Source organism: Nothoprocta perdicaria, unplaced genomic scaffold (assembly GCF_003342845.1).
Source record: "Nothoprocta perdicaria isolate Ctin4 unplaced genomic scaffold, notPer1 scaffold_0, whole genome shotgun sequence".
Taxonomy (NCBI): domain Eukaryota; kingdom Metazoa; phylum Chordata; class Aves; order Tinamiformes; family Tinamidae; genus Nothoprocta; species Nothoprocta perdicaria.
The window spans coordinates 15,530,382-15,602,470 of NW_020454092.1; the positions used below are offsets into that span (position 1 = coordinate 15,530,382).

A 72,089-nucleotide genomic window follows, 5' to 3' on the forward strand; every position below is an offset into this window, starting at 1 on the left:
GTGTTTATCTGACTAACACTAATTTGAACTGAACATCATGCTCATTCATAAATCCAACTCCACTGCCAGAATTTTCTTCCTTACAGTCACTATAAGTGATGTGGCAAGTGATGTAGATATAAGCTGAGCAGGTTAATGCTGTAAACAGGGCATCAAGAAATCAAAATCAACAGCCTWGCCTGAGCTTATTTGTCTGTGGATCTTAGTCTATCAATAACCAAAGAACCTCCTGAGATGTGACCCTCTTGCCAGTTCCACTCAGTACTCTTCCTCATTTCAGTGCATTGACCAAGTTTCTCAAGAATGAGGGGCCCAGTCGTGCCTTTCATTTCATGCTGACTTTCTACTGTACCTTGTCTTAAATGTCAGTATTTCTAGTTATGACATCTAGGCAGCTCTYTCTTCCTCTCTCCTCTCCCATAGCTGCTCCAGGAGCTGAAAGAGGACAGAGGAAATACCAATGATAGAAGATATCACAAAGAGTGGTAGACAAGGTAGCTGAAGACAAGGTAGCTGAAAGTGCTCTGAGGTACTCAAGTGCCACGTGAAAGAAAGAGAGGGAGGTAACACACCAGACTGGGGCAGCAATAAGGCTCTAAATGTCTTTGACTGCATTGGAGCAGAGATGACAAGCAAGTTATTTTCAGATTTCCAGAAGTGAGAGGTTTCATGGCTTAATCCAAGGAGTGTTGAAGCAGAAGATCTGAGTTGACTCCCATTCTCTGAAAGAAATCTTGTCCTTTGTCTCTCCCCACTGTTTTTAGATAAGTTATGAGCCTGCTGGGCTCAAGATTGCTCCTCACACATGGGGTCTCCTACAGAAGCAGCAGCTTGTCACTGAAAGAAGAGTAGTCTGTGGGAGAGCCAGGGCATTGCTCCAGGGGAAGCTGTGATGTCCAATGAAGGATGCACCAGTACTCATCAACTCTTTCATTGCCCCCATTTCCTCCAAAACAAGGGCATCATGAGGCAAAACTGTGTTATTTTTCCGTTTTGAAAACAAACAGTCTTTTCAATTAGACTGATTTGTCCCTGAGACAATCAATCTGAGGTTTATAAAAGCAAACACCCAAGTAATTAGTTCTGTCCAGGAAGAATATTAACTCTGTTTATCTTTGTGTAATTAATCACTGACCCTGCCAGTTCTACAAAGCCTCCTTTGCACAGATGGAGGCAGTGAAAGAGGGGAGCAGAGGGCAGAAGCGAGGCGAGTAACATTTAATGCACAATGAAAACATGTTGGGATATCACAACATACATCTCCTTCCCCCAAATGCGCCTAAGCAATTGCCCACATGAATTATGTGCAACAATATTCTAGGCCACAGAGCCACAGGGCTGTTCAAGAGCAGCTACTTGAAGAAACAGTAACATTTTTAGTAACTCCATTTATATTAACCTTTTTTAGCTGTGGGGACAGAGCTCTTCACCATGTTCATCTGCAGAACTGATAAAGCAGTAGCTGTGTTTTCCATGCAGCCGGGTCCCCAGCAGCCGGCCAGTGAGCTAGCACTCAGATCCTTCAGTGTGAGAAATTGCAGACTCTGATTCGGTTGGACTGAAAATCGCTCCAGAGCTGGCTCTGTGTCAGTGGCTGGTGTTACAAATTAGCTGTGGTTTTTACTCAGACCTCACGTTAATGGGTAATGATACAGCTTGGAGTCACTTCCTCTATCCCTGATGTCCAACATAATTTTGAGGAAATCTTTGGATTTWTTCAAGTATTTTTCTACAGCATGAAACAGTATCAAGGTCTGGTTCCCTTCTCTCTTACATACAGTATCAGGCCACTTCCTCTATACCTCTTCAGTAGGGCTTTGAATTTATGTTACAGTAGCAGTTAAAAACAGTAGAATGAAATAAAAGATGACAGATATGAAACAGTGTGCAGATATGTATCTGACAAAATATTTAATTACCAGAATCCTATGCCAAAGAGATCAAAGAATCAGTCAGGCAAAATACAGCAGGTGCAGGAAAACAAGSAGATGAGAAGATTAGCAGTAAGATGAAGATGACTGATGGGCATTTTGCCTTGCCGCTTAAGTTAGGGAAGATCAGACCCTTTACTATGAGGAATAGAGTCTCACGTTGTGCCCRCAGTCCTTTAGCACTTCTATGTGTCCTGGATATAAAATTAGAAGATCCAGCTCCTCAGGCTCCTAACAGAGCTGGGGGTAATAAGGGACTTGCTCTGTAGCAAGGTGTCATTGGACTGACTGGTGAGAGCATGTGCTRCCCCTATCTTATGGTCAAACCTTCCAACCTGCCCGCCTCCAAAATGATTTTGTGCAGTTTGGTTTATAATATCTTCTTCCACTAACTTGGATTTATCTAAGGGATCATGGTCCGGAAAGGGCTGATTTCAAAAGAGATTATGTTTTCATGGTGCTAGCCATGGTGAAGTGACTGGTGAAGTGTCCTCCTTTCTGTGAGGTCCTAGAGCTTGTCCTAGTGGCCCTAACAGAGGGGAGTGCACTTGAGTGCGTACAGATCTCTGTGTATCTTTATGTGTGTTGAAGCTGGAGACATTTTTTGCACTCCCATTGTGATTTTACCTCAACATACAAAACACACCTTTTGGCATATAGGTTATTGCTGTTGCTCCTGGCAGTTTTTGAGCATCTYGAAGCTAAGCTTTTTCATTAAGGAGCCCCCTCCCCTTTCTCTCACCTCCTTATACTGAGACTACCTTGCTATCTCTGTCACTCTCGGTTGCATCTGAAGAAGTTGAACCACAGGTCAGAGGAAATCTGATCATTCTCTCCCACCTCCTACCCRGAGTTGTTGTTCATTAAGGTGAGGTATAGCTTTACCTTCATGGGACACTCCTTTTGCTCTTTATCAGCCCCTCTGAATGCTAAGCAGGTCACATATGGCCCCTCTCAGCTGCACTGCAAATCTTTTGTACCTTTTAATCAAAACACTGCCAGTGTTTTCTTTCTGTCGCTGCTGGAACCCAGCCGCATCCCGGTGATAAATGGTGCTTATTGATGAAGAAATTCTTCAGCCAGACCCACAACTCTGCAAAGACACCGTGCTGATCTGAAACTGCAGCCTAGAGTTGTGTCCCCAGCCTCGGGATGCCGTGGAGGGGTTCACTCCCTCTCTGCAGGTGGAATAATAAAACCTCTCCTTGCTGTTTTGTTCTAATGGGGCCCAGGAAGCCTAAACTTTTGTATTATCTCACATAGTAGTAATAGTTACTAAACTGTGAGATTTTCTACCATCAACTTTAAAATATAAATCAAACAAAAACAAACAAATTTTCAATTTTCAAAAGCCAGTGTGCTATGAGATGTGCCTTTTTTTTTTACAGTCTGCCAATGAACTGAACTTCAAAGACTGTTGGAAAGAATGAGGAGGTTATAGAAATCCAGTAATAAACACTGCATCCATGTGACTTACAACCAGAAACTACATATGAAATTGAGGAGAAAAAAGATGCTCAAGAAATCTGGGGTTAATCTCTATGTCTTCTTCATACAAACCAACTCATCTGGTGAGTAGACAAATTTGAGCTCTTTCTACCTTCCCTGCAGGGTTAGTCCAACTATTAAGCTAGTGTTATTCCCTAACCTCTGTCTTGTCCACTCATATTTTTTTCTCATGCATATTTACGTTTTTGAACTATGAACTAGGCTTCAGCTTCCTCCAACCTTTAGCTCTAGTATCTGGTAATTGTGGCAGATTCCATGCTCACAGAACCTTTAAAAAGTCCATCAGATGCCCCATGGGAGCTAGAAACCTACCTTCTATTGGAGGCACAGAATCTAGGCACTTGATTCTAGGAGTAAAGGATTTGGGAAATACAGCAGGCATCTTGATGGTTGTCAGTGTTGCAGTACTGTCCTTATGAGTGAGATCTGTGGTACTTACTCTTTTAAGGGCATTTAGAACTGGTAAGATATCTGTGTATTGTCCCACAGTGTCCTCCTTTTTTATTTTTCCTATATTATTTCCACTTTCTCCTATGAAAATTGACCCCACGGTCACCAGCCCTTACTTRTTCCAGATAGGCATTGCTCATTCACTGATGGAAGATGCCTCTTCCATCACTTGCTTATTCAGGTAGTAAGGTGTTGAGACTAAATCGCCCACTGCTCTGGGTCCATCCAATCTTTCATGCAGCAGAACCCCATTCTTGAACATCTTAATGTGCTGCTACAAGAATGAAGGTTCTAATTCAGCTGCTCATCCAGCTACGTGACTGCTGACGGTGAGACAAATGAGGGAACAGGTCCATAAGCTAGGAGCTAGAGAAAGGTGTTGGTTGTTGCTTTCTTAGATGGATTTAGATCGCTTTAAAAAAGCCATTAATCCTCTCCCTTTAAAGATTCATGATTTCAGTGGTGGATAATCTCAGGTCAAGCCCAAGGAGCTGTCAAGATGGGTGGTCATCACGATAAAATACAGGATATGAGGATGCAACTCAATTTAGCAAGTAATCTGCCAGAGTCAGTGACCCCGTAATTAATGTCTTAAGGAAAGGAAAAGAACATCTTCTCTTACAGGAAGAGAAAGACATTTTAATGTCTTCAGGGGGTTACACAACTATGCAATGTTGTCTAAGAAAGGTGGCTGGGGAAAGGAATCACTCTCAGTTTCTGATTTGAATACTTCACTCACAGATGCATGAGATTTGAGAAGTCAATCGGTATTTCCTCCTAGCCACCCTTATGTTCTTCATTTYCAGCATATATTGTTTTGCTCAGTCTGAATAAGCTACTCTGACCCTTACCAAGAATACATCACAGAGATCACATGGAGCCCTTGGAGATCACATCATCAGCCCTTGTTATTCTGTTTTAGCTTCCTTCTCATTTGAAGACACTGTTACTTTTTCAAAGCTGCTATTGCTATAATTAAAAATCCATSTAGACACTGCCTCAGATTCCCTCACTGCTGTGCTTATGTCCAAAGCCTTCAATATAAATCATTTTTTGGGAGACTCAGGAAAGCGATGAAATAATGCACCTGTGTTTCTCTTTGAAGAAAAACAGCTGGACAGGGGCCACAGGTCAGATTAACTTGATAGTCACATTTCTGCCTCTGGTTTAAAGCCGCCCTTGTAAAGGCCCTCAGATACACCACTTAATTCACGTGCAGCAGACTTGCTGCCTACAACACCATCCGTGTACTTGGAAGACATTCATTGGTGGAAAAAAACAGGCTTGTTAGCTTGACCACATGCTGCAGAACTGCTTCCAGGCTCTTCAGTGAATAGTCACAGCTGAATTTTAGTGGTCCATGGGTGGGTACCAGGCCCAAGAGGATGACAGAAAGTGTTAGGAAAGGGATGGTAGGGAGAGCCAATACAGAGAAGCAGCTGGAGCTGTGAGTTGCTGCTCCTACCAACAAAAAGAGAATTAGAGGACAGGAAGCATTGGCTTTGAAAGGAAGGACCAGTTCTGCCTTCAGCAGGTGTTTTTTATGCACAGGCACTAACCTGACCTTCCAGGCATTTTTTCCTCCAAGATGCAGGGCTGTATACAAGGCATGGGCTGTAGATATACTTACTTATATTTATCACACATGGCCTACATAGCYGCATMTACGTTGCAGATKGCAGCAAGGGAATGAAATTCATCCATGGTAGTAGGCTGCTGTGATAGCACAAGGAAGAGTAAGATGCTTTCTTCTCCATGAACTTCCACTCTGGGACTGCAGGATATTTCCATGGAAGGGTCTGGTTACTCCTAGCTTGACTGCAATTGGAATTTCCTTGTACCCAATGTCACACATGGGCCAGCACATGCACAAGGAGATCTCACAACCTACTGATTTCTTCTCTAGTCCATTAGATGTTAAACATCAATTCTGGAGTCTTCTGCTTTTTTCAAGGTTCTTCAGAAGACTGGGGAGGAACTTACAATATTCCTTGACTTCTCTAGCACAACATTGACCCAGGACTGGGTCAAAACTGTTCACCATTCCTTGTTAGTTCAAAGTAGAGCTCTCCTTCAGCTATCCCAAATGGCTGATAACACTCATATCACAGCTATTAATCTTTGCAATTTATGGGAAACACAATGGGATCAAAATTATGTCACTTCAACAGTCCTAGCAAAACACTGCTGCAATAGCAGAAAACATCCAGGAGCAGGACAGGATATTTAGTCAGTCCTGGCCTTTGAGGAATCAGTGACACTATGAAAATGGATGGGCTATTTCTCTTTGCCAGTCASTTTTAGAAGGTGAATAAAAAATGGATTTATCAAGCGATTTAAGCAGACTGAAAGTCCCCTAGGGACTATTCTACATCAGAGGGGAGGGAGTTGGCGCTCATGGCAAAATCCCAGGCTTTTCCCACAGGACAGAAAGAGCTGAAAAAGGTAGGTCTTCCCCTGCCTTGCTGTCTCCTCACCTCACAGCCCACACACGAATTACCCTGTGTCTGAAACGAATTTGAAATGAATCTAACCTTCACAATGTGAAAAGCAAAATGGTGCTTCTCTACATCCATAATTGCCTTGGCAGCCTGTTACACATCAGCACAAATGAGTCGTTAACAGTGTGGGGTGTCCTAAGAAGCTGCAGATGCCCCTTAGGAAAGAGCTGCGGTTTTAATTTTCCTGGGAGGGGGTTTCTCCTTCTTCTCCACCTGCTCCAGATTGAAGGACCCAGGGGCAACTGTATTTTGGGAAGTGTGTGGGGGTGTGTAGGGAGAGTTTGCCCTGTGTCTAACCGCCTTACCCCAGTGGCTGCACAGTTCTGTCRAAACCAGAGCTCTGTTATTAATTCTGTTGTATCAATAGAAAGGAGCAGGGCAGCAGGGTCAAGGGAACATAAAGGGACCTTGCAAAGCAAGCATTGAGGGGAAAGTAGCACTATCAACTCTTGCGATGCGATAGCAACTTTCACCATCCTTGACCTCTTTTGGAAAAAGCTGTGCCTACCAGAGATAAATGGCTGTGCTGGGAAAGCCTCGGAATTGGATTGAAGAGCAGTTGAAAGGTTTTTAAGAAGAGTAAAGAAAAAAAAACTAGACGTTTTATATACAAATTATAGYTAGATTCTAATCTTTGTAGATTTGKAGATAACTATTGTCTGTGGAATTATTTAGTTCTTATTTTATGTATTATACATAATGCATAGTCTAAACTGATGCAAACTGTCCTGTATAATGTGCTTAGAGCCGTGTCTGTTATCTTTAGACAGATCCGTGAGTTCWGATAGGGATTGACAGAGGTGGTGGCTGACGGGAAGTTCAGCTTTTGCTGTCSCGTGGAACGCCTGTTCCAGCAGAGCTTCTCTGATGAGCTGCCTTGTTTTCACTTTCAGAAGCCAAAAAAGGGGAACTTGTGACTCAGAGTCATGATTACAATGGAGCAGAAAGAAGCGTGGGGATGGCCTGAGACATGCCTGGAGTAGCCCCGTCTGAGGTCACTGCCCTACACGGTGGCGTAAGGAGAGAAACAGACACCAYGTTGTGGAAAACATCAGGTGGTTTTTCTTTTTCCCAAGAAAAAAAGGCAAGACTCAGAGCTAGCACAGTCTGATTTATATGTGGTGAGGTTCCTATCCCTTAGTTTTGCTTGTGCACAAATGCTCAAATCTTCCGTATAGGAAGGTCATCTAYTCAAGTGCTTTCTGACTGCAATATGCTTCTTTCCCTACCCAGGCTTTTAGGATCGTTGTTACACTCCCTGCTTTCTCTGGGGTAGGGAGTCAGGGAGGAAGTTATCTGTTTTTCCAGGTTTCTGTGAAATTGCTGTTACCCAGGGACCCAGTGCAAGGCTTGCTGGCTCTACCTGCTGGCCAGAGGGGAAATGGCACTCACCTCGTGAGGACATCCCCAAAGCMTTTACAGACCTTGCCGTGAGACAGTGGATTAGAGATAATAGAARGAATCAAAAAGCAGCTGCTACCTGATCATTCCTGAGCTGTCAGATATGTCGGCAGAACAAGACGGATGGCCTGGCGCAGTGGGAATTGATAACATTTCTCGCTTCCTGTCAGGCTCTCAATAACTGAGGGATGAGAAACATCAGCCCGGAAACCAGTTCCACTGCAGGAGTTTTGTCTGTGTAAAGATTAAAGCTCAGACTGTAGTGTGTCCTGACGCAGTTCAGAGAATTGGGGATCGAATCCATTTCACCTCAATCTAATTCCGGCCTCGGGCAGTACAAAGCCAGGGGCCGCAAGGAAGGTTTTCATTACTGAAGTTTAGCCCCATGGTCTGAGCTCTGATGGAAAAAATGAACAACTACAAAAGCAGAGAGGGGTTTGTCTGTGGTTTAGTTGATCCCTTTTTATTTGGCATATCAGCAGGAATGAAGTGAATGGCCCTCTTCTCTCAGCTTTTGCTCCAAGTAATGATTGTCTCCAAAAAGCGGTTCTTACGCAACTGGTATTACAATCCTGACATCGTAATCCTTTCCTGAACACATTTTCAAAGTCGACAATAACGAATAGAGTGTTTTTCCTTCCTAACTGCCATCCCRGCCTGGCTCTTTGAGGCGGCTTGAGCAGTTCTGTTCATGTCTTGTCACAGGCAGTCCATGGTATGTCTGCCCGGCAGCCTTAGYGAGCCTGGATGCCAGACCCGTAGATGAAAATCAGTGGGTTTCCTGTGGAAAAAATACTGAGAAGTCTTATCAGCCCAATAATGTTGCTTTCCAGACATGTCTAATCCTGAGGGACTTGCCACTGGATTTACATCTGGATTGTATAAGTTTCAGTGGAACACCTGCATTAGGCTCCCTCACCAACCAATGGGAAAAATCAGCAGGGTTGAGAGAGTCCTCCTGGAGGTACTCTGCTCTGCCCAGGAGCCATGGCAGGAGCATATGGGAACTTGTCTTCTAGCATGGACACAAAATGCTGAAAATTGCAGGGATACACAATAACTTTGTTTGAGTTATCAATCCAGAACCTCTTACATTCTTGTTTTCCTGGAGCAAACCCCACACAATCTGATTTTATCCTTAAGAAGAGTAGCTGAGCTTTTGAACACAAAAGATCTGGGTGGTCTCTGGAGAAAGAAGAGGTCATATTTTTAAAGCAGAACTGCTCAGCAAGGAAAGAATTTTCCCCACCTCTGTTCCACGTTTGCCAAGCTTCCCTTGCATTGGAGTCAGGGCTTAGCAGAGTTACATCATCTTGGGCTGTTTTGGAAAACTGTTGTTCAGCTATTCAGGAGATGCACCTATGAATTTGCTTAGCACAGATTCTGAAGTTTTTCTTGATATTTGTTTGTGTGTCTGCATGTGTAAACTGTTTAATTTCTCAAACTTTTGTCCCCTGCAAACAGACAGAGTCTTGGAGCACTAGTCTCCCTCAGAAAGACATGATCAACACTCATAAGCAAGAAACCAGGAATGGAAGAGCTCAACTGGCAGTTTATGGTTCCCTCTGAGTGCAAACTGGACTGCAAAGACTTTAGAACCCAGATTGACTGCCCAAAATTTACTACCACCACCAAGTGCACAAAGCAAGCACATCAAAACTTTACAGATAAAGGAAGATCTGTCCACTGTTTTGGTGGAAAAAAAACATGATGTGGTTCTTCTGTTGTTATGTAGGGTGAATTCTGGGCAATGTCCTGCTGCAGGATAAAATCTTTCTGTGAAGTCTCTAAAAAATCCCTTCTGTCTTTGCAGAAGAGCAATAGAGCTATAAAGTGTTCTTGACTCTTTAATACATTCTTGCCATACTGATTGCATGTTATGAGGCTAGCCAAATGGTAAAAGACATTAGAATCTCGAAAAAATCTGATTTTACTCATGTGAAGAGAAACATCTTCTAAAAGCTGCTTTAGACAAAGTAGTGTCAAAATGCCCTAAATAAATATCATATTCATGATAGTGAATCTTCCCATGAAGAAAAAGATCCCCTTGTGCATGATAGTGTCACAATACAAGCTAAGGTTACTCTTACGCCAAGAAATTTATTCTCTTAAGCCTCGGAAATAATAAAATTCATTTTCTTCACTTTACAGGTGAAAAAGTGTAAGTGATTTGCCCAGGGTCGCACAGAAAATCCATAAAAGAGGCAGAAACATGACCCAGTTTTCCTGAGCTGTACTCTAGAGCTGTAACCACAAGATCATTCCTCCCCTTTCAAAACATGAATTGGTTCTGGCTGCAGCTTGTACTCRGCAAAGGGATTTGACCAGCATTCGGGTCTCCGTCATGGGTGGGTGGAGCTGAGACAAACCTCACCATTAAAGGCAGGATGGTATTCCTAGAATTTACCATGGAGACGTCCTCTGCATGCAGAAGAAATTCATTATGCAAAAAGCCCTAAAATCAGCCCATCATTTCAAGCTGCTAATGGAAAACAATTCTCCCTAAACTGCATATACRAAACATTTCCAGCAAGCAGCAGACTTTAAAATATATATGTGCACCAATATATATTTTTATTTAATCGGTGTTGTATTTCTCTGACAGATTGGTCCAGAATGCAGAGGAAGGGAGAAGCCACTGGAATGTGTTCTAAATTAATAGTGAATTCTGACAGAATCCAGAGCACTCATAATAATCAAGTTAGTATGTTTTACATTTTCTTTCAATGTGTTTTGCATTTTTGCTGCATTGGGAAGGAGGCTTTAGATATTGAAACAACATAATGTTAAACTTAAAAAATGACAATTCAAACACCAACTGCTTTAAATAATTTATACCTTGATAGTCTAATGCTCTGTGCAATGTACACATGGCTGTGTTAGAGACCCCTCAAATAAATATAGATTATTTATGGTTAATGGATGACTGCTATTATAGATTGGAAAAACTTCTGACTGCTGCCTGGTCTGCCTGGCTAACTACTCAGCAATGGCTGCTTTTTCTTTCCACATAAGGATGAGTAGTAAAGGAACAAGCGTTCACTTGGTGCTCTTGTTCCTGACTTTTACCTAGGACTAATTCCAAAGCATGGACGATGTGTTCCCAAGGGTCTCTGCAAACCTGTTTCATAGTAGCAAGGTATAGTCAGCCTTTTCCAGGACCCTGTTGTGTTCTCTTGTTTTTTACTTCTCATCTATGTTAAATGTCACCCTGCTCTCACCTTATGACTGAGAGAAAAGCCTGTTACGGGGATAGGGTCACTTAGTGAGTCCGTTTTAGGAGTCAGGTAAGTTGGCTTTTAGTTCTGCTGTGAAAGGTTAACATTTGTTTCCTGTAACTTAAACCTTTTCAACAACAGGTATTTTGTTTAAGTTCATTCTGTAGGCTCTCTGCCTCCCCTGTCTTGGATATAATAAGGTGAATCATGGCTGAAATGCCTCTCTATTTCTATAGCGGGATTCTCCATGGCATCTTAGCCCGGTAACCAGCCTTTAAAATCACTATTATATTAGAGGAATCCCACCATGAACTGACACATTACACGTTCAAGAAGTGATTCCCATGTTAGTCATCATGGCTAACTGTGAAACTCACCTCAACAAAGGGCGACGTAGGCTGGATCCTGCCCATGATTGCACGGCAGACAATGGAAAGATGCAGTCCTGATGCTGAAGATGAAAACTTTTAGTATATGATTGCACATGACTCTAGGCAACTTCTCTGTTTTGTTTTGAAAATTCCTGGTATTTATCCAGTTCCTTTTGTGCTTTCAATTAAAAGTAGTCCAATGCAGCAGGAGCCTCCCACTCAGGGTTTGTGCAAAGGCATGAATTTAGTCAGGGTAACTGGTATTGGTAACTGGTATATTAATGATGTCTCCTATTGTATGGATTTCCAAGTCAAAATTCAAGATCACATTTATCCTCCCAATGACAGATGATGTAAGTCAATAAACGTTTCTTGGAGAAAAGAAGAAAATGGAAATAGAAAAAATGCTTCAGTGTGCAAGACTTGGACTAAAAGAAGTAAAGATTAGCTGTTGTGTGTCATCTTTACTTAATTTTTTAAAGGCTATTTACATCCTGTGGAGACGGTTTTGATGCATGAACAAGATTCTCTGAATGAGAATAACACAGTAAAGCTAGTCCATTATTTGCAATGAACAATCTTACTGCAAATTTGTTTTTCATGCTAGGGTTGTGTAGTTTGAGCTCTCCCAGCCTCATGCTACATGTTAGTTACGTCTTCAGCAGATAAACCTCACTGCCAAAGAACTTCAATCTAAAGAGAGCAAGCTGAAAGGGCAAAAAAGAGTTGCTCAGTATCACACAGCAAATCTCTGAAGGAGTCAAGAATAGAGCAGTTGAGAGTGGGTTGTCTGGTGATGGCCAGTTAGTCAACTGAACACTCAAACAAATTGACACCTTAAATAATATACAACACAAAGATACTTGAGGAGAATGTTTGAGACAACCCATTTGTCAACATATTAGCTGTAGTAATTCAACATTAAAAAAAGGAGAAARTATGGCAAATACAAGGTGATATTTCTGGCAATAATCCCTATCCTTTTCTCCTTTAGTATTGCAAATGAGAAAAAGACATAAGAAACATGGATGCTTATTGAAGACAAAATATTTTAATAAAAGTTGAAAACATTTGGGAAGCTTCTTTCTCCTAAAAGAATTCTGAAATCAGTTATACAGTTTTACTTATAAAGAAAGGAGGACCTCTGCCCAGACCCACTAACCTACGTCTTTCTCAGTCCATTGTTGTTCCTTTTCTCTTGACAAATTGTCTTTCTCCTGTATTCAGCAAATGCAACATGTTTTGACTTTCTGAGACTTAACAATTCATTGGCATCTTAGCTTTCTGTGTGTGAAGTGGAGGATACTGTGGGTCTACCATGAATTAACTAAAGAACACATAATACAAGGATTTCTATAAACATGAATGTTCCCGACTCAAACTATAGCACACGTTCCAGATGCAGTTTTGATTATCTGTGATGTACATCACACAGACTCAACCTTCTTGAGCCCCAACAAACCATTTAATTGCCTAGGCTTGCTTAATCCGTTTTRGTTTGGTTTTGTAAGAATTTCAGCAAATACATAAATTTGGGCTTAGTACATAGCCTTGTAGCAGCTTTTTACTAAGAACCTAGTGAAAATTCAAGTTATTGTGCTGGTGGGAAGGAGACAAACGATGCAAAGCCTTAGTTCTACCGCTCATACCATTACTCATTTCTTATTGAATACTCCTACAGATTTATTTCTTACATCTGGTCACCCGAGAGCAGTTTTTAGGAATATTTGATTGTTTTCTTGCAATCTGGTCTTACCAACTSTTTACTGATCTTTGCAGAGGACTGTTATTTTWWTATTATTATTATTATTATTATTATTATTATTATTAATGAAATACTGGAAATACATGCAGCTGTTACATATAAACTAGGTTGCAAGTCCATAATATATTTCAGAAAACTACTAATATGCTGCTCCTCAAAACAAACATATTCACCACTTGCATAAAAAAATAAAAAGACAGTCCTCAAATACATTATGTTTGAGCTTTTCTCTGAATGCTAGTAATGAAGTCATTGATTTAGTAAAGGAGGTGGTTGCAGCTTTGTGAGTACTGATGCTTCTCCAGAATGGGTGGCCTTATAGGATCATTGCAAATTTTTATATGTGATAAATGTTTTCTTCTGTGCAGATATGAACCAAAGGAATCTGAGAGATGATCCTGTTGAATGATATAAAACAAACTGATAGGATTTTTGTTTGAGAAGGTAGAACAGCAGTCACACATGTTCTGAATCTTGCTATGTTATGGAGATGACATAGTCTATTTTAGACCTCTTGTAGATCCAAGCTAGAAACCTATCCAGTGGATTAAAGCATGCACAAGAGCTGTTAAAAACAAAGGATGCAGTTGGCATTGGGATGAGAATAAAAAACTGGCTATAAATATAACCTACCTATCGACAAATTGAGACTGAAAACTGAGAGAAGAGAAATTTTATCTTGCAAAAGCTCTGCAACAAAGGAGAAAGGACAAAGAAACAAACATCAAAAACCAAAGATCTGTGACAAATTTCAATATAGGATTTTATGAAACTGTGTTTGAATGTAGATCCATGAAATCTTTCCAGTCCATGTTGTCTCTAGAAGGAGCATTGCAACAATGTAAAAAGGAGGTTGATAATGCGAGGCTGATCTTTAACTAGAGAGATTTGGGGAACATAGAAAGCCGGTCTCTGTTTATGGTGCTGTGGTTCTGGCATCTATCATTGTTGCGTTAAAGTCATGGTCTAATTTTCTTTACAGCATATATATGGAAGCTAGCTCGACACAAAAGCAGTTCCAGCAGCAGATGTGGACAGTGGCAAGTTACTCCCGTGTATGTGAAGTGTTGCTGGAGAACTGTACATACACTTTGTTACTTGTCATGGCAGTTTATTTCTTTTCTTTCTTCTTTAAATCAATCATTTGACTCCCCCCTAATATCAGCCTTTAGAAGCAGACGGCATTTTTGCAAGCAGGCTATTACTGTATCCACCCAGACCTCCATGCTGATTGTGCAGATTATATAAACCTTTTGGTTACATTAGCACCTGAATATGATTTATGAGGGTAGATGGGAGATGGTGATTGACCTGCTTTCATGAAAGCAGCCTGTTTGCTGTGAAACAGTTTCCGGCATAAATCATTTTAGACATGCTTTTACACTAGGACTAAGTAAACASTCACTTGCCCCTGGTACCTGCTAATATGTTAACAAGTAATGTCCTCTAACAGCTTCATTATTTGATTGCATCCGAGATCGGGGACTTTGTGCTGGTGCTTTCTCTGCCTGCCGGATCTCAAGAGCCCAGACACATTAGCTCACTWGAACACAGAGAGAAAGCCGGAGTTTTATCAGCCTCCATTATCAACCCTGTGTAACAAAACAGAGCATAAGGGTATTTATGAGCTCATGGCTGAAGCATTAGAGTGCAAATGTCTTAATCCCTACAGTTCTCAGCAGTTCTCTTGGCATGTCCTTGGGTCAATAACATGGTGCTTTCTTTAATTAAGAGAGACATATACAGTGGAAGAAAGAGGGAAGCTGGAGGGATGCCTACATCCCGTTCCCGTCTGCACGTGTAACCAGTGTGGTCTTGGCCTTTGCAAGACAATCTCTGCTGCTGCATTTCCAGTCTACACACACATGTGTGTGTGTTTGCATGCTGACATATGTTTCGTTAAATATATAGAGAGATATATCTGTAGCAGCAGATACATGCAGAATCACCACCATGGAGAGACAGAATTCCCTAAGCTCTTACTTTACAGCTACATCTTAGTCAAACATAGGTCCTGTCGTGCTAAGTGCTGTGCAGCCACCGTGTGAGAGGTGGCACCCACCGGCAGCAACAGGGATGACAAGGAGGCAGGATGATAAGGATGACAAGAAGAGAATCAGGTCTACATTGCCAGGAAATTGCCCCCATTTTTGTTATGCTTCTCTGTGCTCTGAAGTTTAGGGAGTCCATTTAATTACCAATAAGCAAAAGCTTTAGACATTTGCTTCCTGACGCTAGATGGAAAGGTGCCATRTTTTACAGTAACAGGCTATTATCCATTGCAAAAAACACAGCAGATTTAACAAACTTCAAACCTTGACTCAGGAAAGCATCCCACAGTAGGAAAGCATCAGTAGTTTATACAACTATCATTTAAGTYAAAAGAAATATATACATGTGCTGAAAACCAAACACAGGTTTCGACAATTTACTGAATCAGGCCCAAAATGCAAGGTGCAAAAATCCATTGAGCTCAGAATATTCAATTACAAGAGACTGCATCCTTCTGCCATCCCGGCTGAGTAAGATGAATAAAAGTGATAWGGTGAACACTGAACAAAGACTATTTTTATTCTATTAGATTTACTTTGCACCTCACATTTATCGTGGCTGTCCTAGCAGTGATGCTGTCCTAGCCATGATGTAATCTGCAATTAACTAGTCTCCCTTTGTCAGCCTACATCATCAAAGGCTCTTTTTATGGAGTGTTAAGTGTAATATTTACAGTGTTAAATACTTGGACAATATTTAAATTGGTTTCATCACGTACTATATTTAGTTGGAGTGATATTGTCTGGTTAACAGCAATGAAAACAATTTTGTTCTTTTGGGTTTTATATTTTGAGTGAGTATTAGGTAACTGGAAAATATGGTCATTATATTTGTCTAACATTTCTACGAGTTGTAACGTGGCATTTCAATTTGGGCTTTAACTCATGAATTATCCGTACGCAAAGCCTTTGAGAAGTTTCCAGGTTCAACATCCAAACAAGTGCAGAGTTCAGTGGCATGTCTGAAGGGAAGGCAGCTTAATATTTATACACATGCATAGAAAGGTATGAAGACATTTTTAGCGCCTTTTCTTTCCAGCAATGTTGCCATTATACAAAGCCTATTTTAAAAGTATTTTTAATATGAAACAAAAATCACAATTAATGTACACTCTAATTCCAATCTCATGGAGACAGATATCACTGCAGTTCTGGCYATTTCTTCTTGGAGTTTTTGTTCATCCATGAGATTGGTATTTGTCTCCATTTGTGGCTTATGTAGACAATCTTACCCATACTCTCCTGAAGGATTTTATCCTAAGGCCCATCAGCCTCAGAAGCTTGTGCTTGCTTCTCATTGTCAACAAACCACCATTCTGACAGAGCTCTATTGGACCAGGTTTCTMTCCAGAAGATCTCATTAACAAGAAAGAGCTGTAATCACTTCAGACACACCTGTGCAGTTGCTCAGCTGCTCTTTGACAAAGCCTAATGTACATTCTGGGACAGTGGAAACTTTCAATAATTTTACTTAGATATACTTAGATCTTAACAGATAAAATTGTCCAGAAATCTACAGTCTAGAAACTACAGAAAACCTAAGCATAAAACAGTATATATATATAATCATTTACTGGTTAGTGTATGAAATGAAAAACATTGCATTACTTCCTTTCATACATCATAGGCTTTTGAGATTTGAAATCTCAAATTGTTAGAAACTTYTCAAAGAAATCTGGTAGAATCCATTTTTCTCTTGACTGCAATTTCTCCTTTGCACTGCAATATGAGTTGGATCATTAGATATAAATTTGATGTATGGAAATGCTAAGACTTCTAATAATAATACCTGAAGTGTAGCATTTTGCAGCTTTTATGCCGTAAGAAAGTCTTTTGTATTTTTATAGGGAAAAGTTTCTCTGAGTTAATCCCCTTCCGCCATTATCTATAGGACAATTTATGAAACTTTCAAAATATTGTTGTATGAAAAAACCCAGAATTAATTTCAGGTTTTATTTATTTATTTATTTATTTATTTATTTATTTATATTTTATAAATATTGGGCGGCTGTGGAAAAATGAGAAGGAAAGGTTTAGTCATATTTCGTAATGAGACTGTATTTTAATTCAAAGATGTTACAGTTTTTTTAGGACAATCTTTATTTACTTTCAGTCAGTATCCCCAAAATAAGTATGATTTCCACATTTTATACATAGAGAAAAAAAAACAGGAAATCTAAGACTAACTTTGATTACAGCCTGATTCTGCTGATTAAAATCAGTGGCTAAGTGCTCTTTGACTGTAGAGAGAACAGATTTGAACCTCCATTGCACTGGACTTTCTCCAACTCTGCTAAAGTCAATACGAGTTTTTCTTTTGAGCCTAATTACTAGGTGTCTGCCTGCGTTTTTCTCTCTTAATTTATAAATCACCAGGAGGAGTTTAATCTTGCAGTTTTCAGTGCCAATGTGGCATTTCTTTTAACTTTGGCTGTTGACAAAGCACCCTACATCCTGCATTTCCCTGCTGGCGATCACAGGTCTCTTCTAACTCATGGGTTCTGTCAGGGATTTTATTTTATTTGTCCTTTTCTTATTCCCATCCACTACTCCAGCCTCGCCTTTTCAKCTGTCCATCACATTTGGCAGCAAGAAAAATGGATCTATTTCGCAATACCAATTTCTGTGCCACTTGCCAGTCCAAATAATACTTGTGTATGTAACACACCATACAGGGTCTCAGTTTCTGGATTTTGTCACAAGAACTGTATTTTCTCAGCAGCTTATTAACAGCATGTGTTTGGGGTGAAAATTAAGCAAATGGAAAAAGGATGTCACAGCAAGGAACTGTGTTGCAACACTTAGGTTATTATATTGCATTAAGTTAAACAAAGACTATTTAGCCATGTTATGACTATGATTCTCATTCATTCCTGTTCCTTAAGAAAACGTATTTGCAAAGAGGCAACTTTGCTCAGTCAATTTCCCATTGGTCAACAGGTTCCCAGGTGCCACTCCTGTGAATTTGACAGGAAAAAAAGACTTGTTAAGGGGGAGCAAGACTTGTGGGAAAGGGGGAACAGGGGGAAGAGTACCATAACTCTACTCATGCCAAGAATAAGAAGAGTAATGGGAATTGCTACACATAGGAAACTTTCATTTGGTCATTTATCAAACCCATATTATTTTCTCATCCTTCAATGTCTTTGGTGCACGTGTGTCAGGTGAACAAAACAACAAGTTACAAGAAATCTTGAACTGCACTCCACTTTCCCAGGAAAGTGTGCTGACCATTTATCGTCTGCCTGAGGTCAACCATGCAACTTTCAAGCTGGCTCTGGATCCATAAATAGCCCTTGGACAAGCCTGCCAGACAGCTGAGAAGGCTTTGAGTTTCTCATTCAGGGAAAGGATGACATACAATTGCTCAGTACCAACCTTTCCATTGTCTCTTTCCCACATCTGTCTTATGACTTTGCAGTCTAAATGAGAGCCAGACAATTCTGGAAATTGGGATTTGAGTAGAAAACATTCCCACTTCTTCTCTGTTAGTCATGTTGGTGAGGAAATAATGCTCAGTTACTTTTAAACGTGTGTGGATTTCAGAATAATTTCTGAATCCCCTGTGCCTGAGCCATAGTGTGCTTAACAGTTCCCGTCAACTACTATTCCTAATTATGGTGGAAATCATGCAGGTGACTTTAATAAGAAAAACTTAATTAAAACACAACTATTGTACCTCATAGCTTCTTAACCATTTGATGAGTTTTAGCTGAAAAATGAAGAGTTCTCAAATTAAGAGGACAAGAGTGTCTGTCAGGTTATCTAACAGATAAACGTACTCTCACTGAGCTCTGCAGGGAAACTAGTACTTTTGTATGACTGTATGACTGTATGYGGGCTGTGTTCAGGCTTTCTCATTTTAGAGCCTTGCTTCCCACTCTTCAAGTGCAACCCACTGCCTGCCGCTCAGCTTTACTTACCTGAATCAGACATAAAACTGTTGGAACACAATTTCCTCTTTCCTGAGTGGGAATGCCACCTTTAATCACAGCACTTTCTATCTTATCTGCCAAACATATTTTCTCTCATGCAGTCCTTCATTTGCTACTCAGATTGTGCCCATCTTCTGTTCCTGCTCACTCTTGAAAACTCACTTCTGTAACACAAACAGCAACATATGACTTGCTAACACCTAGGCAGGTGAGGAGCAGGGTTTGCTCCTAAAACACATGGCCCATGATAATTTGCACATCTGATCGTAAATGCCATGTTACTTAAGGCGCCTGCTTGATGGTCTCATCCATCCATTTTCCCAAGCATGAGCCAGATCTGAGGATAACCTCGAGTGGCATCCAGAGAAGAAAACTCGTCAAGTCTCAGAGCCCTAAACCATGGGCTAAAATATGTGTTGTTAAGCTGTAAAACTGATTGCCACAGGAAAGCGTGAATACCAAAAGATTTAGAAGTAGCTGAACAAATTCATGGAAGCAAAAATCACCGGGGACTATTAAATACAATGGCACCACATYTGGCTCTGGAAATCCCAGAGCCAGAAATCACTGGTCCTGATCCACACCCCGTGTCCCCTGTTCCGATACCCTTCCTTAAGTGCCTACTGTTTGGGCTGTCACAGACAGCATATTGGGCTAGATGGACATTTGGTCTTACTAGTTTGGCCATTCACATGTTTTTGTACTAATAGATGAGCTGGGGATGAATATCACTTTCTGCATTAATGTCTCTGCATTCACCCAGCAGCATTTCTATCACCAGCGCTCTCTAAGCTGCTTCTGCCATGACATCTGGACGTCACATAGCACCTGCAGCACATTAAGCTTTTTCAGCAGGTAATAAACCCCTGGATAGTGTACAGCAGGCAAGCCCTTCTCTCTAAATACCCACCACGGACACTGCCTTCTCCAGCAATTGCTGAAGCCTGGTTTAGATTAAACTACTTCAGACCAGCCTCTGCAGAAGGGCAAGGCTGGAAATGGAAGTCTCTCTCGTTTTGTTTGGGTTCTTTCTCCTGCTGATTGGTTGTTTTGGGCTTGTTTGTTTTTTGGCAAGTTATTTAAAGGACAAATATAAGGCTAGACAGCTGAACACACCAAGAAGTTCAGCCAATTTTTCAGGCTACTGTCTTTTTTCCAGCTGTTCCAGATGAGAAAAAGGATCAGGCAGGGCTGTATCTCCGCGGTTGCTTTCCGATGAATAAGGTAGGCTTATTTGATGTAAAGCAAGGGGCTGCTGCTGCTACCAGCCCCTAGGGAGGTTAGAGGAGGCTGGGGTGCGGATGCCACATCAAACTCAAGCCCCCTCTGCCCAGCAAGGGACTGCTCTTTTCAGAGCTGTTCTGAGACTCGTGTATCCAAGCTCTGCTTTTCCCATGACCACTGTGTGCCAGGTTCTCCAGTCTCTCCAATACACAGCCTCTTGTACAAACTCACTTTTTCCTGCTATTTTTCTATGAACAGGGGAAGGTGAAGCACAGCATCTCTTTTTTTCACACCGAATGGGGGACAGAGTTGTGTTCAGAGCAAGGTGACACCTCCACATTAGCTAGTTCTCTACACAATAACTAATTCCCTTGGGAATTTTTCCCATTTTGTCCTGTTTCTTGTCTGGAAGGGGGCATCTTAGCCTGGAAAGAATTACATGAAGCAAGTTGATAAAAGCAAGCAAGAATGTTTCACATCAAACATACAGTGACATCTGGGCCTCTGCTTTCTTGCAGCAACTGCAAAAGATGGTAATTGGGGCCTGTGTTATTGCTGCTATGTAAAATAAGAAAAAAAAAGTGTTGAGGGCAGAAAAATATAAGTCATGGCTAACCAAATTGCTAAAACTTGTCCTGCAGTGCCTTTTCAAATGCACTGCAGGCAAGAGAGAAGCAAAACTCCCACTAGTCAGGTCCAAAGGTGTTTGTGAGCATCTGATGGCAATTCTTCARTGCCTAATGCATCCCTGCCAGGACTTTCCAGCATTTTACCTTGAAAAGATAACGCCTTAGGTAAAACCTAGTCAGGGCCCAGAGGTGGAGTGTATCCATCTGATCCACAGCAGTGTGCCTGACTCAGACAGAGGGTGCAGGGGAGCTTTGCAGGTCGAGCCCTTCACAGGCACTGCAATTGTATGGGCTGATCACAGGTGCACACACATGACAGCAAAACCAGTCCAAGAGTCAAACCTTTTAAAAAAGACACTGTAAGAGAAGATTACTGAAGACAAGAAAATCTTAAGAGATTCTTCCCAAATCAGTCAGGAAGGAGGCAGTATGCGGCACTCATGTTCAAAATGCTGCAGTCTGTACATCCACGTGTTTTTGATGTAATTCCACCTGTCAAGGTGTTCTTTCTATGAACATGTTGTGACATGAAGCAAGGCATCTCTGGCTCTGGCAGACTGAAAGGAGAGAAAAAAATATCGCTGTATAATTAAACTATAGAAAGTTCCTATGCAAACTACAAAACTTCTTCCTCTGGAGGTCAACACAGGAACTTGAGCAAAAGCACTGTGTCAGATGGAAAGATAGAAAAAATAAAAATAAGAATGCAAATAAAAAATAGAAAATGAAAAAAAATGAAAGAAGGGGAGAGAAAGAGGGAAAAGGAGAGGAGAGGAGAGGAGAGGGAGAGGAGAGGAGAGGTAAAAAGAGAGCATGCATTTCTAATAAAAGCTGCACAAACATGGTTTATTTTGGCAGATCACTCAATTAAAATCAAGCCACCCTAATCTGAAGGGAAAATAAACACAGGCCTGATGCTATGTGCTTTCCTTTCAAAAGAAATCAGCCTGAAGAGAGGCAACCAGTGTCTTTCTGCTCAGGGAGGGCTGGTTAGSTATTAAAGCAAGAGGCAGATCTCTCTGGATCAGCTGCTGCCCCCTGATGCTGAGACTGAGCAGAGCAGCAGCTCTCAACACCTGAAACCAGTTCAAGAGGTCCGGGGGAAAGGAGAGGATGCAGAGGAGGTGCAGGTGTACAGAAAGGATGCTATAAGGAGATGCAGGTGTATGGAAAGGATGCTACAGCAGCAGTTCTGGGGGATAAGACAATAAAGGGAAGAGCTTGCTTTCCRATTGGTCTGTATTCCTGGAAATTTCTAGCAGGAAGCAAAATGCTGTTTGACTCTGCTTCTTTTTGACCAGGTCCATATCAGCAAGGGAACACAAGAGAGACCTCTSAGTTGCCCTGACACTGTTCCTAATGGTGAAGAAGCATTGAGAGGTTCAAAGGACAACTATAATTTTTGATGTTTCCCTCTCATATTCTTGCTTGAAAATCTTATGTTACTTTCTTTGTGCATGTCTTTTATGGTAAACAACAGAGCGGCCAGCGCATGAGCAAGCAAGAGAGAAGTGCCATTCATGGCACACACATGGTTGCGATGGTGCTGTCTGGCTCTGAGGGTCRCAGTTAATCTGTATAGTCTACCTTTGGGCCTGCACTCTCCAGAATAGAAGAGATGGATGCTTCAGGAATAGGCTGATGACCACATCCCTACCTGGAAATAGCAGAATTTTCATAAAGGCTTGTTCTTCTGTTGAGGTTTTTTTTTTTTTTTTTTCCTCTTCTGGCTGTTCTCAGGGTGAAATGCAGAATAATGAGAGAAATCAAGAAAAGCAACACAGGGATGTAAAGGTCCCAGTGTCTGGAGAAAGATAAAAAGGACGCTTGACCAACCTGGACGTATAAAACGACCAGTTGCTGCACAGAGGGAATCTCTTGAAGTTTTGAGGGGCGGCGAGAGAAATAACAGTACAAATGGGCAAACTCTGCAGCATAAACTATCCTAGATTCAGCTTTGGATTACAGAGGTTTGAGAGATCAAAGCAGAAGTAACCAGAAGGGACAAACCAGAGACAACACACAGATAAAAGGAGAGATGAAAGACAAAGAAACCTTGGATAGGAGGCTGACATTGGTAAGCAAGAAACTAGGATTTGACTGAACTGGACCTGCTTGATGTGTTATCTGTTCCCCTTTTTGGCCTCATCTGTTCCTACAGAACTGAAGCTTTGGGGTTTGGGGGTGGGAGATTGAGGGGGAGGGGAGAAAAACAGTTTTTCCATTCCTTATCCTTGCCAAAAAATCCTTCTATGTGTGAGTCATCCCTGTGCTGCTGTGAAAGGCTGGAAGGAGCTGGGACAGACAAGATTCTGTAGGACCAAAGCGCTGCTCAGTGCAATGGTGGACTCAGATTCAGCTGTGCTGCAGGCTCCCCAAATGTGACCCCATTTGGGACACACTGACTATTCCGTGTTTTACCTGCTTGGATAGACAGGTGCCTATACACAGTATCTGCCAACATGCTGTCAGTACTTCTAGGGGGACATGAAAGAAACAGGAGGTGTGAATGTCTGTGGATGCTGTCAATGGGGCACAGCTGCTGCTCTGTGTCTGCAGGCACAGGCAGGGCTCTGCACTGCTGTCCTGGTCATAGATCCAGCTGGTGGGAGGCGAGAGCCTTTTGTCAGCCGATGGGGTATTTAATATCATTTGAAATTTATGGAGGGTAACCTAGGCAGTCTGTAATAGTCTGCCCTGAGCTCATCTCGGCCTCTTGACAGAGGATCATTTGGTTATTCAGTCACTCAGGGAAAGGGCCTGACCCTCAATTCTGCAGCTCATGGAAGAAAGTTCCTTGGAGTGAGCAAGTTGGGCTGCACAACTCCCACTGCTGCTCTGGATAAATGAGGATTTGCAGCCCTCTCTTCTCAGAGCTGCCCCACTTGGACTATCAGCACCAGGGAGCGGAAAAGGTGGGAAGAAGAAAAGAAAGAGAAAGTGAAGGAAAAAAATATGGGATTGTAAGGGAGATTGTGCAGCTGGAGCAAGAGCAAGAGGCCTGACTGGATGGAGAGACGATGAAGTGGTCCTGTTGCAGGACGGGTGAGGATGGAGGGAGGGATCTCTGAGCCATGGTCCCAAAAGAGAGTGAACAAGTCATAATTACAGGAAAATGCTAATCTCTGGGCCTGGTGCTGTTGGCAAATGCTGCAGCCCAGTGGTGGGATGCCCTGGGGACTAGGGATGGAGGGGGACATCTCTGCTCAGGGTTTGCTGCTGTAGCCTGTGTTACTTGACTCACAGTGTGTTTGGGAAGATGGTCTGGCACTTACAGGAGCTGTTCTGAGGTTGTATTGATTTAGAAAATGAGATCTGAGTGATCTCATGATATGAGAATCAAGCTTGGGGTAAAGGGAGGGGGGACGAGGCTCAGAAATTGTTTGGGTATTTTTTGCTGCTTTGTATTTCCCCTCTCCTCCTGTGCATGGAGGTAGGTAAGTGCTGTTTCCCTCCCCAGCCTCTTCTCTGTCCTTCTTGCTGAAGCTCCCTGCACATCCATCCCCACCACAGGCAGCTCGCGCCCTTCTCAGTGGAGACGCTGTGGCTGCCCCGAGCTCCTAAGTTACTTGCAAGCTGAAAACACCCCAATTTTCCTCCTCCCCAGTGCGGAGCGGCCAGGCAGCGATCTCCAGCTGCCATCTGCTGGTAACTGCGCCGCACCGGAGCTGGACAAGGCTCCGCTGCTGGACCCGGACCACAGCTCCCTGCTTCCCTGAGCTTGCAGCCTCCTGGAGCAGCTGCATCATCCTGGGGGAAMACGAGCCGCAGGAGGCACTGCCGGGGTCAGGGGCTGTTCTGAGCAGAGCGGGTGCATGTGAAATGCAAGGAGCTACCTGAGCACGGGGTCTTTCTTCAAGGTGTGTGGGGGTGAATCAGGCTGCCAATCAGGCAGAACACTGAAGCACAAGCAGGACTTAAGCACTGGAGTAAACCTGATGATTTACTGGAGACTAATTTTATTTTTATTTATATATTTTTTTTAAAGATAGATACTAAAATTGACAGGAGGAAGGAGAGAGTGGAGCTGAAAGACAATCCATTTTTTTTCCCTGCTGTTTTCCAGTCACACACAGAAGAAAAAGTTAACAATGTTGTTAGTGAGAACACAAATCTCTAGCTGGTGTTTTGCATTGATTAGCTCAGCTCTGGAGTTATTCTGCTGTATATTTACCAAGGGAGAAGTGAGTCAGACCGGTCCCAAGTCTATTGCATGAACACGGGTGTATTTCAGCATGAATGGTTAGTTCATGGTGCCATTCGCACGCTCATCTGGTCTGGGGAAACCCTTTCCCTGTCCATAGCCCCAGGCTGCAGCTCTTATCTTTGGCCTTGTCAGGCACATCAAGCGACACAGTGGTGCTGCCTGACCTGCTGCCAGACATCAGTCCCCTCCGCATGTGGCCCAACACGTCACCACTTCTGCTTTGGCTTACAGCGTGAAGCTAATAGGTGTGCAAATGTCCCAGACGGCACCAGGTACGGGGGCATCGTTCCTGCTTCCCCTGCATGCAGGGCTCCTTTAGGCGGGAGGTGAAAAGCCCCAGACACTGCCACATGTCAGCTCAGGAATTTATTTCCTAGGATTTTGCAGGGGTATTTCCTAAGATAATCATTGTGGAGGTGGCAGGGTGCACTTATCCTTTTGATTATCAGTCCTGGTGTCCTGGCCTCAGTCACTGTTGCATGCATTGGTTAACATCAACTAAAGGTAGCAGACAACTAATAATCTTCAGTCCTTATATTATTAATTATGTCATTAATTATATGAAAATAGAAGGATTTTTTCTCTACCTAGACAATCAGTCCCAAAGGTGAAGGAAATAGGGAAATGCAGTCTTAACCTTGACTAAGCCAGAGAGAATCCACAGCAGGGACAAGCTCTGGCCTCTGGAAATGTTGCAGTGAATGCTCACACCTTCCTGCAACACCAGAGGCTCCTATCACAGGACATAAATCCAGGGGAACCAATTTTCATCAGTTTACTGCTCACAGAAGAGCTTGTTTCTCAGAGCCTCGTGTTTCACAGAGAACTGACCCCAGAGCTGATGTCTGGAAGGCAGCCTTGCATCAAATGCTAGAGATCACGCTGGAGAGTGCAAGATTTTAAGAGAAGAGCCTCAGCTGAGTGTCAGCATTTGCAATTCTCTCGTGAAATTAGTGAAGTTTATTGTTTTTCTTAAAGTCCCAATTTCTGCAGTCACAGGATTGCAGCAAGCATCCCAAATTTCATGCAAATGTTAAGTTCATTGCAAGAACYCCTTGGGGCAGAGAAAAGTATAAAGATGTATCCTAAGGGAGCAGAAAAAAGGAACAAAAAAACCTATTCTGCTAAAAAATGAAAGAAAGCCTCATGATATCTAAGCCAATATCATTCAGCTTTGGCCCCCAACTCAAGAYTTTTTAAGGCTTAGAGTTGGCAGTAACAAAACTCCCCCCATGCCTTGGCTAAGAATAAGGGCATTATTTTTTGTGTCCTGGCCAGAGTCCCAAACTGGATGATTCCATTTCCATGTACTTAAACTCCTTCCCAGGAATTTCAGCTCTGCATGAGTTTTTTTATCACATTTTGTCCTCAGCTTCTCCAGGGCATCATGAAACAGCAGCATCCTCCCACRCTAAGTCTCATCATACTGTGCAAGTTGATGGTAGTAGTTTATCAAGTCTGATGTATTCCTCAGGATACAAGCTGCTCAAMTAAGGTACTGAAGTCATATAAGTTATTAGTATTATCACCAAGAAGATTAACGTTTGGGATGTTGCTGAAGAATGTCATAGTCTTTCCATTTCATTTGAACWTTTTTGTAGGGCAGCTAGGTTGGAAACTCAACCAAAGAGACTTTTTGTTTTATTTTTGTTTTAAGAAGTATCACCCTGGAGGGAGTTGTCATTTTGGGATGCTGATTAGGTTTTGCAAGTTGACAGGGAGCAAGACCGCTTTCTCTGTAGCGATCTCGAGTTCTCTCGCCTAGTCAAGCCAACACTGCAGGCTCCATGTGGAGGAAACGTAACCCTGTCTCACTGCCTGACAACTCTGTCACTTCCAGACTTTCTTTCCTCAATCCCCACAAACTGTAGCAGACTATTAAGTCTGATTTTCATTCTTTCAGCAACCATTTTGGCTCAGCCTTCCTTGATGGTTCTTTTCCTTGGGGATGGTGACTCTGATGACTGTACATACTTTATATATGGTGTATATATTTCATTCATACACACACACACACACACACACACACACACACATATATATATATCCTTCACCTCACCTTTAGAGCTTTTCAGTATCTATTTTACTGACGGATCAAAGGAAATGCAGCATTCTTCAAATATTCTCATTTTAAGCTAAAGAAGAGTTGTATCTTGCATGTCCACTTAGCTTTAAAAAATGTTCCAACTAAGAAATGGGTCGACAGGCTTCACGAAAGGCTGCTGAAGCTGAAATGGGGATCTTGCAGCTACCGAACTTGTCTCATCCCATTTCCATCGAAAGGCTGTAACTGAGGAGCTGTAGAGAAGTGACAGCCAAGTGTGACTGCCTTTCAGTGAGTGTAGATGTGAAAAGCAGTGGGGCTTGTTCAGAGACCGCTTCTTGGAACAACAGGAGCCACTGCTCCAAGCTCTCAAGACTACAGTCAAGGGAGAGGGAGCAGYGGATTTGGGTGGGCAGAGGCAGAGCCTGGGTACCAGCACAGAGAACAGAGCATTGCTTGGGGACCTGCACATCAGAGAGGGGCTGAATTAACATGGAAGACTGAGGAAGAGAGCATAACTTTAATAAGAATAAAATACCTGCTGAGTTTTGGGGCAAAATGCCAGATGGAAAGAAACTTTTCCTTGGTTTCTTCTGTTCTACTCCGTTTTCTCTTTGAAAGCACAGGTTTGCACCAGACTTCACCTCCCAGCAAAAACAACAACTGGAACTCTAAATATTGGCTAATCTGTCAAAATAGATAATGTTCTTATTTTGGACCTTCAAAAATGAAGGTTATAACTCTTCTTTGCCATTTTTACCTGCCATGGAAAAGGATTTTCTAAATAGTTACTGGGCAGACATGGATCAAAGCTGCCAATACCTGATTGAATCTGCAGTTCCAAAAACATCAAGGCAGTTGAGATTTGTGCTTTGGCCATGGAATTGTTTTTTTTTTTTTTTTTTCCTTAAAATGGGACATGTGGTGAAAATCACATGCATTGGATTGAATTTTAGTTGTGCATAGGTAGTGGTTTTTTACAGAACACCTGTCAGAATCACTCGGTGAAAAATGTTTTCTTCCCCATTGTGTGTTCCGGCCTGTGCAAGGTCACCGCAGGGAACAGCATGGACCTATAGTATAGGCCTCCTTCACCCTGCAGGAGCTTTCCCGGTGATCATAGATCATGACAGCTTTTACCTGCCCTCATCTAAGTTCCTTACAATTCTTGGGCAAGCAGTTCATAGGCAACAAAGGAAACTGGTTGTTCCTGTAGTACCAACCAAATACACTTTTTGAAGGGGTCATGAAATGTTACCTTACCCGTGGAGTATTGCTTGTTTTGTTGGGCTCTTCCTCGTCTACCTGTAAAGCTTTCAGTGCTTTGGTTGTCTTTTTCCTGCTGACTAGAACTCAACACACATCCCACATATCCCATAGCATATTGCCAGCCATGTCTCCTGTTTGCTTTCCAGGCAAACGAGTGGAAGATTCCTCTTATTAGCAAGCTGCTGAGATGAAATGGCCAAGGAGCAACAGCATAACCAATAAGATAAGATTAGTGTTGTTTTTAGCTGTGTTTCTTGTCTTTATCGTTTCTCCGTTATATTCTTGCTTCAGTATGGCTTTGACAATGAATTTTCTCTAGCAGCTCTGCTTTCATAGCTCAATTCCTAGGGCCTGAGCAACTTTTAGAAGGAATTCAGTAAATTCTTCAGTGGAAGGGTGATCCTTGGTGGGGTATAGTATCATACTGTTAATAGTTGTCTTGCAAGACAAACATTTGCAAGATGTGAACAGCACAGTTCACCTTTCTTCTGTGTTCCTTGATTTTTCAATAGTTCTTTAGTATTTCTCAGGTTGTCACTTAATTTTTACTCCAAACCTGTGCTATCTTTCCAAAAAAGCAATACCAAGCAATACCTAAATAAAAAGTGCGAGCAGATCCCTCCACCCTTAAATCCATTTAAAAATGCTCCTTAGAAAAAGAAAGATTTATTTCCAGAACTTTTACCCAGAATTCTGCATGGAGTTGGCAAAGACATTATCTAATAGCTAAATCTTCATTAGTTATATCAGTTTTCTTTGTGCCTTCATGACAATGACGGACGCTGTAAATAAGTATATTGTCGCATCTTAACAAGGATAGCATATCCATCAATAAGGACACTTACTCTGTTGAGATCGTTGCAAGGCTGTGCAGGGGAGTAAATTAAAGGGAGAATAACATCCTTCATCTAAAGTGTCCTTGTTCTGTCACTTAATGTTTTACCCTTGCTAATATCTTTCAAAGTCTGGCTCTTAGTCAGAAAAGTCAGTCAGTAAATATGACATATTTTATCCAGCCTAAATCCACTCAGTCCTAGAATGATTTTTCTAGACAGCCATGGCTGCAAGTATAGCTTGAAACTCTGTGGCTTCTCACCTTAATTTATCAGCAGAGAGAGAAGTTTCTGGGTTGGAAGAGGCAGGAAGGGGCATCCAGAAGAGTTACTGATGCTCAGATGGATGAGGAGCTGCAATTCTTTGTTCAGACTAGCAGATGAATGAATATGAGCAAAGGGCAAACAGGATGGGGATCTGTGCTCTGTAACATACATTTCAGCCTAGAATGACTTTACTGGTAACACCAGTTGCTGGGTTGAGAGGCCTTGAGCTAKGTCAGTTATAGGCAGCAAAATTATTTGCTTACTTGTAACTGCTTTATATTGCAAAGACAACTTTAATCTATACACAGACCATAGGATCATAAATTCACAGTGTTCAGAAAGGAGCTACAGGTGATCTTCAGGTTATAGTTAAAAGGGGAAAGCATGAGTCTGTCCCACTTTTGGGATAGGTTAATGTTCACAGCTACTTACCAAGTAGAGGACCTGGAGACAGCATGTCCACCAAGAACCCATTTACTTTTGTACCAGCATCGTGAGGTCGATGCAGAGCAGAGCTGTGGGCTCTCCACCTGCAATGGCCATGGACGGGAGCTGTGTCTGAGCTGTGAGCCTTCCACCTGATGTGATGCACACACGGAGCTGAATAAAGGAGCCTGCCAAGGTGAGAGACTGAGGCTCCCCATCAGCATGTTCCCTGCCTAGTCCTCATGGTGTCTCTACCATTGCTTTCAGAACAGGTATTCCTCAGTCACTCAGTCACTTCAGTGTGAAAAGAACTAAAAAAAAAAAAAAAAGCAAATAGCAAATTGAAGCTGTGGGCTTGCTTGGGTTTATGGGACAGTCCAGCAGTGAAAATCAGAGTGCGGCCTGCAGAGGGAAGAAAAGAGCTGTGGTAGCAACCACAGCGGTCTMCTGGTCCTCTTCCCTCTGTCTGTTTCTTCCCCCTACCTATTCCTCCGGAGCAGGCTTTGATCTGAATAGCTTGCATTTAAGCATTAGGTATATTTAAAACCCATTCATATTAGACCAGAATTAAACTCCTGGAATTTATTCAAGAGTCATTCCCTCTGAGAAAGGGCTGAGAAGAAAATAACGGTTAACTGAACGCCTCACCCATCCAGTATGCACAAAAAAATCCCCTCAGGAGCTAGGAAGTGAAGCTTGACTATTGTCTTGCCTCATTGCATTGTTATCCCTATATAGGCCAATTTCTCAATCCATTTAGAAATTCACTAATTGTCATTGGAGCTATTTGCTGACGACTGTGAAGTAGCTGCAATAATGAAGAGGAAGTCCATTTATTCCTTAACATTTGCAAAAATAATTGCCTGTCACTTACTCGAACATCCTTTGCCCCAGAAACACTTGCTCTTCAGCACTTTTTTTTTTTTTGAGCTTTTTGAAACGCCACTTATAATTTCCAGTCCCTCAAGGGCTCATTCTCAGCTGCTGTGACACGAGTCAGAAAACACACTCCACAAGAGGACACTAAGCGTCCTGTCAGTTTTGCTGCAACAAGAGCAGAGCATATTAATAGAGCAGCACTGAGAGGCTTCTGGCGGTCGCGTTGCAGCTCCAGGATGCTGCTTAAAACTGCAGAGGGTTAAGAGATTGCCATTCTCCTGCCCCTGGACGTTGTGGCAGCAGTAGAAGTGGCTTGCTCTGGGCCCAAGCATCCGCAGGACCCTTTTGGTGGCTGCCTGAGGACACGGGCACATGGGGTAACCCCACTATCCAAGTACCTGCAGCTTGCTTTGCTAGTGCTGCAAGAGGAGCAAAGAGAGACAAATTGAAACTAGACTTAACCTGCATAGTAGGTACCAAGGAATGAGTCCTGGAGCAAGGCAAGGAGGAAAGGTTTCGGAAAGGTAAAGGAGGGGAAGATATACCAAGGGGGAGAGGGCAAGGAATGGATGGAGACTAGTATTCCTCATCTCTGCATAGCCCTCTGCACATATCAGTATAGATAGCACACCTGTTAGCTCCATTTTGTGCCTCAGTAAAACTCTGGGAGGGCTTTWTGCTTTACGTGTGGCAACCCCAAGACTCCCACCAACAGGCATAAAATAAACCAGTTTGTCCATCTGTCTTGAGGAAGCAAAATTCAGCCTTTTTTTTTTTATGCTGCTGGGAAGCTTTGAGGTGCCCTAAATATCAGGTAAGACAGGCTTGTGTCAATAGGATGCACAGGTAACCAGAGCATCTGAGGTTTACCGAGCCCCATACAGATAAGTGAGAGCAATCAAAAGTAACTCCCCCCAAAATCAATAGAGATTTGCCTATTTACAACAGCTGGTCTCCTGCCACTGTAATATTTCTCTCTCCAGTGATTGCTCCATTGTATGCAAGCTCTGTTGATTTTTTATTGCTTCCCGGGCACGTGAAATTCCCTCTCCACCCGATCCGTTCCACAGGGCAAGGAGCACCGTGTCTCCTTGGCATGGACAGCTGCCAGTGTTGACTCAAGAGCAAGGCAAGCCAGGAGGGCGAGATAAATGCCRCTGTCAGATAGGGCCCTGCAGAGCTGCGTGTCTCCCCAGGGTGCACCATGAACGTGTCTCACCTGGGCCACCAGCAGCGCCGCGGGAGGCTGGCACCCGGGGACAAGGATGCCTCRCACCTCGGGCTTGCATCATCCTGCCAGTGGGCAGGGACAGGGGCGGGAGGTGGGTGACACCACGGATGTGTCCCGGGAGCGGGACAGGAGGAGCGCTCCGTTGCGCTGCGCTGGTGACGYGGAGAGGAAGGACACGAGACTACGGGCAACGACGCGGGACACTGCTGAGGTACCGGGCGCTCCTGCGGCGCAGCCTGCACAGTCCCAGCACTGGTAGCTTGGGGGAACTGGGCACTGTAATAGCTGAGCCTCGTCAGGGTCCTGCAGGGACAGGGCAGTGTCCTTCCAGGACGCTCAGGAGATTCATGGTGTTTTACAGCTCCTGGAAATGGGATTACCAAGTTGAGCTACTTTTTAGMGATGTCAGTCTTGCAAGTGTTTGCAAATGTTAATTTTCATGAGTGCAATGCCTCAGGATGCTGGGATGAAGGAAGCTGAGTGGTTTGAAGTGTTTTGGGTTGGGCTCCCTGCAGAGGGTTGCATTCTCAGTTTGGGTGGACTGGAGACACTGGTTTTGTTGGCTTCTTGGGCAGGAATTTGATGCATTTCAAGATTAGGTGACCGTCTTTTTGCTCTTGGGTGCTGTGGTATTAAGAGGGAAGTGTGTAGGTGAGTGTACATCAAGTCTATGCACCGAGAGCTGCCTGTTTGCACCATGGGATTTAGGTTTCCGGATATTTAATTTCTAGTACCTACACTGGAGTTTATTGAAATGGTTCAGTCTTGAAAAGACTCTTGTGAATAAAGAGACTATGGGGAGTTGCTGTTCCTAGAAAGCCTCAGACCTGGTAGTGGAGGTGGACAGAAGCCTCACTTTAGCAGTGCAATCAATTAGCAAGTCAGTAACCAGCATTTGCAAAAGCAACACATTGCAAGAAAATACTTTGCAGTAAGTGAGATGCTGAGAGAGATGAGAATAAAACCAAATTAAAGGTTTTGGTGCTTCCCTTGAAAAAAAAAAGGAGTAAATGAAGCTCACATCACTGTGAAAAGTCACACATGGTATTTCACGGGTGGAGGACCACAGATGGTGGGGAAGRAGGTTGTGAGGCTGGAGATGGTTCTGATTTGAGGACCACAGGGACTGCCTGGGGAAAAGCTTGTGCCTTATAGCTAATTTTGTCACTGCTTTGCGATCCTGGCAGCAGCGCTGGTACAAAACTCTCCCCAAGCTGTCAGAACAGGGGAGCAGTGGGGCAGCACGACCCACATGCCAGCCCGGGACAACCCTGATTCAGAGGCCTGGTGGTGCCAGGGAGGGCTGGGCTGGTGCAGGAGGTTGCCCACTGCACATCAAGCAGGTTGGATCTGCCAAGCTTGTCTCCAGACCAGGTTGTCACCCTCAGAGCTGAGGACCCTATCCCACGTTGAAGGGTATGAAAAAGCTGCAGGCGAGGGTAATGCAAGGACCTTTCTAACCAAGTTAGAGCACTGSAGAAACAAGACAAGGTGGCAGGAGTGGTTTCCCCACCCCACTGAGCTGCAAGGGTTCAGAGAAAGGTCCTGTAGAGCAGGGAACACCAGTCTGGATCTTCTGAGAGGGCAACAAAATACTGGTGGCTCATGCTGCTTCTGGCTTTGTTTTTGCAAGAGTGACAATCTCCAGCATGCTGAGGCAGCACCAAGGACTGTATATCCAAGAGAGCCACTGTGCTCCATCCAATGGCTGAGAGCAAACTAGAGAGCCCTTAGATGCAGGAAATTCACCATGCATGGGTTGCTGGTTCTCCAGAAGAGCCAGACTCTTAGATTTTGTTAGATTTTGTTTCAATCCATGGGCTATGGGAAATCCTGGTGACAGGGCTCTTGAAGGCCCCTGGGGAGGCTACAAATGATRGCCCTTGTCAGGCTTCTTGGATGGATTAGGATGTTTGAGTTCCGGGGGCTGGTGCCAGGGTCTGGATAATTCTGTATGTGCCCCAAGTCTTCTCCTCTTTCTCTTAGACAGCGGCTAGAGATCCTCTCAGGAAGACCTTTTCCTTCTGGGACACAGTGGAGGAAAGCAATGGGGAACAAGATGACCTGATTTTTATTGCTTTGCTATCCCAGTGTCTTGGATAGATACAAGGGAAGCAGAAGGCACCTTGGTCAGAGGACAGAGAAGCCCCTGGGAGAGCTGCTCACACCCCAGAGCTGCAGGGAAGCTCTTGCTCATAGKCTGCAGTGCCAAAGCTACATCAGGGTCCCTCCTGGGCAGCTATGAACCACAGCTGACTCCTACTCCCCACTCACACCTGCACCCTGTTAATTATTACAAGGGAGCTGAAGGAGGCCAATGTGCACCAAAGTCCAGTGTGAAAGGGAGAATCGGCACTTCGCTTGCAGCCATGAGCCAGCCCACCTCGGCCACCGTGGAGCTGCCAGCGCTTCCAGAGGGGACGAGCGCGCCCTTCGGGGTGGCTGACATTGTCGTCGTCATTGTTTACTTCGCCTTCGTCCTTGCTGTTGGGATATGGGTGAGTCCTCAAGGCGACAAGTGTCTTTCTTGCTGTTTACTTTGCCTATGTCTGTTGGGATATGAGGGAGTCGCCAAGGGTTTAGCCCTGCCTAAGACAGAGCATGTGACCCGCGCAGGCCCCTCCTGCCWGCAAAGGTATCTGCCTTCCAAGTGGCTGTGTTATTCCTACAGAGCAAGTTTTGGAGGTGACAGGGATCTTCCTTTGAGCATGTGCCCTTGCCCCGCTTCCCCACTTGGCGACAACAACATAGTGATTTCTTGCATTCCCTAAATGCTTTTCTGTGGTTGGGCTCCATCTCCAGTGTTGCAGATTAGTCTCAGACCAGGTTGCAGTCAGGGAGCAACAGCAAGGAGGAAGATGGGGTGGCAAGGAGGCAGACTGAAAGAAAACTTTTAAAAGATTGTTTTCCTTGCCTCATAATGCCTCTCGCGTAGATATCTACAGTACCCTGGTCGGCTGAAGGGCTTTCCTCATTCCTAATAGGTATATTCAAGGAAAAGTTCTTAAATAGGCTAAAATAACCTTTCTCCACGGCTGAACCACCAGAACCCCAAGTGAAGAGAGGCAGAAGCAGTGTGTAAGCTGGCACATCTAATAGATGCACTGAACAACTTCTAGAGCTAATGCTCAGACCAGACACTCAAGCTTTTTCTGACCTGGTGGTAGTGCTGTTAACCAGTCCATGTACTGCCTTGCAAATTGGTATTTTGCAGCAAATTGGTTTATTACAGTGCCCAGCTGCAAGAGCCTGGTGGCACAGACAGCCTCAGTGACACTGCGGTTGCTTTCTAGCTTATGGATCTTGAAATCCCTGCAGTTCCCATGCCGCCCCTAACTGGAGCTGAGTAATGGAACCACCCCACTACAGGGCTCCAGGGTCACTTGAATCCACAGCAGTGGGAGGACAACAGGCATCAGGGCTGCTGAAATGGGCTATGCTAGTTGTCCTTGTGTGCAGCTGCATGCCATGCTCAAATTTATTCCTCATGAGGACCCTAAGGGGAAGGAACTGCRAACTACCTTTCCGTGCTGCTCTAAATAGGAGTCCAGTTGAGTGCAATGATGCCTAAAGGAGCAGAACTAGGCTAGTGCAAGAGGTATCTGAGAGGATGYTACAAGGTTAGTGGGATGAGTGTTGGCTCTGTCTTGAGGGTGGATGCATGAAGGCACTTACCTTTTTTTGCTGTTTTTCAGTCATCCATACGAGCAAGCCGGGGAACCATTGGTGGCTATTTCCTTGCAGGACGATCTATGACCTGGTGGCCTGTGAGTGAATTATTCCCTCTGTTTCTCATGATTTAAAAACAATACTTTAACAATTCCTGCTAAATGAAGCAGGTTTAGCAAAGGGACCCAGTTCATACATTTTTTAACAATAGCTTGAGACATGGGATCCATCAGAAATCGTCCTATGCAGTTTGGCTAATAGGCGGCAGCCTGGGGCTACAGGGTCTAAAGACTAGTTTAGCATCTTCAGCTCACTCAATCCTCACTTTCTTCAACAAAGTCAGCAAGAAAAATGTTCATGCTGGTGAATATGTGGGAGCTCTGATAGCACATCTGGATTTGAAACCCCTTGGCCTCAACTCACGAAACATACATTTGCCCCCAAAGCTAAGAGAGCACCAGGTAATCTAGGAATTTACTATGTAGAAAAATGCATTTAGAGATTGAAGAAGAAAATCATGGATCTCTGGACGTGTGATCCAAGCCATATTTAGAGTAAAGTCAACATTATTGACTAATGATGTAAAACTTCAAACCATGAAAGTATAAATCCTCACTATGAAGGAAAAAATATTGAAAGTGCCTTTTCTTGGGAGTGAAAGGTACATATAAAGATAATTGAAAGTTTTAAAGGAATAAAAATGCCACAGGAATAAATATCCTTTTCAGCCAATGCCAAACTCTGTTGTCATATATCTCTTCAGTGAGTCATCAGTAATGGAATGCACTTCTCAACCAAAACACTACTTTTTTTTTTTTTTTTCCCCCCCTTTGGATGTGCAATGCTCACAAATTTACTAGACTTAATTTTCAACCTCTTCCACCAGAAACACATATGTATCTCTAAAATCTGTTATTTCTTAAACAGTTCTGTCTCAGTCAAGTGGTATTTACTGAAAAACTTAGCTTAATCTTTTCTTTAATTAGGAAGAGAAAATTATAATGTATTAAAATGTAACTGTTTCTTATCAATAACTGTTTCTTATCAATATCTTCTTCTTTGAAAACAAAATTTTCATTGTTTTTGAGTCCAACTCCAATTCAAAGCAACCTCTAATGTTGTTCACTTTTTGATTTTGATTTTTCAGCTAGAGAGTCAATTCCAGCTCTGCAGATCTTTCTGCAGGTTCAGGTCTTCTCTGTTTTGACCTTGAATATTCAGTTTATGTATCTTTTTATGGGAGTGACAGATTTCTGCTGTGTGTTGGACAGCTTCAAACAAACCCTGACATTATGTCTGCTGCCCCTGTGAAACCATCTACTGTATTTCTGGGTCTGTCTGATGTATGTAGCAGGAAAACTGTTTACTTTTCTTGGGAGCTCTGGTCCCTATTCAAGGAGCAAACTCAGATTGCAGCAGCCAGCTCTCTAATCAATCTAATCTCTAGACTTCCTAGCAGACAAGAAGGAAGAGTTGCTGGCAGGATTCACTGTGAGCATTCATATCATATTAATGTTTTACATTCTTCAAAAGAGAGAAGCAGGTCAAATTCCATTTTTTTTCCAAGTTGAACAGTACTAGGGAATGAAATGCTATTCATAGAAGATTTGGCTGAAGCAAACTTTCTCTGTAAAGTTAAGTCTCAACTTGTCCTTTTGATAACTTCTCAGTTGACCGTGAGAGGGATTTGGCTTTGGCATACAGAAAGGAGGTGGGGCTTTGTGCCAAATAAAAGTACTAATTAAGTCAGATATTCTTTGGCCGGTGTTAAAAGCACCTTGCAGCTTGCATTCTTCCAATTAGAGGGTCAATGAGCCATGCTAGGGACAGTGCTGTAGTCAACCCAAGGCATTAATGTGCACTGAGTGTCTTTGAACCTGTGTGTAGTCAATGAACACAAAAGAGGCATTAGCATTTTCCAACCTACTACAGAACTGTGTATCTTTGAAGCTATGTGTGGACAATGAATGCAAAAGACTGCGTGTTTCTAGCACTGTTCCTACCATGGGTCAGTGATCCTCTTCCTTAGGACGAGCTCTAAAAGAGTATTCCTATCACCATGGCTATGTAAACACCACATTGTTTAGTGCAAGGCTTCTTAAAGAAGGAAGTTTATTAGCAAGCACCGGAGAGGTTGAGCCTAAAGGATCAGCAAAGTTGGAGAAGACACATTGCTAGTTGTATAACAAGGAAATAGAGAAATCCATTGTATTTCCTGGTCAGTAAGGTGTCTGATTTGTCTGCCACCAAACTTCCCCTGCCTGACAGAACTAACATATATCTAAGGAGAACATAGCCAAAATGAACTCTAACTCTGTGATTAAAGGAAGGCAGCAAACATACCTTCTTTAAGACATAAATATGTAAGGTCTTTTTAAAAAAGTGGGGAGAAAACCCAACTTCACATTACTGTCCAGACTCTTGCTTGAAAGAAAACAGGGCTTGCACCAAAACTGCAATTTCTCAAGATGACTTTCTGGTTTTGTGTGTTTATTTTTGTTTGTTTGTTTGTTTGTTTTTGTGCCTGTGCTGTGTTTCAGATCGGAGCATCTCTAATGTCAAGCAACGTGGGCAGTGGTTTGCTCATTGGCCTGGCAGGCACTGGAGCAGCTGGGGGCCTCGCTGTCGGGGGCTTTGAGTGGAATGTAAGTGTCGACTAAGCTGGCAAAGCTGGTAACTAAAATATCGCTGTTTACAAAAGGACTGGGGGGTTGTCTCCACAATCAGCTGCCAACAGTATCAGAAACTTCAAGTTCTCAAACTTCAGGGAAGAGACTTCCAGAAACTGAGATAGCATTAAAAAAAGTGACATCTTAATTTTACTTTAAAGAGAATTTGCTTTTATATTATTAGCTCTTTGACCTTCCTACATGCACACAGGCCATGTTTTCAAGCTTTAATCTGCTGTCACTAAGACTGAGATGAAAGATAACGTATACCGAAAAGGAAGTTGAATGATTATAGGATTCTGGAAGCAGTGACTTTGGAAAAAAAGGTATCATGTGCTGCTAAATGCAGTGTAAAGCCATGAGAACTGGCAACACTGCATTCACCTGTCATCTTCTGAAATGTGATCTCTGAGTTGAACATCTGGGTTTGAAGGCAATTCTCATTCTGCCCAACTGAAATAACCTGGAAAATTGCCACCGGCACCACACCGAGCACGAACACCAGGCCCTTTGTGTGTGACACTAATGAAATTTCTCAGCTGCAGTGATGAGGAGTGCGATTAGAGCCAGCCTCACAATACGCATCACTCGCCCACCTCTACATCTCCTGTCTTCATCAGCAAAGACTGCTAATAGTGCCCAATACTTGCCAAGCACAGGCAGGGCCACCAAGGCTCTTCCCTGGTGTGTGCATTCACTGCAGCTGTTTTTCCTAGACCGTTAAGATCACCTTCAAATGTTTTATGAAGAACCTAGAGCCTGCATTCAGGCTGATGCATGTGGAACATATCAATATTACTRTATTTTAAGTAGATATATGCAGATCCTTTTAGAAACCTACGAAGACAGTAGATTGGATTTTAGCACAAATCTGACTTAATGAGTTTAGATTCCTTTCTTTGAGATTGGTAAGGACCTTAAAGGACTTTAGGAAAAGCCTTAGGATTTTTTTTTATTATTATTATTTTTTTAATCCTGTGGTGTGGGGGACACAGCTATGGAGATGAGGGGCAGCTATTGGCATTGTTTACSTAAGCCTATCTATCTCAGGCACTGCAGAGCTCTTGCTGATCTCTTAAGTTTCTCACAGTCATTGTCCCCAGGGCTCAGTTTCATTTCTGACAATTTAAATGACTAATCTAAGGAAAATCCACACTAATAAAAGCTACTTGCATGAAAGGTAATAGCCTAAGACATCCAGGAGGTAGGTCTTGACAGTTTACTAGCTTTTATATAAATTAAAGATCTCCTGTTTTGGCTTCTGATGGGTTTTAGATGAGAAATACATGATTGGAGATGCCTTTATGCTTTCCAAAAGAGTCTTCACCTGYAGCAAAGCAACCAAACTGCCCTTGATCTGCCTGACACTGAAGCAGATCTGCTTCACTCTGAAAAGAGAACACCCTGGTAGAGTCTTGCTGTTGCTTATTTTTATGCTCCACAGGGAGAGTCTGTTGCCTCAGCCTCATCACTTGCTAATCAAGCAACAAACAGATGCTCCCATTCTTCTCTGAATCACTTAACTCTTCACTGCCACAGCAGCAATGACTGCAAAGGCCAGCAAATACAGCATCTCCTTTTAGATGCCCATAGAAACAAAATACATCACAAAATGCCTCACCAGAGGCGCAAAGATGGAACAGGATGTGTCACCCTGTGAAAAAGAGGCAAGGGACTTAGGAGGAAAAGTTCAAAGTTTATAATTGTATTGCAATAATTCATCCATCATCTTATCTTCTAAGCAGAGACAAAACCCTGTGCGCGTTCCCCAGACTGTTGCCCAAATATATTGCCTAAGCATTGAATCGTTTTGCCCTCTCACGGAGTCCACTGAAAGAAGAGACAGGCCTTCCTAAGAGTTGAGTCATGTACATTTATTTTATCTGTCTTTCTCATTTCCAGGCTACCTGGGCGCTCCTGGCTCTCGGCTGGATCTTTGTGCCTGTTTACATCGCAGCAGGGGTGGTCACTATGCCAGAGTACCTGCAGAAGAGATTTGGAGGGCAGAGGATTCAAATCTACATGTCCGTACTGTCCCTCATTCTCTATATATTCACCAAGATATCCGTATGTATCTGACTGAATGCAATCCTTGTATTTAGGTCAGGCGTTCCAGGGCTTCCTGGAACAACGCTGGGCTGCTCAGAGATAACTCAGATGTCCTTGAAAGGACCAGCTCAGCTATCGGAAACAGTATCACTGTGTTAGTGAGCTGCTTTGCTCAAGTAAATACCTGCCTCTGCATTGATCATGGAGACCTACCCTGGGAGAGAGAGAGGAAGAGAGTCCTCATTAAACAGCAATACACAGTGAGAACTTTATAGAGATATGGCAGCTAATTACTAAACAGCATAAATACCATAGGTCTCTGCATGTTTTTACCTGTMTGTCAGGGCAAACATTAGATAATGCAGACAGGAAGAGTCGCAGCTTTTCCCCAACTGAGGATTTGGCAGGCTGCGTGTTGTAGATGTGAAATTCTCTTAAATTACCATAAATCTGCATTGTCCTGGTGATTTTTTGATGTTGTCCTTGTAATTAAGTTTTCAACATTATTATGTTAACACATTACAGTTACTCCTATCTCKCTCTGTCATTTGTGTTGTATGTGAAAAGGGAGATAGGTCCGAGCTTAAGACAAAGCTCAGCATCCTTTCTAGTTTGTTTGTTCCCTGCTGGTAGCATCGTACCCTGCTGGTGGCCAAAAAAACAGTGTTAACTGTTGGGTAGTTCCTTTTATTTTAGAGTCATGAATGCATGTGGAGAACTTACGCTCAGAAATTTGATAAGGATTACCTGGAGGGAGAGGACTGTATTTTGGAATCCATTACAAGGTCTGAAAATGTCTGTCCTTTATCTCCAGYTGATTGCTCCATGTCCAGTCCAAGTTAGTTTTGACTGTCCTAGTGTAATATTTTTGATGTTGACCTGCCCTGGGGGACACTGACTACATATGTGGCACCCCTGTGCCTTTGGAGGCAAATCGCAGTGTCTTTCTCCCAGGCTAGGCTGCATCACAGGTCTTGGGAGCTGGGCTTCAAAGGGCTGAATAAGAATCTCACTCAGTAGGCATTCATGCTGGTGGATCTTGAGGAGCATTGGAGTGAACAGAGTGAGGGCACTGAATACATTTCCTCCTCTAACAGCCAGGTGCTGGTCATGTCACTTATTGCTGCTACCACTGTCTCCAAGTGCTCTGTTCTACAGGACAGAAACGTTGCCTAAAATGAAGTCTTGCAAAGAGAAATTTGGAGCAGAACAGGGTGCATGCAGGGTAAATGGAAGGTCTTTCCTGCCTTAGCACAGCACTGTGCACAGCCAGGCACTCATGATGGAAAGAGACCAGTCTTTCAATATGACCTTCATCAGCCAATGACTTCCAGAGCAGGACCCTGGCCTTAGTCATTGTTGTTTGATCTAAATAGTTTCTCCTCTGTGCAGCTAATTCACGTGTGTCTGATGGATGTGGCTCGTGGAGTTTATGGGCATGGCAGGTGCTTTCTTTTAAGAACTACCTTTGTTTGTAGAGAGCTCATTTAGTGCCTGGCTGGACAGCAGGCAGTTGGTTACMAAAAGGATTTTTTCCTCCTTTGTTTTTTGATCAAACATAGGTTAGCAACAAGGGCACTGYAGAGTCCTTCCTGCTTGTAAGGAAGAACAGACAACTGAATAAACAGCATTGTCAAAGGAGCAAACCTGCATGGCTACAGAGCTCGTTGCATTTCCTGCTAGGAAGTCAAAGGCCAGAACAGAGAGTTGTTTTTGTAGCGTCCTGACTTTAGACTATGCCTCAGAATTGCAGAATCAAGAGGTGTACTTAGTGCTTGCTTTCCAGGTGCTTATTTGTGGYACATAAAGGAGAAACTCTTGCCCCATTCCTTCGGTCTTACTTTGCAAATGACTTTGCCTGTGTCCTATCAGGTTTACAGGTGTCCTTTAGGTTGATTTCCCAACACATGCACATTTCCCGTGTCACCTTCTGCATCTGCAAGATATTTATCCATGTAATTCTATGTTTCTGTCAGATTTTGTTTTCCCTCTCTTCGTTAATAAGTCCAGTCAAGGTGAAGTCTGTGGGGATTTCTGTGTGTCTGCTAAAGCCCTCAGCAGCAGGTATAACCAGTTTTGCTGGAGTCCCTCCAGCACACTGAGATAGACAAATAGAAATGCAGGATGCTGACCATTTTAGGCAAAAACTCCATAGCACAAGAAATAATGATTCATCAGGGGTCTTCCAGGCTTGGAATGTCTTTTGACCATGAGGCCACCAAGTCACAGTGATGGGAAGGGACTGGCTTGTGCTGCTCAATCACTTTCCTCATGAGTTTGTCCCATGGAAACATGGAATCAATTCAAAGGCTCCAAAATCTTGGGGAACTTTCTCATCTTCCACTAATAACTTTCCGTGCCAGTGAGGAACCATGCCATAAAGACTGCCTATAAGAAAGTTATTATTTTGGTAGCTCTGTGGTCCTTTGATCTGACCCAGCTTCCAGAAACTGAGAGCTGTGACCTAGAGGAGAAATATTCTTTACATTGAGTTCAAAAAGATCCACTACCAACAACTCTCTCCTCCTTTTTCACTTCACCTTCATCGTGTCCCTTGTTATTGCCTTCAGCCTCAGAGGACTGCAAATTGCTCTATTAGATTTCACTTGCATGAAGCACTACTAAAGTCAGACCTGCTTTGCTGTTTCTTATTCAATTCCAGACAGACATTTTCTCTGGAGCACTGTTCATCCAAATCTCTTTGGGATGGAACCTTTACTTGTCCACTGTGGTTTTGCTAGCRGTGACTGCTGTCTACACTATAGCTGGTAAGTAGTTGGCTTTGGCAGCAGCTCCAAAACCTGGAGCCTAGAATATGTGTTTCCTTTCCTTTATATGGAAAAGTATTCAGGTCCTGATCTGTGGCAAAGGTTCCTCTGGTTGTGTGTAGTATCTGCACTGTTGAGGACCAGCTTTGAAGACCTCTGACTATTCCCTTCTTCTCTCCTTGCCCAGGAAGAAATCAATATTTGGAGAATTTCACTATTTTCTAGAGTTTCTTAATGCAAATACTTCTGGTTTCCCCTGTGCAGATAGGTGCCACTGCCTGTTTTTACCCTTTTTTTTTCCTTTTTGCAATATTGTCATCTTTAGCTGTGAAGATATTGATTGCAGCTGAGTAGAACTGTTTTCACTGCTTTCAAGTCCTCTCCTGAATGTGCAGAAATGAGTCAGGAAATTCTTCACAGGAGAGCTGGGTGAGAGATCCTGGGTCTAGCTTGGTACCAGGTTCTCCTGGTGAGTCTRTCTTGACATAACAGGACTGAGGTCAAGAAAAACATTTTACCAGATGAGGTACCTGTCTTCATTAATGTAGGTGACCCAACTTAACATTGTGTCTCTTTTCTTCTGGCAGGTGGATTAACAGCTGTGATATACACAGATGCACTGCAGACACTAATCATGGTGCTGGGAGCTTTGGTGCTCATGTTCATTGGTAAGGGGGGTCTTGGTGGCATCAAGATCAGCCTTTCATATATGTCTCAGAAATGAGCTTTAATCATTCACATAAGTGTTGCTGGCACAACTGGCTCTTGCTCTCCTTCCCCAGCAAGTCAGTCTTGCTTCCTTTTTTGCACTAACTGTATGGAGGTGAGGCTCTGAATAAGGTCCTCTTGCCTGTTTGGGTTTATCTGGAGTAGCCAAAGAGTTTGCCAAAACTACATTCTGCAGAGCCAAGTCCTGTTGCCACTGTACTCTTATAAATTCAGGATAATTCATCTGACTTTCCTTGTTGACTTTCAGAGTTATTGTGAATTCACCTGAGTGTAACTAAGCACTAAGAAAAAAAAAAACATAAAAAAATTGAGAAACATCATTCTTTGCTTTAAGCCTTCTTGGCAAACAAAAATAGAGGTGCACCTTGTTTCATTTCATACCTTCCTGCTCTAAGTCTTGGAGGATATTTAAGCAAAGACCAGATTCTGAGGTCATCATGGGGATTAGGGTCATGGAGATTTTCTTGCATTGATCATCTTCCAAGATGCACTGTTAAAACCACAAGGACAGTGGGTAAAATCCAACTGATTTCTGCACAAACCTTGTTTGCCAAAAGCAAGGGTGGGAGGAAAAAATATATGAGAGGAAGATGGAGAAGAATCGTGACACTCAGATAAAGCAATATCTTTAGAGGAGGCACCAGACCTTAAATCGCTACTATTTTCTTTTCAGGATTTGAAAAAGTTGGTTGGTATGAAGGACTTAAGCAGAAATACAGCATGGCGATACCAAAGGTCATAGTCCCCAACACAACCTGTCACCTCCCACGTGCGGATGCCTTTCATTTGTTAAGGGATCCTATCACAGGAGACATTCCTTGGCCCGGCCTTATATTTGGCCTCTCTGTGCTGGCTCTTTGGTGCTGGTGCACTGACCAGGTAAAGGACACCTTCCTCCCCTCTTCAGGCAAACTACTGCACTAGTATTTCCAGGGGACTCCTCAGTTTGTAGAATGGTGAGCTGAAACTTATGTGGGATCACTGCCTTGATTACTGGACTAGATCAGAATGGCTCACATCTTCCATCTTCTCAGCAAGCCTCTAATTTTGTGCACTTAATAATGTGGGAAAAGTGTTATTTTTATCTGTCTTTATCCCACTGAGAGTTGGAGAGGAGGGTTATGCAGTTGATTAAAAAAAGAGGTAGAGGAACTGCCTCTGCATGGCTTTGTGGGAACCCTCAGGCAAGCCACTCATATCCCAGCTCATGTCAGTTTTCTTATCCCCAGCCAAGCTACAAACAAGGAAAAATGTATTTCTTAGGAAGATTGCTTTTGCGGYTCAAAGTGAGGTAGTCACCAAAACCCACCACTGAACTTCTACCAAGTCTGCTTCATTCCTTGCCTCTTGCTCCTGTGTGCATTGCTGCATAGCGGCTGTGTCCTCAGTCCTCAAGGTGGCTTCATTTCAGTTAAGGGTGAAATGAGTCCTGTAAAGGAAATTTCCATGCTGCCCTCCTCTACAGCCTGTGCACTGAGCAGTGGCAGCAGGCTGCAGTCAGCTGAGATGGGAAAGCTGCCACTGGCATGCAAAACATCCTGAGACCCCGTGGGATGAAAGTCATCCACAAGAAGAGGAGGGGATGGATCCTGTTGTCTCTGTGGTGCTTCTGCTTAATCTCTGTGCCTTTCACCYATTGCAGGTGATTGTCCAGAGGTCTCTCTCTGCCAAGAATCTTTCCCATGCCAAAGGTGGATCAGTSCTGGGAGGGTATTTGAAAATCTTCCCAATGTTTTTCATTGTCATGCCAGGAATGATCAGCAGATCTCTCTACCCAGGTAGGTCTTCCTGTGTTTCTAACACTGTTAGGCTTCAGCACCTCCCTGTCATCATAGCCCTGAAGGCATACCCATATAAATTGCTGCTGTGCTCTGATGTTCTCATGACCTCTGTTCACTTCTGCTGCTCCCACAGTAGCAGAAGTCTTTGGAAACACCCACATACAGCCCCATGCTTTGACATTTCATGCATTTACCTATCTGGAAAAAGTCAGTCTGCGACATCCATGAGTGTTATATCTATACCTTGAAGAAAATTGCAARAAAATCATCTTGAAATTTCATCTTTATGTTTATAGCATAAAATGTTCTTCATCTCAACTCATGCTAGCAGCATTTCYGTCTATGCCTCTGAATTTATGTTAAGCCATAGAATGCATCAAGATCTGTTCTGCTGAATTKTATGTCCTGCAGTTGAAGATGCTTTACACTGACTTTTTATTATTTTCCTGTCTCTGACAGATGAAGTAGGATGCGTGGACCCAAACATCTGTAAAAAGGTCTGTGGAGTTGCAGTGGGTTGTTCTAACATTGCCTACCCTAAGTTGGTAATAGAACTCATGCCTGAAGGTAAGAAACCTTATATGTGCAGAGATGGGCTTGAGACAAGCATTGCAGGATAGGATCAGACTGCCCTCATCCATTATAAAGATGAGGAATTCTTTTTCTGCAGTCTTTACCCATTTTCTTCTACAACCTAGTGGAATATGTCTGCGTGTGTGTACACAACAAGAGACAGTGAGGCTGCTAAGAAAATGGAAAGTACCATCTGCAAAAGATGCTGGAAGAAACAAACTATCTTCTGATTTTTCAGCTAAATTGGTTGCTATATTTTTAAGATATGTGTATGACAGCTGCATTTTAAAAAAGAAAAAGCCCAGAGGTTCTTTTTTTTTTTTTCCTGTCTATGTGTGGATGTAATACATGGGAGCTAGTACTTAGAAAGTGCTGGTATCTTGGCCTGAACCAGGCCACCGATCAGTTAAGGCTCTGATGCAGCACACACTGCTGCTACTGGAAGGTAAGAGGTTTGCCTCTGATTTTCATTCCCTTTCTTTTGATGCAGGGCTCCGGGGTTTGATGATCGCTGTGATGATGGCAGCTCTAATGAGTTCCCTCACCTCCATCTTCAACAGCAGCAGCACTCTCTTCGTTATAGACATCTGGCAGCGGATCCGCAGAAAGGCTTCAGAGCAGGAGCTGATGATTGTGGGCAGGTCCTTACATTTCTTTATGTCTCATTACTCTCATCATCTGTTTTGACTGCACTACTCGGTTTGGCTCACTGAGAAAACCCTTGTGCCCAAAACATAAAACAGGATCAGCACAGACTTGGAAAGAGCATTATGTTTTCCATGATGCAGGCAATTGCATGCTTCATGCCTGTAAGGTACTGAGAGGGAAAGTACCTCTTTTTCAGCATTATGGGGAAAGCTCTGTAGCACCCAGTGAATAGATGGAGGAGGGTGCTGTATGCACCTGGGACTCCAGAAGTAATTTAGTAAGCAGCAAACACACTAGTATTTGTCATAACACTAGAATTGAACATGTCATCTGCCTGGAAAGGTGGTAGAAAATTGCTTAACATCATAAGCTTCCAGCTCCCTATCTCCTTTATACACAAGAGACAGTATTTGAAAAYGACTTCACTCTCTAGGATGCACCAGGCTGGGGGTTTGCAGTGATCCAGGTTTTGGCAGAATGGCTCCATACAGATCCACCATGTCCTTGTCGAGCTCCCATACAAACTGACTAGCAAGTCCCGGCACAGATCTCTCTGAAATCTAGGAAGTGARCTCTGGAGGTTGTTTGGACGTTGACTTTCTAGAGGAGAATGGTTTTCTTTTGTGTTCTTCTTGAAAGATCTGTGGATTTTTTCTTAGGAAACTCTGAAAGCAATCAGAAATGTGCTTTGCTGCAAAACTTCATTTTCAGGAGGACTCTGTCATGTGCAGAGTTAATGCCTTTTTATCTTCTTCTTCCAGAGTCTTTATCCTCATCCTTGTGGTCATCAGTATACTCTGGATCCCCATMATTCAATCAGCCAACAGTGGCAAGCTCTTTGACTACATTCAGTCTATAACTAGCTATCTAGCTCCACCAATCACAGCTCTATTCATCTTGGCAATCTTCTGCAAGAGGATTAATGAACCGGTAAGTGGAGTGTCATCAACCAATAGATATATACATATTTGATTTTAATAATAATAACTATAATCCACCCATCATCTAGGTTTAGAGTCTCTTTAGACTCAAATCCACCCCCCACTAAAGTGTGACAACTAGAAAACATTTTCCTGATATACATTAGTGGATGCCTTTGGTGCATGGCAGTTTGCTACTTCAAKTTGCTACTTCTTGACAGTCTCTTCAAGTCTCTACTTCTTGGCAGTTGAAAGAAGAAAAGCCAAAGTTTTTCCATTCTTGAGGGTTGGTGTCTTGGAGTCTGACTAGAGACATGTTGCTAAGAACAGACTCTTGCATTTTCTGCACTCTATCTGTTCCATGTTCAAGGACAGAAAGAGAAAAAATGGATTTTTAATGAAAACTTGCTTCTTTGATGCATGTCAGTGTGGGATTCCATCAGGCATAGAAGATCTTAGTCTAAGAAAAACGCTATATTAAAAGAAAAGAAGAAGAAGAAAGAAAACTTCAACCAAAGCCAACATGTGCAATGACCTCCATTTTTTCTGTGCTTGTCTTTTCTCAGGGTGCTTTCTGGGGTCTCATGGTTGGGCTGGCTATTGGTCTCATTCGGATGATCATGGAGTTTATTTATAGCACACCCTCGTGTGGGGAGGAGGACAGAAGACCAGCTGTGCTAAAGGACTTGCACTACCTCTACTTTGCGCTCATCCTCTGTATCCTCACGGCCATTGTCATTGTCCTTATTAGTCTTTGCACCCCTCCGATACCTGAAGAAAAGGTRAGTGACTTGTGATGGCATCTTTTTCTTAGAGTTTCAGTTTGGTTTCCAAAAATCTCTAAAACTTGGCCTTTYCTCTTCCTCCCGTGGTTGAGAAATGATGTGTAATGCATATGCTGCAAAGAAACACCTGTTCCTCAGCTCTTTATTTCCCAGGTCTCGTAGTGTTAATGCTTCCTGAGGCACTGAGTGCTCAAAATTGAGTGCGAGTTCCCATGCTGTGCCTGAAGCTGGGCAGACACTACAGCCCGTCATAACTGGAATAGAAAGGAGAAGAACAGGGAAGGAGAGAAAATCATATTACAGATGGCTGCTGAGGAGGAATTAAATATATCTAATTGTAGCATCTACCCTATTTCAGCAGAGCCAGCATCAATCTTGCTGGCAAACAAGATTAATACCTTCTGCAACATAGGCATTTAGGAAAATAACATTTTGTCCCAAYGTGATCTCAATTACATTTAATAACTTTGAGTCAGGCACAGCTTTCTTTTACTTAACAGATTTAAAACTGCACAGAACTTGGAGCCTTTATTTACTAACACCTTAAAGCAACTGTTCCTTTTCCGCAGTCCTAAAGCAGCTGTCAATACAACAAAACTGCCGTCTACTTCCGAAGGAAGGTTACAGAGTAAAATTGCAAAATTAAAAACACTTTTTTTCCCTTTTCTGTCTAGCTTCTTAAAGGAATAAGGGTGATGCTCTCAGAGCAGTTCTCTCTGCTGCTTCCTCATAGCTTGTGAAGCATTAACCATCAGCATTTGATTGAACAGTAGTGGTGTCAAAGATCTACAGCTCCTGAAGATTACATGAAAGCAGGCGCTCAGATAGGGAAGAGAAAGAGACTCTTTGAGCCTGTATTGAGACACAGTCTCAGCTTTCATTAGCTATCAGAGGATCCACATGGGACAGAGAAATACTGGCAAGGAGATGCCATTAGTTCTGCTGCTTAGGGGATGACTTGTTCRCTTTTGCTCAGGGGTGGGCAGATGGCTGCCAGCAATTAACTGCTGTGGCTTAATGAGTTCCCACTCATCAGCTGACCTGTGATAACTAAACATGTGCAGTGCTCCCTGTCCACAGTAACAGCAAGAAAAGATGCATTAGTGTAGCACTGGCAAAGAGTGAACATCATACCAATAGTGCGGGAGATGAAAAACTGGCCATTGCACCTACAGACTTTTTACCACTCTCAGTGGTGCAGAAGCAATTAAAACACATTTTAGAAGTTGAAGGGAATGATAGAAAACCTATAGAGTAAGGGAAACTGAGACAGAATGCAACATGCAGGACTAGCATATTCCTATTTAATCTGAAATAAGCGCATGAGCCTAAAGCTCATGCTTTAGGTACATAGCTCAAGCTTGACTAATCTAAGAAAGAAGTGCATGAGCCTAAAGCCTGTCTTACTAAATCGGGCTGATGTTAAAAGAGATAAATATGAATAGAGGGTCTAGTAAAACTAAGGACTGTTACAAGTCAAGAGCTCGACAAGTGGAACTGCCAGACAACTAAAAAAGTAGCCCAGAGAGTCTCTTAATGATGGGATGAGCAACTACTGTAATAGAATTGGGAAAAAAGAGATATTGCACAAAAGATTCTTTTCAGTAGAAGCAAATGAGTTTAGAGCTATTGGACTTAAAGGACCTTATTGACATACTTCTCAAAGAGACAGTGCTCTTCCAAAATGTGGGTATGACTGGTAACAGTCTAGGGATGAGGGCCAATAGGAAGACTAAGAAGGAGAACATTTTTTTCCTCATTGCAAGTCTCTGTAGGACAGGAGAAATCTGCCCATAGTTGGTTTTATTCTGATTTCCTTTGAGTTCCTGCTGTTCACCCCCCAGTCTTCACAGGAAAGACTTGACCTTGATCCTCAGAGATGAACCAAAGMAAAGGAGTGTTTTTTAACCTGAGGTAGATGCTGGTATAGTGGAGTTGCTCCCTGTCTGCCATGCRTCTGAGTAGATAACATTAAAGTTGGCATCTCATCTCTCATTTTTCCCTCAGTCAGACTCCAGCTTTTGCCATGGACATGAGCCCTGGCATCGGATCACACCGTTATGTGCTGTGGAGCACGTTTCCATGCAGTTGTACTGATGTGTTGGGTTCTGCTGAGGTGTCCCCACATGCAGGACTGGTCTCCTGGTCTCAAGTCAGTCTGTGCTGTGCTGAAATGGCTGAAGGACAGAAAGTGTGCAGGAGGGAAAGGCAGAGGATGGATATCAGGATGGACAAGTCAGACTCTAGTCCTCTGGGTAGAGACTAGCACCTGAACTTAATCTTTTACTACAGATAATGTTGGTTTTCTCCTTGTCTTGCAAGTGAGTGGGCAGACGTGGTGAAGAGCTCTCACATCCCTGTGATAGTGGCTGGGGGGAACTAAGGAATGCCCTGGCTGAGGATGTACGGAGATTATTCCTGGCTCTGGTCTTTCTGGGCTCTGCATGCTTGGACTGAATGAACCCTAGATATTCTCCCAGAGAAATTGCATGGGGATAGTTCTGCTGGCTCTTATCTGCACACCAATGTGAGATAAAATGATGAAAGACRCTGTGTAAGATCTAGGAACTATGCCATTTATTTTGTGAACCAAATGGAAAAGAAAAACAAACCAAGAAAAAAAMCTAAGGAAATATAGTGATAGATCAGACTTGAGCAGATGTAAATCAGCATAGCTCCACTGGGCTCAAAGACCAGGAGCAGCTGTTGAGCTCAGTTATGCCACTTTACACCAGTTGTGGATCTACACTGTACAACTTTAAATATGAGTCTCAATGTTTTGCAGATAGCAAATGGGCAGAAGAAGAAAAAGGAGATTTGTATCTGATGTTAGAGCAGTACAGTTTATGTGCCTGGCTTTAAATGAATTACAATCTGAGAACTGCAAGCTGTAGCATTTTCCCCTGCTGTTTTGGACACTCTCCCATCCCTGTGGTGATTGATGCTGTGCTGGAAAACAAGTATGCAAGGAATTTGTTTGGTATGCTCCAGAGTTCATATGTCTTCATTGTAGGTAGTCCATATTGTGTCATGCCGTCCTTGAAAACCCTGCAAAAGAGCTTACAATTAAATTTGAGACTGTGAAGCTGAAACACAACTGTCAGGTGCCAGATGGCATTTTGGAACAGAAGAATTTATTCTAGTTTACAAACAACAAAAGAAAAACTTTGCTGAGTTCTTGCAAACTCCCTTGTGTGAGGAAAATGTAGAGGGGAAAAGGGAGAAAAATAGTCCACAAAACGYATGGCAAAACAGTGCCACGCAAGCAGGTCACCTACCCAGGGATCAGAGCTTAGGTTTTTCTGTCAGGCTGATGGAGCAGAATTCCAGCTGTTGTGTTCCACAGGTAGGAATATTTTACCAGTGTGCTGAGGTCTGCTTTAGGTACATAGCTCAAGCTTGACTACATATGGTAGCCAGTTTTGACATGCCCAGCTGGCCTGAACCTACACCGTGCACTCCTGAGGTGCTGAAACTGGGCAGGTTCAACCTCCCAAAGCATCACTTAGTGCCGCTGAGAGCAAAAACTGATTGACTCCTGTGTAAACCAGACACCCATAGAGGAGCAAATCAATCAGTTTGCACAGCAAGCCCTGGCATGGATCCTGGCTCCATTGCTATATGAAGTATACAGCCCTGGTGATGCCCCAATGGCAACGCGCCAGTCACCAGCACCTCCTGCACCAGGCTCTTGAAGAACTTTGTGAATGTTCTGTTGCCCTTCCCACCATTGGAATGGGGTGACTTGGGCTGAGAGGCTGTACTATGTGCCCACATTTGACTGTGCTCATAATGCTGCGTGTCAGGGAGCATCCCTCCATGCCATAAGCTGCCAGGAGCAAGCCCAGAGAGATGGGAAGAAGCAGATCTTGATGGTCTGGCAGCTCCAATCATGTGGAGCCTCCCTTTGAAAGCTGCAGATGGGAACACACCGCTACCAACCTGCTCTGCTCCCAGCCCGGGCATTACTGGTGAGTGCAGACTCCCACCCACCCMCCCACCAAGTCATCCCTGGACCCCCCCACACATCCCTGGTGTGGCTGCTCACAAGTGGCACCAGCATCCACAGGGACATGGGGCTCCCRGAGCAGTGCTCGTATGCGGCAGCGTTTCTAAAGTCCTGGTCAATTATGCTAAAGCAGTTCCCCCGTCAGCAGTTCTCTTTATTTATTTACTTGCTTGCTTTCTCTACATATGCAAAACATTTGCCATCACCATTCGCCTCCCCCTCCTTCAACCCCGTCTGCTTTCTAATTTGTGCCGAGGAAATGTAACGAGTCTAGCAGTGAAAAGCCAATGGCCAGCCCTGAAAGGTTGTTCTAGGTGATGGAAAAGGGGATAAAGGGGGACCTCAAGGAACTTACCTGGCCTAAAACTACCCCGGGGCCGGTTGAAGCTGAAGCACATGTGAGGCTTCACTGATTGAGCATCCATGGGTCCCTCCTGCTCTCCATGGACGAGGGTTGCCACGTTTGTGGGCTGCCACCGCCAGCTGTCCCTGGGGCAAATCAAAGCTGAAGAGGGAAAACAGTGAATGAAAGCAGATCTGGCAGCCCATCACTCTGTGCAGGCAGGAGAGCACATCTCAGCCGAGAGCATTACTGACGGCACCTAAGCACCGTGAAGGGCATCTCAAGGCAGGAGCGGGTCTGCTAAGCTCCTGCTGGTACTAGGTATGTTGGGAAGCAACAACTGTTATGCTAAAAGGAGAAAAAGGGTATGTTTCTAGTACTTGCTTTTTTGGCACCATTCCCCTCACTCTGGTGAGGTCAGTGATTGAGGGCCTGGCTAGGACAGACTCTAGGATTCCTGAATACTGGTTGGTTACTGTCAAAAAGCCATGTCCTGGGTAGGGAGATGCTGATATTCAGTAAGGTATCACAGGGATCTGTGCTGCTTTCAGCACCTACCCAGGAATTGCTCCCGTCTGGCAGAGTCTGAGCCTGAGGGAAACTCCAGTTCTGGCAGGTTTCACTGCAATGGGCAAAACCAGCCACTCTGTGACAGATACACGGAGGTGAGAAAAGAAAAAAAAAAGTTTCTTGAATTCCTTAGTACCCTGAAACTTTGCTAGGTTCTAGTGACATTTCCTAAGTGATTAAAAAAAAAAAAAAAAAAAAAGGAATCCTTGAGAGAGATGAGGATCATCAAAATCAAAGCAATTTAGCACATCGTGACAAGAAAGATTAGCCCTGCCCAATGTTCATCTTGGTTGAAAATGATTTAAATAAAGCTATAAATCTTCTGGAAATTATGCAACGTTTTGTGTCAGCTGGAAACTGCTGCCTAGATTTGTGTGTGTAAAATTCAGAAATTAAACTTGTGTTACTTTGTAAGTGACCCATTTGAGATGTTCATGCGGGCACAGCAAGGAGGAAGCTCTCCCCACATAAGCATGTGGCTTTGCCTCATGTGTGGTCTCCAGCTTCACTTGGTGCCCTCCTGGTGCTGTGGTGCAGAGCAGGCAGGTGAGGGGGACATGCTATGGACCATACCCACCTCTTCCAGACAGGATTGCTCTGTGTGAGCCTTGCTGTCCTGCTTACAGAGGTTGAGGAAACACGGGTGCTACCAAGCTCCTTGGAGAGCCATGGCCAGTTGAAAGGGCCATGGACAGTTGAAAGGCCAGGGTGAGGGCATCTGCACGCAGGGGAGGTGGGTGGAAAGCAGGGGAACATCTTGACTCTGGAGCAGCTCTCCCACAGCTGGAGACGTGCCTGGTGTYTCAGTTTGGGGCTGGCGGGTGCCAACTGGTTTGCTCTCCATCCCTCCGCACAGCTTGCTTGCCTGACGTGGTGGACCAGACACAGCACAGCACCCACCATCGACCTGGAAAGCTATAAGATCGAGGCAGCAGAGATCAACCCAGCCAACGGAGAGAGCAACGTGGTCGAAAGCGCCGAGCTGGGGGATAAGGAGCAGCCAGGTAGGGTGCTGCACTGCCGGCTCTGCCAATGACCGTTCGGGTGCCCCAGGGTAAATCCACAAGCCTCTCTCTTCTCATTTACACTATACCACWTATACTCTTACCTTAGGAAAAAAGCCATGGTTAAGATTCATGCCCAGATTACTCAAGCAGCTGTGTGCCCTACACAGTGTGTTTAAAAGGGGGTAAACAAAGCAACAAATGAGCTTAGAGAGCTGTCAGGAAGGATGAAGAGAGCAGGAGATGCTACATCTGCAAGTATTTTTCAGAGTAGCCGGACGTTTCTTCAGCAAAGCCACCAGAAATTTCATTTTTTTTTTGATTTTGAGCTTAACTGTCCAAGGTCACAGAACAGAAACACTCAGAAGAAGGGCACATACACAGGATATATACACAGGAATTTTTCACTCTTTCCTTTTGCTCATCAAAGGATACCAGTACCAATTACATCCAGACTAAACAGAAGTGAAGCACCAAAGAAAACTGGTTTTTTTTTTTTTTTTTTTTTTTTCTAACAGAGTAAGGTAGGGCTTAAGTTGCATACAGTTGTTCAGCCTTATTTATTATTTCTTACAAATTCCTAGTTCACCTAAATAGCTTGTCTTTCTATAAGTGAATGTCTTGGTAATGGGATAATTAATAGTGGTGGGAATGGAAATGAAGAATTCAGCAGCTGATAGTTTAATGAGATTTGTGTATGGGGGGGTGTTTTTTTTTTTTTTTTCATGGTAACACCTTTTTCGAGACCTTATCATATTCTGCCTTTCAAAGAAACTTATATTCGGAAAGAGCATCCAGTGAGATACACAGGATATGGGACTAACAATTAAATCATATACTTCACCTGGCACATCACGTGTAATAAATTAACCAGGTGATCTCTAAACAGACCCTTATGCTGTCAGAAATTTGTGACTGTGAATAGAAGCCTATTTGGGAAGGGAACAGAAATGTTCTGTTAATTAATTAACGAATGATCCATGTCACAATCAATGGACAATAATCAGGCCATGCTGTAGATGACCCAAGCAGAGCTTCTCTGCTCTTGCCCTGGGGTCTCCTACCAGCCAAGGTGCATGGTTGCCCAATGTGGGTTGCCCAATGCACCTCTGAAGTGGAGGAGCACAGGAGGAATCACCAGCTAAGGGTTAATATCCATTTTYCCACATTTCTCTTGCAGCAGCCAAGCCTCCTTGCTGGAAAATGCTGTACTTCTGGTTCTGTGGACTGTCCAGCAGCCCCGTGCCCAAACTGTCTCAGGAGGAGAGAGCTGTCCTGGAAAGGAAGCTCACCAGTATTGAGGAAAAACCCCTGTGGAAGAACGTCTGCAACATTAATGCTATTCTCTTGCTGGCCATTAATGTGTTTTTGTGGGGCTATTTTGGCTGAGGGTGGGGAAGTAGCACCTGCCTTTGGTCCCTCTCACTGCTCCTTGTCTTCTCCAATATGGTGCCATGCGATGACCGAGATACCTGTCACGGTCCTTGGGCTGTTCCCCAGAGCAGCCCTTCCTGAGAGGCACTGCTTGCTGGCAATGACAACAGGGCTCGGTTTCTCCTTAATTAAGCTGAGATTCCAGCAAGACTCATGCCTGGGTGCATCTAGGGTTCAACACAAATGTGGGACAGCATTTGGGTCCACCAGGAAACCTGGGATCAATTCCAAAGGCTCGGAGTTGTGTCTGGCAGGGAGTTTGACTCCCTCTTCTCAGGTTAACYTGGCACCATGGTGCTCAGAGGAATGAGACGTAAACGCTACGTGCTGAAGTGACCTGGCCAAAGTGTGTGTGTGGGGTTAGCAAACCCCAGGGACAGCCCCGGCTCCCAGCTGAGCCTGGGGTGACACCAGGTCACTGTCAGGGAACCCACCAGCCAGTCCCCAGCAGCAATGGAGAAGGGCCCACTGACCAGGTGCCCCCTCCTGTGTCACTTAACCATGTGTCTTCCTTACAGCAACGGCATCCTAKTTATTCATCGGACCAATCCTGCCCCTTGACAGCATTACCAGCAATAAAAGTGCCTTAGTAACAAAGCCAATTTTGACTCCAGGTTATTGTGGTTATATATCCTGTGCTGACGCACAGAGGTCTCGGTGGGACCGCGCTGTCCTGGCAGTGGAAGGAAAATAAATGTCTCTCCTTGGTTGAGGTTGCCCTGGAGTCTGACCCATCCTGGTGGTGTCATGAAATGTAGCATGGCCGCAACCTTTCAAACCTCCTCTAGATGACAGGGTGGCCGCCTCCACTATAAATATCCTTGCCAGGTGTTGAGGAAGCTCATCCTGAGAAAGCTGAAAACGTCTGCAAGGAGCCCGAGTCTCTGCTCTGGCACTGCAGCATCCAAGCCACCAGGAACAGGCTGTGGGGGGTGGCGAGGGCATCTCCTAAAGCGCAGTGCCATGAGGATGTGGAAAATTAATCCGGATCCACCAACAAGAAGAGGCGAAGGACGTTGTGCCTGCCTGGACAACCAGACCTGGGGTCCAGTTTCCTAATTCTGGGTGCAGGACACTGAGTAGGCCACAGCGAGATGGGTGCAAAGATAAGCAAGCGACATCAGCACTGTGTGCTTAAGCCTTGTGTGCCCAAGCCTTGTGTGCCCAGGGCTGCCGGGTGCCCTTTGCCAGCAGCAAAAACAGCCACCTCCCCGTTGCTCCCTGCGCCACCCCAGCTCCAGCTGGCCAGGATGCCCCAGCAGCCGGCACGGAGCGCTGCACGTCTCGCTAGGTCTAGCCTGGCCCTTTCATATCTCTTTGTCGTTGTTGCTTAAAGCATGAGCTTCTAAGAGCCGYGCACTGGGCTGAGCGCTGCTTTGCAGCCCACCCCGTGAGCCRGGGTGCAGCGATGCAGGTGGCTCTGCTGGCACAGAGCAACGCGCACACTTGCTTTTCCTAAGAGGAAAAAAATGATTTTCCTTTAAATAAGGGAAATCTCAGCCCCTGTAGCCCAAGGAGGTGGCTGGTCCCTGCAGAGGGAGCGGGTGCCCTCTGCAGAGCCCCCTCGCTGGCTCTGCCCCTGCGCGAGCAGCTGGCGCCCAGATTAGAGGGTGCCTCGAAACGTTGAGAGGTAATCAAGTTACCAGCTGTGATTAATAGCTCGTAAATGTCTAATAATAACGGACACGTTTCTAATGCATTTAGTAATACTGGTGCCTCCTTGCCTGGAGCAGGGGACGCAGTGTCGCTCAGCAGCACTTAGCTCCCTGGATTCATTGGGTTGTTTCTGGACTAGACACTCTCTCATGCCATGGGAAAAGGAGAACAGAGTGAGCTGAGGGATAACAAGCCATTTTCCCACACATTTCTGTTTTTTCATTTCCAGTAAGAAAATTACAATTTTGTAAAGAAGGGAACTGAAGTTTCACCCTCTTGTTTTTTAACAGTAAAACACTTCTGAGTTTTGGATATTGACCTCTTCCCCTTCCCTTCTCAGGGTCTATGGACCATGGAAGACTGTTTATTTTAAATAAAACAACCTGTTTTGATATCTGTGACTTCATCCCTTATCATCCCTGAGCACAGATGTGATGGAGACACTGGAACTGCCAGCTGCGGCCAGCTGTGATCCCCCCAAGATAAACTGATGTCCTCAGTAATGTATTATTTGACTTACTCCTGTATTTTTAACCACTAAAACAAAAGAAAAAATCATGGCGGGACAGCTAGTGATCCAGATCCTGACCTGCACCTTCCCACTAGCATCCCTGACCTGCACTCCTTTTTAAAGCCGGGACTCAGGGAAACGTAGGTGGAAAATCAGCACCGMGTGCCGGCCCTTCCCTGGGTGCATCCTGGCTCTTCACGGCTGGTGATAAATTGCAACACCCTAACAAGAACCCATCGCTCTCAGAGCTGCAACCAATATACAAGTCCATTGGCATCAGCTGTTATTAATGATGCCAATACATATTTTCTTATTAATCTTCCATACTAGGCTTGTGTCTATCTGCAAATGATTATCATTCATTTTCCTGACAAATCTATCACGATCATTTATTACTGTTCGGCAAAGGATCTTCTTTTAAACAAAGATTAATAACCTTGCATCTTATCTGTCTCGCTGAGCCAAAGGAAATGAAATTAACAGTGAACCCTACAAACATGTCATCACTTTAATTTACCGGAAAATATTTTAAAATGTTATTTAAAAAACATAAACGCTGTGGTGGGCACGGTTTATTACAAAAGGAAGAAATGAGACTCCATGCATTTCAGTGAGTTAGCCAGCAAGGGAACATCTTTTCTCCGGCTCTTTGCACTCATTTCATGGGCAAAGTCGGAGCTGCATTGGCAGCCAGGTCACCAGCACTGACCAGACCTGCAGCCACCGTCCCAAGGGGCCTCTTGGACTCACCGTTTCCTAGTTAAAGAAATCAGAGGTTGCTTTCCACCCGAGTCCACAAGGTCTCATTCTTGCTCTTCTTGTTTTCCCTCCCTTCAAGAAAATCCAATAGTAAGTAATAAAGAGAAAACAACCCATTAGAACCTTCCTCCTATTTTTACTGCAAATAATAATGCAGGAAAAAAAAAAAAAAAAAAAAACTTTGCTATTGCTTTCATATTCACAGACTTAAACTCAGCCCAATTTGACTGCTGGTAACACCACTTGCTACCACCATAGAGATGCTCTTTCCAATGCCTGGGACATTGAAGGCTGTGGGAGCCCCTCATTCCCCTCCACCTTCCTCTGTTTGGAAGTTTTTCTCCCTAACAGCCCGTCTCATCCATTTTCCAGGCTATGGTGCTTCCAACACCGGCATAATTCATTTTGTAAATGCATGTATCAGAAATCTCATTGCATCCTTGGAAACAGCTCTAAACCCATGATCATCATAAAGATGATAGTTCTTCCTCTTAGTCATTCTTCCAAAGACTCTCAGTTAAAAAAAAAAAAAATCCAAGTTTTTATCAGTTGTCAGTTTTCTCTTTTCTCCCTTTCCTTGGTGGACTGTGTGTTTGTAGGGGAGGATGCATAAAGTAATTTTGAATTATGTATTCAAAGCATTTCTCCTACAGATAAAAAAAAAAAAAAAAGTGCTTTCTACTCTGAGTGGTTTCATCTTATCTCACCCAGATACCAGGTTAGAAGCACTGGTCTAAACGCTGGACAACAGAAAATCACCCTGCTGAACTCAACCTGCTACGGTTATGAAATGCAGCTGTATCAGCGGGAGGATTTTGGGTCGTGCATCTGGTATCTCTGAGGAGCAGCCCAGCACACCCTCGTTGCACTGGCTGGTGTCTAGCTGCACATTTTATCTCTACAAGACAAAGTCTTCTGGATTTTTAATTTTTTTTAATTTAAAAATGACATCACTATAGCTTAGGTCTTCTAAAATCTGTAACAAATGCAAAAAGCCTGGCTATACCCSAAAGCAGGCTTTGGCATGTGTGCAGATAAAAAGGTAATAAGTTCAGAGAAGCAAGCCGGTTCTCTTTGGACGCTGCAGCTCCGGTTAATCTGGGGACACTACCTAGTTTTCTCAAGTGGCAAGAACTTGGGTTGCCTAYATGTAGGCACGCAATTCAGCTGGGGCAGACTGAGCTTTTAAGGAGTTCAGCCTATTACTACTTGCCTTAGTTTTTACGGGTAGGATTTGGGATCTTTGGCCGAGCAATAACCGCACCGCACGTGACAGAACATCCCTGCTTATTTCTTCATCAACCTGACAGCTTAGCTGCAWTTCCTTCAGCACAATTGTCAATCCTGGCATGAAGACTGCAAGCCAAGAAGACTGCAGAGTTCTGGGGAAGTTGTTCTGGAAGTTTCATACTTGTTACATAAACAAAAATAAATAAATAAAAATAAACCTGCACCCTCTTTCTAGCTTAACTCCATCTTTCTGCAGCTTTCTGCTGCTGGTTTTCATCAAATTTCTACTATTATATTAAACAGTTGCCTGTTATGAACTTATACTAAGTAAATAAAAAATAGTAGGCAGTGCGCACAAAGGAATGGGGATTTCTAATCAAAAGGAAGTGGCAAAGGACAAAATGTTGCAGATCCAAATAAACAGTTCAAGTCTCCTCTCACAGTTAACGGGGTACATCATCTTCCCTGTTTAGAGCCATGTGATGGCAATGGTAGGAGTCGCTCAGGCTCAGTGGATCCTAAACATCTGGCATGAAAGACATTTAGCTGGTTTTAGCTCAGTGTTTAAAGGTAGAAGGAGATGTACAAGGTGCAGTGAAGGTGACGCAGGGAGCAGTAGATAAAAGACATTCCTTGTCGCAGGCAAGACGCGGATGTCACAACAAGCAGAGATTTCTCTGCACTGCCTCTGAAGCAGGTGGACACGAGTGCACGAGCCAAGGGCCCGCTCGCTGCCCCGGCAGCGTTGCTGCCAGGAAAGGCTCCTCTTGGGCTGCAAGGCAACGTCACCGCCTGTTTCTCATAAGAGTTCAAGAACACTTCATCATCATCACACAAACTAAACTTTTTCCTCACTGGAGACAGCCACTGTGTTGGAAACATCAAAGTAACAATGCAGTTGATGGAGAAATCCTTGGGCAGGAGTTGGACATCCTCACTCTGGGTTTGCCCGTGTTGACCCTCCCGGCTGCTGCCTGTGGTTGGGCTCTGCAGTGGGGCCCCCACCTGCTGCCCACACGGGCAGACCCTCACGTCTGCCCCACAGAGAGTTGGCACCGTCTTGGAGGAGGCTGCAGCGCGAGGGCTGCGGGGTGGTAACACCCGTGGGGCTGGAGGCGGCTGCTGAGGAGCAGCCTCCGGCTCCGTTACGGGAGCCGAACTGCAGCGCGAGGAGGGATTAATGTTCTCTGCCTCAGAAGGACAGATCACCGAGCTCAGCACATCTCACCYGAAACACTCACCAGATAAACGTATGAATCACGACAGCAGCAAGGACAAGCAATCAGCTCTGCCTACTCCCAGGTGTACCCCAGCTCACAAAGTCACTATCTTCGCAGCCTCCTCCTGGCTAAATGAGCCTTGAAACTCCTCCAGAAGACATGAGGGATGCTCCTCACCTCAGGAACTCTGCTACAGAGCGCAGTGACTCTCAATGTCCAGTAATGCTACTTCCTGACCAAAATTCACACATAATTCCTGACGGAGTCTTCCTTCCTTTCCCTTGTCTCAAATGCAATTTCCAGCACCTCTGCTTATCCATCTCCATCMCAGCCGTTTGTACATGGGATGATGTTATTTTAGCAGGTGCCATCTGGTCAAAGCCTGGCACCAAGGTAGCAGTGGATCTCTTGTGTCGTTCAACTATAGCCCAAGATTTCATAAGCAAAAAACCAAAATATCACGCTGTGCAGCATTACTGATAAGCTGTCCAAGCAAGACCAGATGGCAGCACTGCGCCAAGGACAACAGGCAGAGAGATTAAGATGTTCGAATATGAACCAAGCCAGCCTGAATTTGTGCCATTTCTGAACACTATTCCCAGCAGTGAGAAGCAGCCCCATAACTCCCTGTAGAAACATTCCTGAGGAACGCACGTCCATGAAGCTCTGCAAGCCCCAGGATGTTCCCAAAGACATCCCGGCCAAGGAGTGTGCATGGGGGTGGATAACAGCAGGTAAGTGTGTGCAAAAGGAGAGAGCAACCCCACTTGTAGGACTCAGTTATTGCTCTAGTCTGCAGTCTCTTTTTGCTGTTCACGAACATGGGAATGGGTTAACAGCTCTCCAGATGCAGTATTGCAGATGGAGACCGTTAGGTGAGAATCTTGTGGCCACTTTCTGGTTCAGTCTAAGAAAGAGGGATCTCTTGTATGAAGTAGGGTGAGGGGGTAGGAAGAAGGCATCACAGTAACTATTATAAAAAAATGTGGTTTTTTTGTTGCATTTGTTCAAAACAGAAATGTTGTTCAAAACATTCAGCTGCGGTCGCTCCTGTAGCTTCCGCAAAAGCAGCATTCAATTTAATATGTGAGCCTCATAACCAGCTCACGCAGTGCAATAGTTCACATCAGTTGGAAGGAAAAAAAAATCTGCTGGAAGCACAGGCAAGAAGCGGTGTCAATTTTTCATTAACCTACAGCCACTGTCTCTACAGACTTACAGCTATAAGTAAGACTACTGTTATAATTTCTTCTGGTCCCTAAGGGGAGGGAAAAAAAAAAAAATCACAAAACTTTTAAGGTCATTAAAAAAAGAAAAAAAATTAAATTGGAGGTAGATTCAGTTTACTTTCATCTTTCAAAATCAAATCCGAGCTTCAGCATTACATCAAAGCAGAAATGTCAGTTGCTTTTGTTTCTACATCCTCCATGAAAGAAGTTCTGGCTTATACAAGTGCTGCATGCCAAGTAAATAGATTTTCCTAGGGAACAAAGGCAGCTTTTTTGTTTGTCTTAAACATATGTAAATAGAGTCCCAGCGGCTGCTCTGCCTGTCACTCCAAGCAGGTTTACGCTCGTGTCATTGCAGTTGGTTATTTCTGACCAACCCTGGGGTACATTAGGTCAGAACTGCAAACTTCTCCCTCCTCTCTCCTCCCAACACTCATTAGAAGCCACTCGAGCCCTTTCCCTCCAGCCTCAGAAAGGAGGAAACACTGGTTTTGCTAGCTTAGTGCTCTCTTCTTTTCTTTTAAAAGCTCTAGTTACAAAAATCASAGAAATACTTCAGTCCTCTTTGTCATAGTCAGCTTTCAGTGGATCAGATCAGTGTCTGGCAATATGACTAGTATCAATAAACAGTCAGGGGCTGTGTTCCCACAAACTGGCAGTATATTAAAAACCGAAGGCACCTATTGGGCCATGGTCAAGATTACGGGGTGCAGGGAGGGAACAGGGATGGGTTGATCAGATAACAAAAAAGTCATTTTTCTTAACAGGAGCCTGCTGGTGCCCTCATGATGATGAAGGATTCCTCCTCTCCGGTGCCAGGCATTTAAACAGGGAGAGTTATTTTTCACAAAGCCAGAAGACAACTAAGAGCAGCACAATTCTTCTGCACTCACACCTGCCTTAACTCACGCTTTTTGTACTTAAAACCAGTGGATCAGTGAAAAATTAAGAGCACTTATAACACATCATCTCCAAATCATCTGYATTATATCTCAGTCTCCAGCACTCATTTAGGGCGCAGTGCTGGGTCATGTTGCAGAAGGCATCATTTTATAGGCTATGCACGAGCCACAATTACAGAAAATCCTCCAGGACACAGAAAACCTTAATTCAGACCAGCCAACTTAGCCTAACTTATTGATAATTCGAACCACTCCTGTATTCTTCACTGTTTTCTTCCCCCAGCTTATTTCATCTCCTGACAAGTTTACAAAGAGAAGAATGGAGTTGAGCTTAGCTGCAGCACATCCAATATGCTGCCTACACAAACGCCAGAGAAGCAAAATGAACCCCACAACATATGGCACTCTGCTGACAGAGCTCAGAAACCGGTTCTGCATGAGCAACAAGGAACATCTTGAAACGCACAAGACATATGTGTTTTAGGAAGAAGATTGAAGTGTTTCATAATAAAACAGGACAAAGTGAAATACAAGTGCTGTATAAAATTTTAATTAAAAACTGGTTTTACCCCTCAACGTGAATATACAATATGCTTCACAGATGGATTTCATATTTAAGTATTATCCAAACCAAAAACGTAAATGAGACAAATAAAGCCTTCAAAGATGGCACAGTGGCTAAAATGTGTGTAAACACTAGATGACTGTGGTAGAAACAAGCAGGCAGGGAAAGCAACCTCCTAGCACTTGTTTACTACTGGGGTACTGAAGGAAACAGCTCACACAACCACAGGCTTCATAATTACAGTTAGCTCAACATCCCAAACTTCAAGTCAGTGTAACAATAAAAATATTAGCATTAGAATTCACCACAGTTCAGTAGTGTAAATGACACTCGTTACTTAGACACATATTTATAAGTTTCACTTATATATTGCTTTATATGCCCACAATTCATGGTATGCAAATGCATAAAATATGAAAAGCCGAGCACTGAACTGCTCACAAACCCACCCCTGCTCCCCACCTCTCACCTCACTTCATATAAAGCAATCTCCGTTCAGCGGTATCAGTTCTACAGGGTTATGGAAATGTGGGACCACAGGAAAAAAAAAATTGTGCTATATCCTGAGGATCAGTGAATTCTGATGAACTGAAAGAGACCTTGCTTTGCAGCAGCGAACTCCTTCACTTGAAGGGAAGGCTCCGATCCCATGTCCCGGCTGCCTCGTTGTCATCCAGACAGATTATCACGGCACTTCAGAGAGTTTCTCTCTCAAGACAAACACTGGAAACAAACTGCACATCTTTGGTTCAATGGGTGAAATCACGGCAACATTGTTAACAAAAACAGCTAACGTCTCACCTTAAAGCTTTGAGTGAAGGTGTTTTGAATTCCATGGACAAAGTAGTAGAAACCAGTGCAATGAGCTTTCTGTTCCATATTCTATGGCATCAAAGAACCTGGAATTATTAAACATTCTTGATMCCTTCCCACAACATCATTTTGTTTGTGGAAGCTCAAAAGAGCCAGGCAAAGATTCCCGCTACCACAGACCATTGCCTAAGCTCAACATCACTCTTGTCAGCGAAGCAGCTCATTACAACCATCCACAGATGGGCTGTTCACTCGTAGCTTCAACTGGCACCAAGAAGCTAAASAGCTTTCCCTAAGTGGTACTGACTAAAAAGCTTCCTCGAATTCCTTGATTCTGAAACAAATCTCTTGAGTTATTCTCAAGCATCCTGATAATGAGCATTTTGTAACCAGGCAAGCTATTAACGTCATGGCTGGCTTTCACACGACCCAGAGATTCACATTATGTGACTTCCACAAGTAAGTGACCACGTAAAAGGCTAATTTTGTTGCATAGTTCAGYGGTTCARAAAACAAGTGCTTAGGCTTAAGAATTAGGAAGACCAGAATAACATCATAATRGACTATACCTTGAACATGGACTGAAAAGATGGGAATTTCTTCCAGATTCCTTTGCTAAACCTATGGCACAATACAAAGTTTTCCACTGTCAAGTWACTGCACACACCACTGCACCCCCAGCCCTGGGGAGAGCACAAGAACAAAAGACCCGAGAGATGTTAATAGTACTGGTTAGAACACATAGGAGAAAGCATTAAGATATCATGATGATAAAAATAGAACTTGTATTTGAAAAAGATATCATGAGAGCAATCACTGTGAATATGAAGAACATAGATCATCCAGGAGACGTAAGATTGTCGTTGCTCCTTGTTGTAAAGATTAGCTTCTTTTAGCTTCTTAGATTAGCTTCTTTTTTAGCTTTCTTCGATTGCTTCTTGTTGTAAAGATTAGCCCCTAAAAATGCAGGTAAGGAAGCAATTCGTTCTTATCCTCAGGGGAGTCTCTTGGATTTAACAGACTTCCATCTTGATAAGATTAAGGCTTGTTTGATAGTTGCCTGATTAAAACATAATAAAACTGGGAAAATTAAAATAAAACCTTTCTAGTAACCCGGAGGTGGGACTTTTCAGCCTGACTGCCAAAAAATAAAATAGGTTCCCTAACAATATCCACCTCAGGCTCAGCATCCCCAAGCACTTTACAGTCATTTAATTAAGTATCAGAGCACAAACTCCAAACTCCCCATTTTACAGCTGAGGTAACAAGGACAGTGAGCTTAGCACAGAGTACTTAATACTGATCAATGCTAAAAGTCTGTTATTTTACCAAAAAAAAAAAAAAAAAAGGGAGGTGGGGGGGAAATCACAGGTTTCCAATCATTATGGACTAGGCTTTTTTTTTTCCCCTCCCCTCATCATTTTTTGAGAATCCCTAAGCAATAGGGAAATTCACAAATGTGATACACAGTTTAGAGAACAGCCCTCATCATGTTCTGACCCATTTTGGGGAGGTTTATGGGTTCCAAGCTGACTGGGACAGCCCATCTTATTGCTACCTATTCCCATTACTCTGTCCATCCCTATGGATCTTGCCGCTGGTTGAACAGTTAAAGCTTCCCACTTCCTAGCTGAAATTCYAATTATCTAAATCATTAAAGAGGTTGACACTTCTTAAACCTGCAATAGGTTGCAGATTGAGTAATTTCCAAAGCAACTACTCTTTAGCAGATGATGAGCAATTTTCTGCACACCACCTAGTTTGTGCAAAGCCATCCCAAGACCCTGAGCTACACAAAGTTACTTGCAGCAAAGGGGGAAGGGAGTAAATTACGAGAGGACTCTGACTTACTAAAATGAAAATGATTAAAATACTGTTCTGGTTATACTGAATACTGCAAGCAATACTAAAAGCCATAGCATTTGGCGAGGACACTCATGGGTTGTAATAACTTGGGGAGGGCAGGAAGAAGAGATAGACTCTACAGGAAAACACTAATTCTCTCTTAATCTAGCCCATTATTTCTAGATTTGAGTAGGCAGCTTTCCTTCAGGAGGTAAAATGATGATGGTGGAATTGTGTCATCGCACTGACACTAACAGACTACTTTGTGGATGACAAAAGATAACGAATGARCATAGAAAATGTTATTTAAAGCTGCACTCGGGAACCTAGAAATTTGCATTTGATAGAAGGGATTTAAATTGTATTAGAAAGCAAGGTGCACTAAACAATTACAGTTTATTACTACGTTGGTTCACTGCCTGAACCTATACTTATCACAGAGTGCAGCAGCGAAAGAGCAGCAGCGTTCAGAGCACTCGAGCCGCATGCATATTAATAGCAGAGCGAGCTGAGCAAACAGRGGAAGGGCCAAAAGCTTTTAAAAAACAAGTGGCTTGCAGATTCTGGAGAGAGATCGCAGAAATTTGGGTCTTAAGTGACATTTCATAGAAAACTTTCCCATTAACCAAAACCCACACAGCGCTTGGAAGAGAACACACTTTTCCCTACCCCAGCACATCAGCTGTGGAACGAGTCTGACCCATGAGAGAGAGACATGTTCTGCAGCAGCTGATTCAGGAAGACTTTCTACACACCACACCATCTACACACCATCTACACACCATCCCTCAGCAGTGCAAAGCCCAAAGACACTCGCAGTCTGTCTGCTTCATTTGTTGTTATGCTGCATACAAAGGCTACAGAGTGAGACTACTCATATTAGTCAGAAAGGTAGGACACCTTTTTCTCCCATTAAGTCCCTCTATGAAAAAGAAATTTAAAGATGCTTTGATGTAAAAAAAAAAAATAAAGCTTACCACATCTACCATATGCTTCCCTTCTTTAGTTAGGGGAAGGGAATGAAACATACCCTAGATGTTCCTCCTGAATTTCAACATGTTGCCCTGTTTTTTTCATAGTAGCTTCCAACCTTCTTTGYCCCCTCCTTGTTTCTTGATTTCTGGGCAACTTGTGTCCTCAGTAACCCAATCAAACAGCCTGAGCACTCAGGCCTTCCTAYGCACTGAAGTGGCAGGAATGGAAATCTGCAATGCTGGAACGCCAAGGAGGTGCAAACTGAACAGTACGTCCATTTGGCCAAAGGGGAGCACCAACCTTCTGACTACACTAACGTCTACCAAGCTTGACACTAAGGTGGCCAAATACAGAGAGAATAATGATTGAAGACTATGGGAAGCCATGAGAAGAGCAAATCTGGAAGGCTCCAACACATGTGGGGAGACCACAACAACTCTCAGGTTTTGGAAGACCAAAAGCTTAGGAAGAGTCTCCCAGAACGCACTCTGCCTATTAAGGGCCTATCTGCGTATGCCTATAATCCTTAGCAGCAAGAAAAAAGAAACTATTTTACGGGCTAATACTGGCTCACAAGAAGAGGGTATGGCATGGAGAGCAGGTACTGGTGCTGTAACACTCTATGGCCACCATCCTTCAGTGACACAGCTTGGACAAGTTTTACTTTCCAYTTCTGAAAGAAAAAAATAAAGTGCATTACTTCTCAATAGAGTGACTCAACACTTATCTATAGCATAAGACTGAACAACTAATGCCCTTTGAAAGCACTAATGTGCTAAATGGCATCAGGGACAGGAAGTTATCACTGTTAATCCACTTCAACTGGTTTAACTGCTACAAGGAATAGAAATGTCTATATGTAAGACACTTCCTCTGAGAGGCCCCTTTCCTGAAACAGAAGCCCAGAGCCTTTCAACATGCTYTCCCACTAGCATAATTGCTCACCAACTGCTTTCTCAAATCAATTATGTTGTCTCAGCGTTAAAGGACGGAAGGCAGAGTAGACCAACTTTTTGTTTATCTAGGCATGCTGGCAGGTTACAGTCATATGTTCTGCCATCTGTACTGCTTGCTTTATCCTTTATCCAGTCGTAACAGGTAAAATGGCATCGGTGCAACTGAATCCTTTCTTTCAGCCAGGGAAGGAGCCAGAATATGCATTTGTTTTTTTTCCCCCATTTTAAAAAGAAGCAGGAGACGGACACTCTTGCCCTTTTAAAACATTTGTTTTTTCAAGAGATGGGCAATTTGCCCCGGTCTGTTAATGTGGGATCTGTTCAATGCAAAGCTGAAAAGGTTCCATCTCTTGGGAAAGCATCGAGCTGCTGATGAACATTTGGTGGCCTTTAGCAAAAAGGATGCAATTTCTGCCAAGAGGATCCCAGCAGGCTGGTAAGGATAGGCTCCAAATTAGGTGGGATTGTGATGCAGGGGCTTCAGAAGGCCTGAACTGGGTATACGAGCTGGCTGACTAGCTCCAGGCCTACCTCCTTCTCGCCCTTTTCTTATTTGTATTTTTTAAATTACAAGTGTGTTGGCAAATGTCATGGCAATTCAAGAGAACCTGGAAACTTTCARGCGCACAGGATATGTGAAGAAATTTTTTCTTATAAAAAGATTGCTGAGTTGGGCAGGTTTCTTTTAAAATTTGATGGTATTCGAAAATTTGTTACCGAAGGTACTTGAAAATGCTTTGAAAGCACATCTATAGGTCAGTGTGAGCTTCTTCCTTCTGTCTTTCTCAACAACAACAAAAATAATCCAAAGCCAATTTTCTAAAAAAACAATTCCCTCTTTCCCAAAGCAGATGCTTTTATATCAACACATACATTCACCCTTCCCCTTCAGACTGYCTCTGTGAACACTAAGACATATTACTTTTTCAAATCAATTCTATTTATGTTACCAATTATAATCATTTTTTAGATCGTTAACTGCAACTAAAACCTGACTCGATGTCAGACAAGAGTGTCCAGCAGAGCTATGGGTCTTCGGGTGACTATCTTCTGATAACCCAAAAGGAGCAACATAGCTTGATTAACTAGGAAGAGGCTTGGTTTTTGTTTGGTTTTAAGTAGTTCCCCATTTGGCAACCCTGCCAGTAACCCTGCCCAAGCACAATTAAAAATAGAGTACAAATATTTSTTACATAAAAAACAATTTTCTTTAAAAATATGAATGTTGTGTTATTGTGCATTTCCAGATAAAACACTATCAGGAGTGGGTTTTTTGGTCTGAAACAGTGCCAGCAGTTTTTTGATACATGTTTCTGTATATTTTCTCCAGACTTTCTTCAAAGATGGCTCTGTGAGGCTTCCCTTTGTACACGGCCGTGCGTCTGGGCCGGTGTTCACCATCACCCACGTGAACAGGGGTGTTCTGCTGCACTGGTGACCTGTCAACACAAAGAAGCAAAGCAATAATCAGCAAATCAGGAGAAGTAAGAAGAGTCAGAGCAGAGAAACAGCAGAAATCCAAAATCAAGCTGCTAACCACAGATTACCTATCACAAAAAGGGATAAGAGCTGCACTGCAGCTACTTCTAAGAAATGGSAGCCCTGTGTTATTCATTCACACAAATTCTCCCCCATGTATCCAAGTGCACTTGATAATACCTCCTAAATAAAAAGGGAATTAATTTTCAAATAGCATGCAGTATTTTGATAGGCAGTGTGACTAGGCACTGAGCCTATGCAATAGAAACACAGTAGGATTTTTGTGTCATTTGAAGGTCAAAATATAACCATGAGCAGTTATTTCAATAGGAAGACAATCTATCTGAGATATATTAAATTACTGTGGCTGCAGCTGTAAAGTGCTCTATCAGAAGCATCTTGGATTAAGTATTCCACCAAATACATTATGATATAATGACAACTGAGTGTTCATTTCCACCTCATCTTCTGTGTCGCTGTTTTAATACTAAAGACAAATTCTCATATTTCAGTTGTTTTGAGAAATTATTTCCTAGACCTATAATGCAAAGTTTATTCTTTTAAAATCATTATGAAACACTAACAAATTTGAAGTATGTATACCTAAACTTCATAGCAGTTTGCATTCTCTTGAATATTTCAAATAAAGGGTTGTGTTATATAATGAAATGAGACATTTTCTTGTAATAAAGCACAARACCACATCAAAATTTATCAGCAAAAAATGACTACTGAGGTGACATCTTTCACATCTGCTCAGAGAAAGAGACACTTAAAAATTAAGACTAAGTTATCTTCAACCTTTTGAGAAGTTTCTCAGTTTGGGAAAATAAACTGGAAATGTGCAACTCAGTGGAGGTCCTCTGCATCTAGGAAATGGACGGAATTTCACATTTTGTTATATACATGTCATCWGTCAATCCAGTATGGTCTCACCAGTTGTCCTCAAGTTAATATCAGTAAACTCATATGACAAAATTGAAAGAACTCTTCCATGAAAACACTCACAAATATACTTTCAACTAGCTAGAGCAAAACATATTCAGGTCTTGACTTTAAGGAAGTGAAAATGGGGAGAGAAGAGGAGAAAGATTTAGGGACAGTTTTGCAAATTCTAAGCCCCCCCTGTCTCGTGGAAAACAGAAGAAGAAACAGCTTTTACACTTGGATTCAAACACCATAGTGATGGTAATCTCCACCACGTGAAACAATAACAGTTAAATCCATCTGAGGTTCCAAAATTAAAAATGGAGAAAAGTCACCTTCACACTCTTAGAAAAGTTAAACACCAACATTTTAGTTTAGTCATGAGCATGAAGAAAATTTAAACCTGCTTACCATCCTAAACACAGAAAACACAGCCCTGCAGTTTGGAGACAATGACATGTAGCAGTAAAATTAAGAGTGAAGTTACGCAGACTTGTATTAAACGGAGACAAGTCAATACWGAACCAAACTTCTGCTTTCTTTCCACGGCTCATATCACCTCACTTCCAATAGAGCCTTCTTTGTGCAACAAATGCACAGCAGACTAGAAGGGACATTTGTATACAATCTCACACACAGCTCTGATATACTTTTCTTCAGAATCTATTTCCTGAAGCCAGCCTTATGCTTGCATTTTTCTTTTACTAAAAGCTTATCTACTTGGAGAAAACCCAAAACCAATGATCTTAACTACAGTAGGAGGAAAGCATCGAAGAATAATAATAAGTTTTGCGAATTCCTTGTTCTTCTCTGAAAAAATAATGCAAAAGAAATAGGCTGGATTATCTTTTTGTGTATTTCTATAAGTCAGTCCTTGCACGTGACATACGTTGGATGGACAAAGACACCGCCAAGCTAGRGAAGAGTCCC

The 72,089-nt window shown here is 43.3% G+C and overlaps 2 protein-coding genes across 2 annotated transcripts in view; one reads left to right on the top strand and one right to left on the bottom strand.

Annotated features, from left to right (window-relative positions):
- The first annotated feature begins 34,495 nt into the window (after positions 1-34,495).
- On the top strand, positions 34,496-56,047 carry SLC5A9 (solute carrier family 5 member 9). The gene is made up of 14 exons (XM_026033924.1): positions 34,496-34,639; positions 35,837-35,908; positions 38,351-38,455; positions 40,382-40,546; positions 43,191-43,296; positions 43,884-43,964; positions 44,699-44,904; positions 45,668-45,803; positions 46,266-46,373; positions 46,870-47,020; positions 47,789-47,957; positions 48,514-48,729; positions 54,511-54,658; positions 55,839-56,047. Exons 1-14 carry the CDS (start codon positions 34,511-34,513, stop codon positions 56,045-56,047), a joined length of 2,001 nt encoding a protein of 666 aa, XP_025889709.1. The 5' UTR covers positions 34,496-34,510.
- Positions 56,048-69,412: 13,365 nt separating this feature from the next.
- SPATA6 (spermatogenesis associated 6) overlaps positions 69,413-72,089 on the bottom strand; it is a 35,728-nt gene continuing 33,051 nt past the window's right edge. The window contains exon 13 of the mRNA XM_026035093.1: positions 69,413-70,192. Within this exon, the coding sequence (XP_025890878.1) occupies positions 70,012-70,192 (181 nt within the window). The 3' untranslated portion in view covers positions 69,413-70,011. The remainder of the gene's footprint in view (positions 70,193-72,089) is intronic.